Source organism: Carettochelys insculpta, chromosome 6 (genome assembly GCF_033958435.1).
Source record: "Carettochelys insculpta isolate YL-2023 chromosome 6, ASM3395843v1, whole genome shotgun sequence".
Classification (NCBI taxonomy): domain Eukaryota; kingdom Metazoa; phylum Chordata; order Testudines; family Carettochelyidae; genus Carettochelys; species Carettochelys insculpta.
In genome coordinates, this window is record NC_134142.1 from 47,967,605 (window position 1) to 48,039,236 (window position 71,632).

The 71,632-nt window shown below is 44.4% G+C and overlaps 2 protein-coding genes across 4 annotated transcripts; both read left to right on the top strand.

Annotated features, from left to right (window-relative positions):
• The first annotated feature begins 13,741 nt into the window (after positions 1-13,741).
• Positions 13,742-16,534, top strand: LOC142014652 (uncharacterized). The gene is made up of 2 exons (XM_074997550.1): positions 13,742-13,901; positions 14,573-16,534. The coding sequence occupies exons 1-2, from the start codon at positions 13,742-13,744 to the stop codon at positions 15,217-15,219; spliced, it is 807 nt and encodes a 268-aa protein (XP_074853651.1). The 3' UTR covers positions 15,220-16,534.
• A 164-nt stretch (positions 16,535-16,698) lies between these two features.
• Positions 16,699-59,373, top strand: LOC142014385 (prolyl hydroxylase EGLN3). Of its 3 annotated transcripts, XM_074996861.1 has the most exons (6): positions 16,707-17,328; positions 17,734-17,880; positions 47,760-47,879; positions 51,947-52,083; positions 52,680-52,753; positions 53,119-59,373. In XM_074996861.1, the coding sequence occupies exons 1-6, from the start codon at positions 16,972-16,974 to the stop codon at positions 53,154-53,156; spliced, it is 873 nt and encodes a 290-aa protein (XP_074852962.1). In that variant the 5' UTR covers positions 16,707-16,971; the 3' UTR covers positions 53,157-59,373. The 3 variants fall into 3 exon arrangements, with proteins under 3 accessions (XP_074852963.1, XP_074852962.1, XP_074852964.1); XM_074996862.1 differs by lacking the exon at positions 52,680-52,753 and having other exon boundaries at positions 16,699-17,328; XM_074996863.1 differs by lacking the exon at positions 17,734-17,880 and having other exon boundaries at positions 16,716-17,328.
• Positions 59,374-71,632: the final 12,259 nt, after the last annotated feature.

Sequence of the window (71,632 nt, forward strand, 5' to 3'; positions counted from 1 at the left end):
GTCAATGGCAGTTTTTTCATTTACTTCAGTGAAGCCAAAGTTTCACCTTGTGCATGGCTCAACACTAACGTAGTACACTGTGACAAGTATCTATGTTTCAATAATCACAACCTAATTTCTAATACTCCTTTTAAAAACATTGGAGAAGTGGCTTTGGTCTGAAACATTCTGGTTAAAGGGCAAATCTGTCCTTCCCCATGCAGATTACATCTTGAGTATATCCTGGTTTGAGGGGTTGATACACGTACAGAACTAGTCAGTAGAATGATGTAATCTAGTTCTTAGATTATGTCCTAATGCGACAGAGGTCTCTGTGATTTCTCACTTCCAAGCCGGAAGGAGTGGTCTGAGAATCCCTGTTATATAAATATGGAGTTATTTAATGAGTCAATTAACATCTATAAGAGTTGAGGGTGCTGAGGGCTCTTGTGCATGGAGTTATGGAATTTACCATGGTGTCGATCCCAGTCTGCAAAATACAATCCATCAGCAGGATACTTCAAGTAGCATAAGTTGTGTGTTTCACTGGGCTAGCCTCTGTTTAGACAAGGCCTTAGCTTTGTCAAAAATGTTTCTTGTCCTTTTGGTTGTGAAGTTAACCTTTCAGACGTAACCCAGTTCAAACCAAGGCTGTATTGATTTAATAGATTCCTAGAAATCTAGGACTGGAAAAGATCTTGGTAGGTCATCTAGTTCAGGCTCCTACACTGAGACAGGACCTAGTAGACCTGGATCTTCCAAACAGACAGGTGGGTATGTAATCTGTTCTTAAAAACCTTCAATATCCACAGCTTCCCTTGGAAGCCTATTCCAGTACTTAACTACACTTAGGGAGAGAAAGTTTTCCCTCATATCTGGCCTAAATTTCCTTTGCTACAGTTTAAGCCCATTACTCCTTTTCCCACCTTCATGGACATGGAAAACAATTGATACCATCCTCTTTCTAGCAGCTGCACACCTGAAGACTGTTATCAGGTCCACACTCAGTCTTCTTTTCTCAAGACTATATATGCCCAGTTTTTCCTCATTGGTCAGGTTTTCTAAACCTTTTATCAGTTTTGTTGAGCTCCTGTGGACTCTCTCCAATTTGTCCAGAAGTGAGCAAAGCACTCTAGCTGAGGATTACCAGTGCCAAGTAGATGTGAACAATTACCTCCCCTACTTTGCATTTCGCATTCCAGATAATACACGCTAGAATGATATTGGAATGATTTTGCAATTGTATCACACTGTTGGCTCTTATTCAGTTTGTGATCCTTTATTAGCTCTAGATCCTTTTCTACAGTGCTCTGACCTATTCCCCTCTTTATATTTATGAATTTGGTTTTTCTTTCCTAAGTGTAGTACTTTGCACTTCCCTTTATTGGATTCCATCTTCTTGATTTCAGACCATTTTCCTATCTGTCAAGGTCATTTTGAATTCTAATACTGTTCTTTAGAGTCCTTTGCAACCACTCCCAGTTTGGTATTTACAAATATTATAAGCTTACTCTCTATTCAATTATCCAAGTTATTAATGAAAATATTGAATAGCACCACACCCAAGACAGACCTCTATGTAGCCTCATAGTCTGACAGAAAACCATTGATATTTGATCTTTGAGTTTGTTTTTTTAATTGGTTGTTCTCCCATTTTATAGTCATTTAATCTACCCCACCTTTCAAATTTCCCTGACCTTATCAACACTAGGTGGTTCTGTAGCCATATTTCAGCACCAGTTTGGCTGCACTGTACTACCCATGTCTAAGCTCTAAGACTGACTTGATAAAAATGATTGTACACAAGCAGAATTAAATGATATGGTAGTGATATGCCTGTACAACTCTATGCTATAGCTTGCCTCAGGACAAAATAGTGAAACATCTGCACTACACTATGGTGTATGCTGTGACCCCACAGTAAAAATAACTGGGTGAACCCAAGTTAATACATATCTCATAGAGCTGGAAAGGGACCTCATGATGTTGCTGAGTCCAGTCCCCACAGCAGGGCATTTCACCATCCCTGACAGATTTCTTTTTTTAAATCTAGCCTGAGCCAGAACTTTGAAAGGGCCCCTCAAGGATTGAGCTCATAACCCTGTGCTAGTGAGGCTGATGCTCTAACCACTGAGCTACCTCTCCTGCTCCATGAGCTGTGCAGCAACCTGTTAAGCACCATGCAGGTGCTCAAGGAACCCAGCCCCAGTTACACCTTTATAGTATCAAAAGTTCTTACTGTCCTTGCACAGGTTCCACATCTTTCATTTCATGGCAGTTTCTGTTGTATAGTTATGTTTTGTCAGGCATTGAATGTACCTGAAGCTGTTGAATAATTCTGAATGGACTTTTTCCAGTAAATTTCTACTTACATTGTAAATTGGAAACCTGTTATAGAAGTCTAGATCTGTGGTGTCCACTACACTCCCCATGTGCCACAGGTGGCGAACAGGGCAGCAGGAAGTGGCAAATGCAGCTCAGAAGAGCTATACACGTGGGGCGCCCCTCTGGCCGCTCCACACACACATGGTGGGACAAGCATGGCATGGCTTCAGCCCCAGGCAGCTCACACTACAGTGGCTCCAGTCACGCTGTGGCTTCAGCCCGGGGTGGCTTCCATGGCTCTAAACGAGTAGTCTTGTGGTTGAGGGGGGGTTTGGCTCAGGGGGGTGCTTGACTGGGGGCGTGCCTGGCTCGTGGTGGGGGGTGGGGGCACAGTGGCGATCGTGTAAATTTGTCTTGGACATCACTGGTCTAGACAGTTGTTGTACAGTTATGATGCTAACAGGATGGCTGTGGAGCAATTACAAAATGGAAATGATGTGCTTATATATATTGTGCATCCTCTCGTAAGAGTTTTAACCAACCTCAACAGGAAGGCCAATACAAAAATATCACTTAGAAAAACAGTCTACTTAATGGTTCTAAAAATACATGCTTCCCTAAAAAGTGGATTAGAGAAATAGTAGCTAGAGTTTCAGTTCCCCATTGTTACCCACATAAAATTCTCTGTCAGTCCTGTACTATAGGGGCACATACCTTTACCCAGTTCCTAGGGCTCAAAGTTTAGCCCTGTTAATTTAAATACCCACCCATACCCAATTCCTAGGGCTCAGGGCGTGAGCTCCTGTGGGTTGGCAGGACCTTTAAAAAATGAAAGAGCCTTATGTAGGAAGAGCCTTACTCTCTATTAACATTTACTAATAAGCTGAATACGCAGACTTAGCGTACAGTACCATGCTCACCAATCCTGATCAAGGCAGGAGAACTTCCCTGTTGGGCAGGCAATGTCAATCTCAACTGGATTCTGGTTGCTGCACATCACAGTCATGCAGAGGAGTTTTGGCAGCTCTAATCTTAGTCTGTGTCCCAGAGTTGAGTTCTTCCAGGTCTTTCCTTCTTATGAGTACTCTTTCTGTGCTTCTTCCTGTCCTGCTGGTCTCCCTTTTGAACCCTAGTTTATAGAGTGAAACTTGAGTCCTGCTTTGCTAAACCTTAGCCAATTATTTTACTAAAATTTTACTAACCAATCCTACCAAAACAAAAAAGCAGTCAAGTAGCACTTTAAAGACTAACAAAATAATTTATTAGGTGAGCTTTCGTGGAACAGACCCACCTCTTCAGACTGCTACTTGACTGCTTTTTTGTTTTGATAGTATATAGACTAGCACGGCTCCCTCTCTGTTACAATCCTATCAAAGTGTAGCAGAATTATCTAATCAATCACACCCCACCACCTTAACCCATTTAGCAAAATTAATTACGCATCAGACAGAAACTATTAAAAACCAGATGGATCTCCTAGAAACAAACAATAGGAAAGTATGGATCATAATCATAGAATGAGTTTTTCACTGCCCCAACGATTGATAAGATGTTTCTTGCCAGACAAAATGCTATCAAACCAAGTTTTCTTTAACCACTTTGAGATCTGATTTTTTAATCTGGTGGTATTGGGTGCCATTAGGATGAGGTTTCCTTCATAACAGCGTGGTATTACACTAACTGAATGCAATTGAGATGGAATGTGAGTATGTGACTCCCTGCTTTTCAGCTAATGGCTGCTGCTCTGACAGTCTTGCTCTGGATGAAGGCCTTACGTTTTTGACTTTCCAACATGCCTACAGAAAAAAGCCTGTATCCTGACATGATCTTCTCAGCATCTTGTTGAGTTATTGCTAATTTTATTAAGATTGAACCCAGAATAGTGACATGACAACAAGGTTCTTTCTTTACAAGAGACTTTTATATTACAGCAAAGTTGAATAAAGACAACATCCATGTAAACAGTAATTTCTTTTCATTGTGATATTTTGCGTTCTCTTTGGTATTACTGATAATTATGTAAGACATTTGTTCTATGAGGCTTTTCTCCTTCAAAGCCTGTTTCATCCTGCCGCTAAGTCATAATCCAGTGCCTGCAACATGTAGATTCTGCTTCAAATTTCCCATGGCTTATGTTAACCACAATAAATAAATAATTTCAACACTTTCAAAAAAATAACTTCATAGTATCTTTTAAATCTTTTTTTTAAAAATTAAAATAAATTGAAAGCAACACTTCACTGTACATATGAACTGCATCTTGTGGAAGATTCTTTGAGGAGAGACCTTTTACTGGCTATAAACTGAGCAATGTGTTTGAAATGATAGATTTTAGTTACAAATAGTGTTTTTTGTTGGCCTATATGCTGCTGAAAGGGGACATCATTTGGGAAGAAAACAGTGTGGAAGCCCAGTGTCACAGCTGTCATAAAGCTGTTTCCATCCTGTTTAATCACTAGAATAAGAACACTTAAGAAGGTAATGTTTGCCTAGCATGAGTGCAAAGCTGTGTTAGAGTGACAGCTACTGAATTCATACAGGTCACTGTTAACTTATGATAATCATCTATTAATTCATAGATTTTTGTTGCTAATAAATTGCTGGATGGCATCCGAACAGCTCTTGAGAAAGGAAAAGATTAAAAGAAGAAAAAATTACCTATGAGAAGATTAAATTTATGAGCAATGGGGCTGCCACCTGCAGGATACTCAGAAGCGTCCAAGTGCCATGCTCTTAATTAAGTTTTTTTTATTTTCTAAAAGGCAATTTAGATTTTAAACCTAGCAAAGAGTTCTCACTACTGTATTGGTATTCAGAACTCTGAACTGAACAAAATGGCTGCAGCTAAATATTAAGGCTCGTGTGGTCATTCAGATACATAAAGGCTATGTCTACACAGCACTCCAGCCAGCGCCGCTGCCGGAAGAGCTATGCAAAATGAACTTCTTGGGATTGCAAATAACGTGCCATTTGCATACTCCCAAAGCTCATCAACATAGTCCTGCGAGAGTTTGGAATAAGGGACTGGCAACAAAGGGAGCTTTAGCCAGCAGAGGCACCCCTTTTGCCGGTGCTCAATTCTTGTGGGGCTATGGTAATGAGCTTCGGGAGTATGCAAATAGCACATCATTTGCAATTCCGAGAAGCTCATTTTGCATAGCTCCGCCAGCAGCAACACTGGGTGGAATGCCAGCCAAATTGTTCAATTTGTATAGCTTTGTATGTACATGTAGTTAAATTATAAGCAACTAAAAGTAAGACAATCTCATTGTGTGCACAATAAGAGCTACCATATTTTGCTTCCATTTGTGCTCAGAGAACTCCAATTAAGATGTACTACAGGTTCTACTTCCAAAAACTGTCTCTTTCTCCTCCAGCAACATCTGTTGTCTGGCAGGACCATGGGTGCTCCTGGATGAGAGCGACCAGAGGGGAAGTGCTGGCCGCCAACTGCAAGTAGGTGGGCAGCCCAGGGACAGAGCTCTTTGGCAGCCCACAGCAACAAGGGTTCAGTGTCCCCCAGGATGTCACAGTTGGAGGCCCTGGTGGCCAGAGGTGGAGCCCCATGGCAGCACCTGCCAGCCGGAGCCCTCTAGCAGCACCAGGGAACCCATGACTGGGGCTGGAGCCCCATGCATACAGTTGACCAGAGCCCAACTACAGTTCCATCTGGGGCTGGGGCTGAAGCTCCATGTGTGGGGCAGGCAGGAACCCTGCTGTAGTCCAAAGAGCTCTGGGACAGGGCTGGAGCACCACTCGCAGGGCTGGCTGGAATCTTGTTGCAGCCCTGCAGAGCCCGGGGCCAGGGCTAGAGCCCTACACAGCAGTGCGAGCACTGAGGCCAGAGCCCCACAGCAGGTGTGCAAGTAAGTGTGTGTAGGGGAAAGCTGAAGCAGGTGGTTGGGGCCATGGCAGGAAACCTCTTATTTGGGACTGGTCTGGTCCCAACCATGCCAAGGCAGAGAAGTGCAACCTGTAGTATAAAAGCAAAATTTGGTCTTTGATTTATCATCTCGATTTTCACATTTCAGACTGGAGCTGTTTTTTACACTGTAAAAGAGAATGCTGGGGAGCAGACTTTTTCATAACTGTGAACCTGAATTGCTTATGCAGCTGCACTGCTTAGATAGGGGAACTAATCAGTTGTGTTTGTTATGATAAAGGAAAGCAATTGTAGTACTGACATATACAACTAAGGCACCACAGTTATAAATATTCTAATAATTTTTTTTCAAAAACTATGGTTGTCTAATTTTTACAATGGCCAAAAAATAAACCCACAGCCTTAAAAAGAAAAAAAAAAAGAGTTGGCCTGTTCACCTTTGTGCATCATTATGATATACGTGTATAAAGAATTTTGGCCTGAAAGATGTGTGGTATTTTTGTTAATCACAATTTTTTCTGATTGCTTTTTCAGATTAGAAATTCAGATTTTGTCTATCCTGTGAGGGTTTGAGTAGGTCTTTACTACAGCAACAGAGCTATGAGACTTCAGCTGTGCCACTGCAGTGCTGTATTGTAGATGCTTTCTTCATCCATAGAAGGGGTTTTCTCATCAGCTGTAGTTAATCCAACACTCTGAGAAGCAGGACCTAAATCAAAGGAATTTTTTCACTGCTTTGAGCTATGTAGTGGGTTAAACTAATTTTAAATGGAGACCAGATGTGTGTCTACTTATAGCTAACACTTCTGCAGATCCTAACCAGCACACTTCCCAGTCTTTTGTTCCAGGTTCAAACCAATTGTCTGCTATACCTGTTGTCCCAAAGCTCAGCAAGCTATTAGAAATTAAAACTACAATTGCCTGTCTTCACTAGGTTTTTAACAAAGATTAATTAACATGGGTTTGTTTAATACTGGTTAAAATAGACCTTTTTTTCCTGGGGAAGACACAGCCAAGGGACTCAGCTGGGATAATTAGCAATCAATTAACTCTAGGCAAAAACAAACAAGCAAACAAAAAAACCAGCCAGAACTACCTTGTGCAGACAGGACCATGGTGACGTGAGAACTTATAAAATAATATGACATGAAGGAAGAGACTGAAAACTAATGCTATGTGTACACTGGTGCCTTGTATTCAAAACTGGACAGAGGTGTGATCCTTTAACACCCTAGCATTGGACTGTGAAAAAGTTACCGCCTAAGAATTCTTCTGTTGTCCCAGCTAATGCTTCTCAGGGAGCTGGCTTACCTATACAAGCCTGGTCTACACTAAGGATCAAAGTCGATCCCAGACACACAATTCTAGTCAAACCATTAGCGCAGTTAGACTCAACATAGCAGGATGGACTTTGTTCCCTGGTGTAGATCAGGGCTTTTCAGGCTTGCACTGATGTCTCTTACTCCATACGGCAGTATGGAGTACTAGAGTCGATAGCCGAGCCCAGAGAAATCGATTTTGCCATGTCTTCACTGATGCGGCAAAGTCGAACTCTGGCAGATCAATCTTGGCATGTCAAATCCGCATTAAATGTAGACATACCCAGAGATGGGAGAACCCCTCCTTTTGGTATTGAAAGTGTCTACACTGAATTGTGTAGGCCAGCGTTTCCCAACTTTATTTGGCCACAGAACCCTTTTATACTTGAAAAAATTTTGCAGAACCCCCCATTCCCAAACTCTACCCCCTTTGGCCCCCAAACCCATCCTCCATCTCCAGGATTTACCCACCTCAGCTGTCAGCCCCCAAATCCGCCCCGCTATCCTCCAGCTTTATACCCCCATCCCAGGCTTAATTTCTTTCAGTCTCAAACATGCCCCAGATCCCCAGGCTTAACTCCTCTCAGCCCCAAACCTGGCCCCCACACCCCCAGGATTAACCTGCCTCAGCTCCAAACGGGCCCCTGGGACTAACCCATCTGTGGCGCTGGCTGGGGATGTGCACCCAGTGGAAGGAAGGCTGGTGTGCAGGTGTTCCACTGGTGGGGGGTGAGCCGAGCCATGCCCACTGGAGGGGTGAGGCTGCTCAGGTAGTGGGGCGAATGAGGGGCTCTCTGTGGCTCCCTGCCCTGCCGCCGCTGAAATAATGGGACTGAATTCAGTTGGTTTAATGGCCAGCTCCCTCCTGCCTCTCTGCTGGCCATTAAACCGATTAAATTGAGTTCTACTGTTTCAGTGGTGGCAGGGCAGGGAGCCACAGAGTAGTCAGCTATTGTAATGGACTTTCTCACTAACCCTTATTTTCTCTTTGCAGAACCCCAGCATTCCACAGAAGACCATTTGGGAAACACTGGTGTAGACATATCCTAAAAATTAAATTTGTATGCTCTGAGTCTGTCAAGCAATTCTTCAGCAAAACTAGATAATAACAGAGTTAATATTTCTGACATGTCTAAGATTAAAATACAATTACAGTTTAAACCTCTCTCCTCCAGAACTCTTTGGGACCTCATCGGTGCCAAACAAGAGGATTTTCTGGACCACGTGAGATCAAAATTTTCTAGCACATTACCAACACTTCCACTGCTTACTGGGCTCTTGGAAGACATTTAGGGGTAAATTATTGCTAAATTACAGTACAGAACACCGAGAGCCAGGACAGGTGACTGTAAACAAACTGTGGGACCCTGGGAAACTTGCCCATACCTATGATAAGTAGTCATCCAGCTAATGAAAATCATGCCTGATTACAGATATTATTGGACAAGAGAGGTCCAGCTTGTTGGAATTTCAGCTGGAAAATCATATTTGGGAGTAAAATAGAATTTTGATTTTGGTAGACATCAGATCTCCAAGATTTCAAGTTAAAAGTTTATGTATTAAGAACATCACAGTTGAGGCTTGAATGATAAAATTACAGCTGTTAAGCTGCTTCCTTTGACCAGCTCCTGAAACTGGAAAAGTGTAAGTCACTTGTCTAACTTTAAAGGCTTTCTGTAAAGTGGGGGAAATTATTGGACTTATGCACGCTTTATTTTTCTTTTGCTTCTTTATGATTTGTATGTACATGTACATAAAGAAGGCCTAAAAGGTTCTCTTAAAATCTTCCTGATTATTTTATGTTTGTTTATTTTACATTTGAAATTCAGGTCTAATCTGTCTTGGAATGGTAGTGAGGACTGAAGAACTAATGAAGGAATCAGCATGGACATAATCAGGCTTGAGTACCAATGATACTTATGCAGAAGGACTTTGAAAGACTTGCCCCTCCATGACAGGGGGAAATTACTTTGTGATCTGGCTGGAGGCCTGAGTCATGAAGCATATCTGCACTGTGATTTTTGTGAGTGGTAGGACAGCTGTGTGTTGGAAGACCAGAAAGGCAGTGCTGAACTATGTGGAGCTAATCCTCAAAATTGCTAGGAGGAAGTGCCACACAGTGGTGAGTGGAGCACACTGTGACACATCTTTAGTATCGGAGGGGTAGCCGTGTTAGTCTGGATCTGTAACAGCAACAAAGGGTCCTATGGTACCTTATAGACTAACAGAAAAGTTTTGAGCATGAGCTTTCGTGAGCACAGACTCACTTCATCAGATGCTGGTCTTGGAAATCTGCAGGGCCAGGTATAAATAAGCCAGAGCAAGGGTGGTGATAACAAGGTTAGCTCAGTCAGCAAGGGTGAGGCTTACTACCAGCAGTTGATCTGGAGGTGTGAACACCAAGGGAGGGGAAGCTGCTGTTGTATTTAGCCAGCCATTCACAGTCTTTGTTTAAACCTGAGATGAGGGCATGGAATTTGCAGATGAATTGTAGCTCAGAAATTTATCTTTGAAGTCTGGTCCTGAAATTTCTTTGCCATAGGATAGCTACTTTTAAGTCTGCTACTGTGTGGCCTGGGAGATTGAAGTGCTCTCCTACGGGTTTTTGTATATTGCCATTTCTGATGTCTGATTTGTGTGAGTTTATTCTTTTACGTAGAGACAGTCCAGTTTGTCCGATGTACATAGCAGAGGGGCATTGCTGGCACATGATGGCATAAATTATATTGGTAGATGTGCAGCTGAATGAACCCACAATGGTGTGGCTGATCTGGTTAGGTTCTGTAATGGCGTTGCTGGTGTAGATATGTGGGCAGAGCTGGCAACGAGGTTTGTTGCATGGATGGGTCCCTGAGTTAGAGTGACTGTGGTGCGGTGTATAGTTGCTGGTTAGGATTTGCTTCAGGTTGGCGGGTTGTCTGTGGGCAAGGACTGGTCTGCCTCCCAAGGCCTGTTTATACCTGGCCCTGCAGATTTCCAAGACCAGCATCTGATGACGTGAGTCTGTGCTCACGAAAGCTCATGCTCAAAACTTTTCTGTTAGTCTATAAGGTGCCACAGGACCCTTCGTTGCTATGTCTTTAGTAGAGACTCCACTCCCTCACCCTATCGATAAAAATCACCGTTAGGTAAAATGTGGATTACCTGTTTGACTCTATAACTTTTCAAAGTTTGCTGATCCACAACTATGTGGGCCCCATGAGTGTCCATCAGAATAGAAAAGAAAGAGGGTAAGTGATGCTGCTGCTATATCTAAGTTAAAAGGCAAGCAAATATAACCATGAAGCTTTTAGGATTTCTTTATATCTCTCTAAAAAGGGGCACATATCCAATTTAAAAAATCCTCTGCACTCTGTGTTGAAGTGCAAACAAGATATAATATAATACCACTTCCATTATTCTCTGTTCCTACCCTGATAGCTGCATATAACCTAGCTACAGTTTCTGTTTCTTCATTGTGACTTATGCATCACAATGGCTTAATCTGTAGTTCAGAACAGAGCAGTGCTCTGTGCAGATCTGAATTTATATCACTGAGATTTAGTATTTATTTCTGGAAACACTAGAACACTATTTGGGAACAAAGGGTAAAGGAGGTGATGTCTAGTTAAAAAGAATCCCTTTTCTTCACACAATCAAAAGTGATTTATTGTACATTTCTGTTTATTGCTCTTCAAAAGTAAGTATTTGCACGGGGAAGCTTTTCTTTAAGTTGGCACTATAAGTCAAGAAAGATCAATTGAAACCAAGGAAATACATACATGGAATCTCTGTTTATCCACATTCCTAATGGACATTACAGGTTTAAAAATTACATTTGAACAACTAGATTTCTTTACATATTTTACTAATAACACCTTGTATTAAAATGTAAGAATTTTTAAAATGCACTTTGTTTTTCACTATACATACTACACATTTATTTGTTTGTCCTTCTTTCATCTTAGACAATAAAGATCAATTGTCTATTTCATTTTCACTGTCTTGTTCCTAATAGCTTTGACAGGTGATATCTAATGAGATAAACTGCAAAACTCCATGATACACAGTCAAACCATACAATATTTGCATTTCTCAGGTGTCTTTGCCGTCCTTGCATTCCATTCACTGATCTGTTTTCAGCATGACTGCTAACAATCCAAATATCTGAGAGGTTTTGAACTGTCAACAACATGCCACAAAAATCCATTCCTCTTCATGAGGTGTATAACAGGTGACATTCAGTGCTGGATATGCAGCAAGTTTAAGGTTCAATAGTTTACGGACTGTTGGAATATGGTTGCTTAATCCCATTAAAGAGCACGGAATCTTCCTTCTCTATGACCATGTTTTCATGAGAACCAGTGTTAAATTTTAGAAAATTTCCCACTGGTGCTGACATTGGTTTAGCTCCATTGCCATTAGCAGTATTAGGGGCTCTAGAGCAGATGGCCTGACAAATCCTTTAACACTGGCTTTGTCCAGAGTAGGATTTGGAAGGTGTTAACATGGGTTAACTAACTGCCTACTGTAGACACAGCAGAATTCCTTTAAAACTGTTTAACTGGTGGACTCACAGCCTATACTAGGCTATTAACATGAAAGCTAATGCTTTCCAAAATCGAGCTTGGACAAGGCCGCTGTTTCTCAATGAGATCCGAATTTAGCAGCTCAATTGCATAGTAACACAGTGATGGAAACCAATAAACTGCCTTTACAAGGCATCCTATTGTTGCTAGTATTTGATGAAGAGGTATTAACAATGGAGGGAAATTTTTAGAAACTTTCCCCTAGTGCAGTCAGGACTTTAAATTTTAGGTGGCTTTCTTTTTAGCACAATCAGATCAAGAGGTATCAAACCTTAAACTCACATTATAATGTATTAAAAAGTGCATGCTTTCTAAGCCAGTTGGACCCATGGGCAGTGCTCCCTGTAAGATGAGCACTCAGGCAGCCACCCAGAAGAGATTCAGGTGCTGCACAGGTGATTAACAGAGTACCCACAGCCACCTGCATGTATTTGTATAAGGTGGTACCCATCTGCACATGCAACAAAATTAATTACACACTTGGATAGAAAAAAAATTAGCAAGAACACTGCTCATGGGATTGAAATAGCTTGGCTCTATAGGAGGAGATGGAAAATAAGCTACCAAAATGTTTAAAATGCTCTTTTAAGACAGTATAACTACAAAATACGTGACATTTAAAAACTACTCAATGGTACGTATAATGTAGTATGAAGACATTGCTTGTACTAATGAGTTATGCAAGTCATCCCAAAACAAAAGCCATTAATACCATCCTATCAACACACACTTCATGTATTACAGATAAACTACGGAAAAGGTAAATGTAACCAAAAAGCTTATAATATCCCCAGGGCTTCCAACAGAGGATTAAATAGAATCTCTCAAGAATGAAGCATGTATGATAGAAAAGGGGTAGCTCATATAAGACAAGTTTTCTTTTTTAATACGTGGCATGTTATATATAAGAAACAAAATAATTATGAATAGGGCTTTTTGTTCATCCAAACGTTGAGATGACATTCATAAAACAAGCCATGCTTCACACATCTTTATTTTTTTCATATTTGTAACATGGTTCTGGGCTATACTGTGGGATTTTGCCATCCTAGGGGATTGTGTGAAGCAGCTCCAGAAGTTGTTTGGTTAAGTGAGATGCTTTAGGAAGCAAAATCTCTTTGGCTGCTCCCTAGTCTGCAAGGAAACAAACACATGCTGCATTTTTACTATGTTTGGAACCACTTGTTCCTCGATAAGGTGGGTTGGTGCCATGGTCCCAGCTTCCCTCCACTCTCCTTCAGAGCAATTTGCATCTGTTGGGGTGCTGAGCTTATTCCTCGCACAGAGCCTAAAACAGTAGGTGAAAATGTACATGTTCTTTGCAAACATGCTAGTATCAGGAGGCATTTGATCCTATAGCTTAGCTGTAACGGAAATGTGTTTGAAACCCAAGCTATGGTGTTTGGTGATGCAAATGCTACCTGTAAAATAAATAAGATAGAATACAGTGAGCTTTGGGGTCTAAAATTTTGCAGTGGAATTTTGCAGTGGAATGCAGGTGCACTTCTCTGTATAGCTGATAAAATTAGCCAGATCTAGTAGAATGCAGATGTTGAAGTCATACTTTTGTGGTACTACTGCATCATTTTTCACTGAGGTCCAGAATTTTTGGTGTACAGGAGCTGCTGCATTTCCCCCCCGCCACTGCATCTAGGTTACAAACTGGCATGGGCCAAGTTCCTTCAGTCCTGTTGGACCAGCCTGAATCAGATTTCTTTTCGGTGAAAGAGAAACCAATACTTTGTAGAATTCAGGGATTAGGAGGCAAAAATTACCATGCTCTGACTGGATCTAGATCTTCTGCACCTGTCATGTTCCAGCAGCAAGGCAAGATAATCCTGGTGGAGTCAGAGGCAGCTACAGTTATCTCTAGGCAATACAATTTGGGCAGTTGGTAGGAAACATTGGCAGGATCCTTCCAGAGCCAGATGTGGATTTTGCAGCAGTTCTGTGCCAGACTCTCTAAAGTTTTGGATGCAGGACAGACTGGACCTTTAAGGTGTTGAACTTTGGTGCTCTGTGGCCAGTTTTTGCCTGGGCTACAGTAAGCCCCTGTAAGTGGATCCAGGTTTGTGCAGCCCTCCTACTTAAGGTGCAATGAGCCCTGTGGCTTGTTCTCCCCCCGGCCTCCCAGGGCTTTAGATGGGTTGATTCAGGAGCATGCGGCCAAACATGAACCGCCCCGGCCCGTTCCCTTGGGACTCACGGGAGTTGTTCAGCAGGGAGGACACCTCGCAGGCAGGGGCTGCCGCTGCGTTCTGCACGTTCAGCCTTCGTGCGCCTCGCTGGAACTGGCAAGTTCCCAGCCACTGGCCCCCGGGGACTGAGGCGGCGGCACTACAGTACGGGGAGGCGGGAGGCGGATGAGCCTGCGCGCTCCCGCCGCTACGTGTGCACGCTCCCGCCCGGCGGCTTGTCCTCTGTAGCATCCTGTCGGGGGAGCATGGCACTTCCCATTCCCTCGCGCGGCTCCGGGGCAGGCGGCAGCATGTGAGCAGGGCACTGGGGGGAGGCGAGGGGGACCGCATCGCAAATGGCAACGAGCCGGGGAGCCGAGCAGCCCACAGGCAACGGCGCTTGTAAATCGGTAGCCAGCACGAAAACGACTTGGCTCATTGCAGATCAGCCCGAGAGTGCCCAGGGCAGGAGTGAGGCGCAGCAAGCCGAGGCGTCGAGGTGCACGGACGGAGGCACTTGCCCAGTGAAAGCAGGGGAGCCCAGTGCCAGCAGAGCGCGTCCTCTAAACCTGCCCCCCTATAAAAGAGCGCCTCCTAAGGAACACAGGAATGCCCAGAGATTAGTCCTCCAGTATCTGGTGCCTTGCATGAACTCGTACGGCTTGTGCATAGTAGACAATTTCCTGGGGCACAAAACTGGAGACAAAGTCTTGCAAGAAGTCCAGGCTCTGCACCTGAGCGATAAATTCCGGGATGGAGAGCTGGCCAGTCAGAAATCAGGCAGCACTCAGGCTATTCGCGGGGACAAGATAATGTGGGTGGAGGGCAGTGAACAAGGATGCGAAAATATAGGCTATCTGCTGTCCAGAATGGATAAACTCATCATGTACGCGGACGGGAAACTTGGGAATTACAAAATTAGAGGAAGACATAAGGTTAGTAACCGTAGTGGCAATGGCTTGTTTTGAGGTGCTAATTCTTCCCCTCTCCCCCACCCAGGGTTTTAGTCTGGGCTAAATGCACACAAACTACATGAATTTTTAGCAACTCCGAGGCACGCGGCGTGTTGTTAGTGGAGTTTGTTCAACGAGGTGATCATTGTTCCCCCTTCTAATCTAACCACTTTTCATTAGAATACATGTTGTAAACGAGTAGGGATTAAATACTTTCTTGGTAACATTTCGTGTCATCTTTGATAATTGGAGGGGGATATGAAAATCTTACTATCAAGTGATTACTATCAAGTGGTTACAGTAGTTTCTAAAAGTGAAAATTTAAGCTCAGTGTTTCACACTGAATTGATCACATGCAGTGTTACTTCTAGATACTGACGGAATCCTGTGCACTTCATGCCACACTACACAATCCATGAACACTTTTCAGTAATAATAGGGGAAAATATAATAGGTCTTATACAAACTCTTTCAAAAAAATTCCATCACTTTTTTTCTGTCCCCAAAACAGCACCAGGTTATTCTGATGTTGCAATTGACATTGCTAATATTTTAGGAGACCAGTTTAAATGATGGACAGTTACTTTGAAGCAAGGAGTGAATGGGTGTGTAGTTTACAAGTCGCATGGAACATAGAGGAGCGTTTATCGCAAGGAGGTACTTTTAAAAACTGACGAGGAAATTAAGGAGCCTGTCATCAAATGACTAAGACTTGGGGCAGATTTGTGTTTAAATAACCTTAAATCACCTACGGGTAGTTTGTGTGTAAACGTATGTGAGTTGAGGGGTCTTTTCTCCCCTCCCCCCCGACAAATTACTCTTCTCTTGGCCTGTGTTATTGAGCTGAGATAATTGCCAGGGCCAGTTCGATTAGCACTTAATCCTTAAGCACCGTTTGTTTACATTGCCTTGTAGTATGTGACTGTAGTAGCTGCGTACATGTTGAGGGAGAATTCCTCAATGGCGGAGGCCACGCCCCCGGAGCGGCGTGGGCGGGGCTTGCCAAACCACAAGGCACACCTCGTTTAGTCTCGTGGAAATCCCCCGCCTTCGGAGCCAACTGTGGCGCCGTGACAGGCTGAACTCAGGGGTAACTCGCTGGGGGCGGGCCGTTCTGAGGGAGGACACGCCCACTCGACCGCTGATTGGCTAGGTAACTCTCGCACCGGCTGGGAGTGGGGTAGGGGAGAATGTGTCCCGCCCTGGGATTGGGCTCCGCCTACGTGCGGGTCGCTGTTGAGTAAGAACACATTCTGCACGTAGCAGACGTATTAATCAGAAAGGGGCCATCTGCTGCCTTGGTAAATACATCGACAGGGGGTTGCACGTTGCAGGACTCAGCCGCTCCAAAAAAGGGGAGTGATTACAGCCGCCAAGGGGGAGTGCACACACTGTGGTCACATACAGCCAGATAAAAAAGAGCTTCGGCATCAGCAACCTCCTGGTTAAGCACTTATCTGTCGGTAAAGGTGCGGCTGGGGAGTGGGGGGGAGGGGGTCCGGGCTAGTAAATGCGCTTACCGTGCATTTAATTAGCGAGTCTAGTAACCCAAAGGCTGGGTGGAACTGGAAGCCTGCACCGAGGAGGGACATTGCAGCAGCTAAACTTTCCCACGCTGCTAGCCTTGTACTCCTTTGCTTCGTCAATTAAAAAAAGTACTCGCTGGTTGACTCAAGTTACTAGCGCGAACGCTCCTCTCCAGCTGGGTTCAGCACCGGTTGGTGGCACAGTTGACTTCACTCTGAAAAATCAGAAGACCCCACCAAGATGCCTCTGGGACCTATAATGAGATTAGACCTAGAGAAAATAGCTCTCGACTATATTGTGCCCTGCCTGCATGACATCGGCTTCTGCTACTTGGACCATTTCCTGGGCGAGGTGGTAGGGGACTGCGTGTTGGAGCGAGTGAAACAGATGCACTATAACGGGGAGCTGCAGGACGGTCAACTAGCTGGCCAGAGCAACGGCATTTCCAAAAGACATTTGAGAGGAGACCAGATAAAGTGGATTGGAGGCACCGAGGAAGGCTGCGAGGCCATCAACTTCCTCCTGTCCTTGATAGACAGGCTGGTGATGTGTTGTGGCAGTAGACTGGGCAAGTACTATGTCAAGGAAAGGTCCAAGGTAAGAGAACCGGAGGGGTCACGCTGCTGTTTGAATCTATACGCGCGGCCTTTGGGGTTGCTCCTACCTGTTCCTCGTGGGGGTTGTACGGTCTGTTTTTTCCCCCAAGTTCTCCTCTCCCCCCAATGAGACCTTGTACTTCCCAGTTCCCGAGCTGTGGCTCAGCCTGGTCCGGGAACCCCCCAGTAGTGAGCGTGCAGTAAAGTGCACAGACGGGCCACGAGGAGCGAGTTGATGCTGTGAGTTTGGTAATGCTGTAGATCACCTGGCATTGGCCTCAGTCAAGAGACGGGATCCCGGGCGAGACGGACCTTTGCTCTGACCCCGTTGTTATGTTCCTTGGCGCTCCGTGTGTGCGTTAGCTACCGGAGCTGAGTGTACTGTAAGTTGATGTTTATAAAACAGCTCCTGTCACGCCTGCTAAGGCTCCATCACGTGCACCAGGGACTTCATGCAGAAGGGGGACACAGCGAGAGTAGCGTTTTCAAGGTTACTTGTCAAGGGGAGATTCGAAGATGGACGTTAAACAAGAAACTTTGGGAAGTAGGCGAGGTAAATGGACTGTCTCGGCAAGTTACTCTCCTCCTCTTTTAGGGAGGCTGCTCGGTCGCTGTTGACTGCTGGGCAGGCCCCTGGCGGCTGGCTATGTCTAAGATGTGATAAATGCCATCCCTAATTTACGCATATGGGTACCAGTCGATGCCACAACTGAGTAAATAAGCACATTTACATAGCCATCATCAGTCTGATTTTCAAGTGAGGGGAGACCAGAGCCTGGGTCCCAGCCTGAGTGTTTCCTGCTATTTGAGCCGAAGGAGAAGCTTTGTTTGCTTACAAGCCTGTCCACCAGTGCTTTTCTGGCAGTGCTAAACATAGCTGGAAAAGACAGCAAAGTGCATGGACGGACTGGTCACAACAGAGTAGAATTCTCTCATATGGACTCTTTTTGTAACTGTCAGAGGACAGCAAGGGGATGATCTACCTTTACTTGTGTGCGGACTCTGTTCAGATATGTAATAGAGAGAAAGCCATGCTAGTCTATATACTATCAAAACAAAAAAGCAGTCCAGCAGCATTTTAAAGACTAACAAAATAATGTATTAGGTGATGAACTTTCGTGGGACAGACCCACTTCTTCAGATCATAGCCATACCAGAACAGACTCAATATTTAAGGCACAGAGAACCAAAAATAGTAATCAAGGTTGAGACTGATTTGTCAACCCTTGATTACTATTTTTGGTTCTCTGTGCCTTAAATATTGAGTCTGTTCTGGTATGGCTATGATCTGAAGAAGTGGGTCTGTCCCACGGAAGTTCATCACCTAATAAAGTATTTTGTTAGTCTTTAAGTGCTGCTGGACTGCTTTTTTGTTCTGTTCATATATATTTGTTTGGCTGGTTAATACCATCAGATGGATTAATTGTTTCACTTCAGCTAGTTTCAGTTCAGCAGTCACATATCAATTGTGGGGATATTGTGATTGATCAAACCATTAAGTATCACTATTACAGGGGTGAAGCAGAAGAAAGATCCAATGCTTTGGTGTTAAAAACATGGTGGAGTAGTTCTGTGAAAAGGAAGGCATAAACTGCCTATTCAAGTTCCAGTTCCCCATGGAATTTGAACAGCATACATGCGATGTAGCTCATTCAGACTGTGCTAATTTGGTTTCTCTTCACTGTCTATATCAAATTAATTTTGTCCCTTGTAGTATTAATTGTTGAAAAGTTCCTTGTCTATTATGCCTGAAAACTATCTAAGTTATATAACTTTTACTTGATTTATTTTTGTATTTCTTTTGGCATTTCTTTCCGTGGTAGGTATATTGGAGGACTGATGAAGCCGTAAGATTCCTAAAATATCAAAGAGCTGAAAGTTTAGGACAGGTAGATATTATTTCTGTTAGTGTTTCCTCCTAGGGATTGGGGAAAGGAGGTAGAGTGGGACGAGGAGGACAGTGAGGATGCTAAGGCACTCATGCCTACCAATGTGTGAGTATGATTAAAAATAAAAAATTCCAAGTAACTTCTCTCAGCATTATCTTTAAACTAGATTGAAAGGGAGTATGTGTGCATAGGCGTGCTAAGATTTCTTGGTAGGGAACAAGGTCGAAATAATTCATGCAGTGTGATGAGGGATAGGTTAGGTTTTTTTGAAAAATCTTGAAGTCTGCAACAAAAACATACATCATTTTTGCTCAGTTTTAGAGAACTGTCCCACCAAGTGGAAGAAGTTGGATTTAGAGTGGACTAGAGGCTGTAAACAATGAGGAGGCTCCAAATTAACTGAAGGGGCATGGGGGTAGGCAGAGGGAAAGAATCTGTGTGAGAGGACGGATGAGTGATGGATCTCAGTCTGTTACCGGCAGTTTAGGTATTCTCCCTGGCTATGTCTACACTGGTGAATGTTTTCGAAAAAGCAGGGGCTCTTTTGAAAAATCCAGTGGAGTGTCTACACATACACTGCATTCTTTTGATACTAAATTGGAAGAATGCAGCACTTTTTCCAGAAGCCCTTGTCCATTCCCAGATGAGGAAGAGTGCCTTTTTTGAAAGATTCTTTTGAAAAAAATGTATAGACACCCCAGGGGCTTCTTTTGAAAGAGCAGTCCTCCATGGCACCAGATTTTTCAGTATACGGTGTTTCCTGGCCTGTTATTTTGAAAGAGCGGCCGGGGTGTGGCTGCTTTCTATCGAAAGAGCAGATCGATTTTTCGATCCCCTTTTTTATGTGAAGTCACTATCTTTAGAAAGGTTATTTTCAGAAGAAATCCTCCCAGAGAACTTCTTTCGAAGGACCACTGTAGTGTAGACATCGCCCAAGTGGCCACTGCTTGCTTCTGTAATGCTGAAAGTGAGGCGCTGCATTCTTTGGTCCCTAACGGGAAGAAAGCGGGTTTTCTGTTGCAGCCCGAGACAAACATGAAGGGGAGTGACTTCCTTTTTATCCAGTTGTACACAGAGAGATCCACACTGGGTGTAATTTCTATGGTCAGGCCACATTCTTCTAGGACTCACTTGGGTAGTGGAACTTTTTAAAATACCAAAGCTGTGGTGTTCCCACAGCCCTCAATGTTTGTGAATCTTATTTGTTTATTACTACTTTATATAGATAAAGATTAATAGCTGGCTTTCATATTGTATCCTCCAGAGAACTCAACCCACTTTAGAAACAGATGCCAGAATATTTATATACATAGATCTCTTCAGCTGTGAACATTTTTTGGTGGAAGGTGGTAGACTTTAAATAGTGCATAGAAAAAATACACAGAAGTTTAGGACTGAAAGGGAAATATGTGGGTTCTGATTTAAAAATTCAGAGAGCATTTCAATAGGAAATCAACAAGAATATGCAAGCTAATTATCAAAAAGAAGTACCACACAATTTATGAGGATCGTAAATAGCCATTATTCTACACCTCCACTGAGATATGGTAGCTTCACCTCCTAGACAGTGCCCTCTAACATTTTATTTGGCTTTTGTCTCAGAAGGAAAGATTTTTTTCCCCACTTTTGAATCATCAGAATAACTTTTCACAGCTTCCTGCACTACATACCTGTTTCTTGGAAAAGTACCATCCAAGGTCAGTCCCATCTGGCTTATTTTGTGGTTATTTTGTAATTTGTCTTGTAATTATTTTAAATCTAGACATATTTTTACTATATGCTCTGTTGAGATTTTGATGCTCAAAAACCTTCAGCAGCCTAGGCTTGAGTTTTTTGTCAAGTTTCAGCATTTTTCAGTTTGACACATTATTATAATTTCTCTTTTAGGAAAACAGGCCTTTTGTGGAAGTGTGGGGTAGGTCATGGGATGGAGAGGGAATGAAAGGAGGGTCACAGAGGGGGTTTAACAACACAATAATTTATTTATTTTTGTTACCTAAATGTAAATCTATAACTTTTGATACTAGTATTCATTTCCACAACCAGAATATGTATCACAAGACCGAAAATTTAGCATTCTGCTCTTTAAACTTTACACTGGTAAAGTTATACCATACTCAATTAAACATGAACCTTAAGTACTGGAGGAAAGGAATTGCTTAGGCTATTAAGCCTATGTACACTTAAACTGCTGCAGCAGCACAGATACTATAGTGCTTCAATGCAGATTCTCCCATAAGCTTAAGTAAGCCATCTCCCCAAGGTGTGGTTGACCTAACATTGTCTACACCTGAGATTAGAATGGCCTAGCTACATCTCTTGGGGAGCAGATTTTTCACACCCTGAAGATGCTGCTGTGCTGATATAACATCCAGCACTGCAGGAATACCAGCTCTCTGGCTGAACTTAGCTATGTCAATGGAAGTCCTCTTGGTTTACAATTGGTTTACACAGTCACTGCAGCCTGTGACCACTCTAGAGGGTATAGATATTCTATGGTCTTTATACCATAGACACTTAAAATTTAGATCAATATAGTCGTGACACTTGGGTGTCGATGTGGCAATGTCAATGGAAGACACGGAAATGGAGTCCCTGCAGGAATGGAAAAAACCCTTTAATTGCTGTAGTCTGCCTCTGTGTTTTGGGTTTATGTCAGTACAGGCATGGTTGATTGCTCTACCTGGAACATAGTGGGATTGCTGATATGGCCTTAGTTTTAACAAATTATAGCTGAGACTCTGGAGCACAAGATTGCTGGGGGGATGAGGTGGTGGTACGCTGTCCTGCCATAGTTCAAGCCCTGGGGAAAGTTATCTTGTTATGCAGTACTGTGCAGGAATTGGAATGTTTGTACCATACAAAAAATTTCACTTCTGAGAAAAATTCAGAATTGGAGGTGGAAATTGGAGGCGCAAAACTTTCTGCAAGTCGGGCATATTCAGAAAATTCCATTTTGGACCAACCAAAATGTGTATTTTTGCAAATTTACTAGTCTAGACTTTCCAGGCTCCTGAGAAGTCAGGGAGCCGAAAAGCCCTGGGACCTGAAGCACCCTGCCAGGTGGGCTGCTGAGGAGCTAAGAGTTTTAGGAGCTGTGGAGCCCAGAAACACAATCATCCTGGCAACCAGCCAAGTGCTGGGGAACCTGGGAAAGCAGGTAGGCTGGCTAAGCTGTTCCCTCCCTGCTTTCCATCTAAAACTTTCATGGATTCAACACATTGCTCTGACATATCCCTGTTCCATCGTATTTGGCATTTTCCAAGACAGAGCTGTGCCCCTGGAAATTTTTCCAGCCGGCTGTATTGCTCCTCCCTGTGCTCTGTGTTCATTGGACAAATAGTTCTATCAGTCTTGCACATTTTACAGGCTCTAAATTCATTTATCCTAGGCCTGGCCTACATTTAAAAGTTAGGTTGACATAACTGTGTTGCTCAGAGGTGTGGAAAATTCCACATCCCTGACTGACATAGTTATAATGATGAACCTCCAGTACAGATGCGATTATGTTGATGGAAGAATGCTTTGGTCAGAATAGCTGCTGTAGTTCAGGGAGCTGTGTTCTCCTACATTGATGGGCGAAACCTCTTCCATGGGTGTAGACTGTATCTTTTTTTTATGGGGTTACACCAGCATGACATTGCTATGCCAGTGTAGTCTTCATAGTCCTGGACAGGTCACTTTGCATCTCCATTTCCTCATCTTTACAATGGGGATAGTGATATTTACCTTACTTTGTGAAGTGCACAGATCTGTGGATGAAAGATGTATTTGTCTAAGGAACAATTTAAAGCACTAGCTCTGTTTGGTGTATCCTTTCACAATGCGCAGGTGTCCTGTTTGAAGGTTTTTATGTACTCCTGAGTTCCATTCACCAGTGCTAGTTGTAGGGAGACGCATCCTGCAATTCCCTGTGCACAAAGGGTAGCTGTGGTCTTGGAGAGGGTGCGTCATCTGTTGGTGCACAGCATGTGGTGATTCCACCCTTATCCTCTGGTTTCACCAGAGAATGGCAGCTTTTAAAGTTCAGTTGAAGTCCCCTTAAGAGCGCCACCAACAATGGCTGTCTGAGGAAGGCACTGAATCGGACCTTCTCTTGGCTAATTTGGCCATTACCCGTCCTGTGTCAGTTTCTGGCACTCTGCCAGCAAGCTCCATTTACCCCAGCAGAGAGGTATTGTGGGTACCTTGCACCCATGCAGTTATGATGATGGAAGTTTTCATGTCCTTCTGGGACGAACTTCATCAGAGACTCTACTATTATGTAGCATGAGCATTGAAGGCTGTGACTGTCTCGGGAGACCTAAATTCACTGACAGGCAAGTGAGTTCCACTGATTATAAGAAATGCTGTAACCAATAATAATAACAAGAATTCAACTGTATTTAAGAAACCCAGTGACTGGTGGTATTATACAGAGAGCTCAGAACCCAGCCACTTCCAGAAAGGCCCAGGGATAAATCACAAAAACATATTTTGAAAACCCAGGCAATTGACTTAGGCGTCTTAATGGGAGCTGAGAGCTTTGGTCATATTCTTCATGAAGGGTGACAGTAACGGGAAGCAAGTAGCTGAGAGAGAGCGAGCATTATTAGCATTTTTGTCTGTGTGTCAGAATAGTCTCCTCTCACTCTGTCCAAACTTATCATCATCCAAGGGGGAATTCGAGGTAGTGACTAAAAAATCTTCAGTCAGTCCAGGTAGGCATCTTTGTCCACTTCGGAACCACGCTGTGTGAGCCCATGCTGCCTTTTGCCTTACAGAGGGAAAATAATTTATTTAATTTCCTAGATTGTGTGGTGTGTCCACAGACAACAGGTGCTGGATGCAAACCTGGGAGGATTGCTCCCAGAGGTCCCTGACTGGCAAAAGACTTGACAGTTTTAAAGTGGCTTCTGAAACATGGCCTCCAATGTAATGGTTTTTGCTGAGATGCCTGCTAAACTTCCTTCTTCCTCCTTTCTGTCTATCCCACAGTGCCAGCCAGGGATTTAAGGAATGCATGGAAATCCAGAAGCCTAGACTAAAGATATTTTGTCAATGTCTTGTAATTTTGAGGGAGAAAATACACTGTTTTGTCAGATTACATAAAAGTCCCCCTCCCTCCCCCCCGAAATTTTCTAGTTTAATATTAAAATGCAGAGTGAAATTCCTTCAGTTCAGCTTCTGGGCAAAACCCTAAGGGTAAGTATAACAGTAGGCTGATGATCAAGTTGCAGAGTAACACAGGATGTAGAAATATAATGATTTATTTTATGTTACAAAGGATTTTTATGATATTTGCAAAATAGCATGCCTTGCAATTAGCTCACAATGCAAAGCCAGATGAATACTGCTCTCCAGAAGAACTGTGCATAATTTCTCTTCCTTTTTTCTAATGAAATGCACGTGTTCTGCCATAATGGTCAGGTTCAAATCTGTTCTCCTGGATGAGTGCCAGAATGCCCAGTGTTCAACAGAGTCCAGAGACATTGGCACTGTAAATACAAAAGACATGTCGTTTTATGATACCAGATTGAGGAATTCAGTGTTGGCAGAGCTCCTAGAGCAGTTGCCTTGGATCACTGTCAGAACTGATGTTTAAATCTATGTTTGTCAAGCGAGATTAGCAAACCAGGTTAATTATGTACAGGAACGGGGATATTTTTCTTGACAATCAATCATTAAAACGATATAAACTTTGGTATGTTTACTCTTATTTTTGTTCTGACTCATTCTGGTCATTGACTTTTCATAAAACAAAATAAAACCTTCCCTTATTGAAATGAGAATGCAAACTATCTCAGATTCCTGCTTCACATGCCATTACTCTGATGTTGTAGAGAGATCTCCAAATCCTACATACAATTATGCATTTGCCAAACTTTGAATGCTCTTCAAATCTGCATTTAGGCATCTACATAGTGGATCTTGGTGTTTAAAAGCCCAAGACTGAAAAGTTGGTGCACACACCACCACTCTCTCTGCTTCTAAATGTACCTACAGCCTGTTCCCAAGTCCCTGAAGTCAGTGGAAAGATTTCTGTTGTCTTCAGGTGGCACTGGGTCAGGCTCTTGGTCAGCAGGACTGATATTGCTCATTCACTTTTTCCTGGGAAAAGGAAGTTTGTGGAACATGTCACCACACAATGACCTCTTCATGGTCTTGGCCAGACACAAGTGCATGTTTCACTGTCTTAGCACAGACAGGAAGATAGATGAAAAGCTAATCCATTCAGGGACAGGAAATATCGGTGAATATTCAAATACTGTGAAGGACAGAGTTGTCAGTCTGTCCTGAGGTGAGTGGGACTCAGTGGGACTGCACATGCATTGAAGTTTATAGGATTAGGGCCAGAGGAAGTACAATCTAAGGATTAGTTTATTTTATCCCATTGTCTGTGGCGTGGAATTCAATGGTTTTTGAAAAGCTGTATTATTACTTTTCATGGATGGCAGATGGTGAGACTTCTGAAATCTAGTCATAAGGCACTGGGCTACCTTCTGATTCCCTCCCCTGCCCCCCATGCCATATTTCAAACTGGTGTGAGTCACATCAGCATTATCCATCCTGTATACTGGTACAGTGGAGGACTGCACTGGTAATGCTAGATTGGGATGCAACCACACCAGGGCAGAAACCCCCACCATAAACAAGCCCTTAAGTATCCATGCGTGAAACTCCATCAAAGAGTTCCTTTTTGTGAATGTGGATATGGCCTGCTATTTGGCAGCATAGCTCCTGTGAACCAGAGCAGTAGAGCTGTGGGTCTGAACTTCTACAGAAGGGAAGGTACTCCTTCCAGTGGATTTGCAGGGTATGGTAGCATGTCCCATCCCTTCTGCATCCACAGATACGTCCTATGGTTTTCTGTAAATTTTGCAAAACTCGCCTTGTGGACTTTCCTGATTCTACCTCTGTGCATTTCTCCATGGAATGAGATAATTTCCCCTTAACTGTTAATATTTGTATGCAGTATTTTTTCAGTGTTTAATAATTAATCGCTCATATCAGCATTCAGCTGCAGTGAACTGAAAATGCATGGATGGTCATTATGAGAATTGGCCTGCTAAACCCAGGGTTGTGAGCTCAATCCCTGAGGAGGCCGTTTAGGGATTGGGGCAAATAGATGTCAGGGATGGTGCTTGGTCCTGCCAAGAGGGCAGGGGACTGGACTAGATGACCTCCAGAGGTCCCTTCCAATCCTAGGAGATGGGTATCTCCATTACTCTGGTTGATGTAGAAAAGCGCATGTACTGCAAAGTAAACCTGTTTGCTTGTGCAAGGAGGTCCTTGTGCCTAATTACATTAACAACTTACTTTGGTTTTTATTACTTTGTGGAATAAAGTCCTTTAGTAAATGTCACTTGTTCCCCCATCCACATTCCTTGTAACCTCCGTGCTTGGGCTGTTGCCCAGGAGAGATTCAGGTGCCACCCTGTTGCTTAGCAGAGTGCCCACAGCCATCCACAGTGGACAGCCTGTGTTTCTATTGGTGGTGCACATATGCACATGCATTTGTGCACACAACAAAATTTATTCCCCCCATAAATGGGGAAAAAATTGAGGGAACATTGCTCCCCATCCTGTTCCAAATTCACATACATGGAGGTTTCCTGGCTTATCCATGAATTTGTCACAACTGATCATAAGGATTATACATCAGCCACAAGTGGATAATGATGGGAATTTCATCCTAAATCGTGGGAGAGGTTGAGGCCCTGATCCTGGTTCTTCCTGGGTATACCCTTGTGCCTGTTCAGAGCTGCTGATGCTAAGAACATAAGAATGGCCATACTGGGTCAGACCAAAGGTCCATCCAGCCCAGCATCCCATCTGCCGACGGTGGCCAATGCCAGGTGCCCCAGAGAAGGAGAACAGAAGACAATGATCAAGTGATTTATCTCCTGCCATCCATCTCCTGTCCTTGTTCTGAAGGCTAGGGCACCATACTTTATCACTGGCTAATAGCCATTTATGGACCTAACCTGCAAAAATTTATCAAGCTCTTTTTTAAACCCTAATAGAGTCCTGGCCTTCATAGCCTCCTCGGGCAAGGAGTTCCACAGGTTGACTGTGCGCTGTGTGAAGAAAAATTTCCTTTTATTAGTTTTGAACCTACTACCCATCAATTTCATTTGGTGTCCCCTAGTTCTTGTATTATGGGAAAAGGTAAATAATTTTTCTATATTCACTTTCTCCACACCATTCATGATTTTATATACCTCTATCATATCGCCCCTCAATCGCCTCTTTTCCAAACTGAAAAGTCCCAGTCTCTCTAGCCTCTCCCCATATGGGACCCGTTCCAAGCCCCTAATCATCTTAGTCGCCCTTTTCTGAACCTTTTCTAATGCCAATATATCTTTTTTGAGGTGAGGAGACCACATCTGCACGCAGTACTCAAGATGTGGGTGTACCATAGTTTTATATAGGGGAAGTATGATATCTTTTGTCTTATTATCGATCCCTTTTTTAATAATTCCTAACATCCTATTTGCCTTACTAACTGCCGCTGCACACTGCGTGGATGTCTTCAGAGAACTATCCACTATAACTCCAAGATCCCTTTCCTGATCTGTCGTAGCTAAATTTGACCCCATCATGTAGTACCTGTAATTTGGGTTATTTTTTCCAACATGCATTACCTTACACTTACCCACATTAAATTTCATTTGCCATTTTGCTGCCCAATCACTCAGTTTGCTGAGATCTTTTTGTAGTTCTTCACAATCCCTTTTGCTTTTGACTGTCCTGAACAACTTGGTGTCATCTGCAAACTTTGCCACCTCACTGCTTACCTCATTTTCTAGATCATTGATGAACAAGTTGAACAGGATCGGTCCCAGGACTGACCCCTGGGGAACACCACTAGTTACCCTCCTCCATTGTGAAAATTTACCATTTATTCCCACCCTTTGTTTTCTGTCTTTTAACCAATTCCTGATCCATGAAAGGACCTTTCCTCCTACCCCATGACCACCTAATTTACATAAAAGCCTTTGGTGTGGGACCGTGTCAAAGGCTTTCTGGAAATCTAGGTATATTATGTCCACTGGGTGCCCCTTGTCCGCATGTTTATTAACCCCTTCAAAGAATTCTAATAGATTAGTTAGACACGACTTCCCTCTGCAGAAACCATGCTGACTTTTGCCCAACAATTCGTGCTCTTCTATGTGCCTTGCAATTTTACTCTTTACTAGTGTTTCTACTAATTTGCCTGGTACTGATGTTAAACTTATCGGTCTATAATTGCCAGGATCTCCTCTAGAGCCTTTTTTAAATATTGGTGTTATATTGGCCGTCTTCCAGTCATTTGGTACCAAAGTGGATTTAAAGGATAGGTTACAAACCACTGTTGTTAACTCCGCAATTTCACATTTGAGTTCTTTCAGAACCCTTGGGTGAATGCCGTCTGGTCCTGGAGACTTGTTACTATTCAGCTTATCAATTAATTCCAAAACCTCCTCTAATGTCACTTCAATCTGAGTGAGTTCCTCAGATTTGTCACCTAAAAAGGCTGGCTCAGATTTAGGAACCTCTGTAACATCCTCAGCCGTGAAGACTGAAGCAAAGAAATCATTTAATTGCTCCGCAATGGCACTGTCTTCCTTGATCGCTCCTTTTATATCTTTATCGTCCAAGGGCCCCACTGCTTTTTTAGCGGGCTTCCTGCTTCTAATGTATTTAAAAAACATTTTACTATCGTTTTTTGAATTTTTGGCTAGCTGTTCCTCAAAATCTTTTTTGGCTTTTCTTACTACATTATGACACTTAATTTGGGAGTGTTTATGTTCCTTTCTATTTTCCTCACTAGGATTTGACTTCCGCTTTTTCAAAGCTGCCCTTTTCTCTCTCTCTGCCTTTTTAACATGGCTGTTTAGCCATGGTGGTTCTTTGTTAGGTCTCTTACTGTATTTTTTTATTTGGGGTATACATTTAAGTTGGGCCTCTAGTATGGTGTCTTTAAACAGTTTCCATGCAGCTTCCAGGGATTTTAGTTTAATTACTCTACCTTTTAGTTTCTGTTTAACTAGCTTCCTCATTTTAGTGTAATTCCCCTTTTTGAAATTAAATGCCAGAGTGTTTGACCGCTGCGGTGTTCTTCCCAACACAGGAATATTAAAAGTTATTATATTGTGGTCACTATTTCCAAGCGGTCCAGTAACAGTTACCTCTTGGACCAGATCCTGTGTTCCAGTCAAGACTAGATCGAGCATCGACTCTCCCCTTGTGGGTTCCTGTACTAGCTGCTCCAAGAAGCAGTCATTTAAGGCATCAAGAAATTTAATCTCTGAATCCCGTCCTGAGGTGACATGCACCCAATCAATATGGGGATAATTGAAATCTCCTATTATTACTGCGTTTTTTATTTTGATAGCCTCTCTAATCTCCCTTATCATTTCAGCATCACTATCACTGTCCTGGTTAGGTGGTCGGTAATATATTCCTAATGCCATATTCATATTAGAGGAATGAATTGTTATCCATAATGATTCTATGGAACATTTTGATTCCTTTAGGATTTTTACTTCATTTGATTCTATATTATCCTTCACATATAGTACCACTCCGCCACCCGCACGACCTGTTCTGTCTTTCCGATATAATTTATATCCTGGTATGATAGTGTCCCACTGATTGTCCTCATTCCACCATGTTTCTGAGATGCCTTTTATGTCAACTTCCTCCTTTGATATGAGGTACTCCAGTTCACCCATCTTATTAGACAGACTCCTAGCATTAGTGTAAAAGCATGTTAAAAAACTACCACTATTTATATGTCCGCCTTTCACAGACGCGTTGGATTTTTTTATATGCGATTGTTTCACATCTGATCTTGCCCATATATTATTTCCCACGTTCCCTATCTGACTAACTTCTAGGGAATCCCTATCTATGGAGCCTCGTGTAAGAGAAGTCTCCGTCCGATCCAGGTGCTCCCCCGCACCAATCGGCTTTCCCCCACCTCTTAGTTTAAAAACTGCTCTGCGACCTTTTTAATGTTTAATGCCAGCAGTCTGGATCCACCTTGATTTAGGTGGAGCCCATCATTCCTGTATAGGCTCCCCCTATCCCAAAAGTGTCCCCAGTTCCTAATAAATCTAAACCCCTCTTCCCTACACCATCGTCTCATCCACGCATTGAGACTCTGAAGTTCTGCCTGTCTATCTGGCCCTGCGCGTGGAACTGGAAGCATTTCAGAGAATGCCACCAAAGATGTTCTGGATTTCAGTCTCTTTCCTAGTAACCTAAATTTGGCCTCCAGAACATCTCTTCTACCCTTCCCTATGTTATTGGTACCAACATGTACCACGACAACCGGCTCCTCCCCAGCACTGCCCATAAGTCTGTCTAGATGCCTCGAGAGATCCGCAACCTTCGCACCAGGCAGGCAAGTCACCATACGGTTCTCCCGGTCATCACAAACCCAACTATCTATATTTCTAATGATCGAATCCCCCACTACTAAAACCTGTTTCTTCCTAACAGCTGGCGGTCCCTCCCCCGGAGAAGTATCCTCGGCACGAGAGGATACAACATCACCCTCTGATGGGTCACTGATAAGGGTCACTGATGAATCCAGTTGCAGGTCTGAGCCCTTATATGCTATAAATAGACCTGATTACCAGTCTCTGGTCTGGTGTATGTTTAAGTTATGTTGGTATAGCTATGTCAGTCGGGAGTACTGAAAAAAACACACCGCAGAACCACTTAGCTGTGCTGTCAAAACCCCTGGGGTAGGTACAGCTATGCTTCTGTCAACATAGCTAATGTCATTCAGGGAGTTTGTCTGAACACAGATAGGAAAAACTCCTGTCAGGGTTGGCTGCATCTGTGTTGCATAGGGCTCTACTGGCATAGCTATGTGAACATGACTATGTGAGTTGAGTACAGTAAACCCTTAAAATCCAGTTGTGCATGTCGTGGGTTAATGCGACTACGACTCCTGACAGGAGCAGGAAACTGCTCCTGTCAGAGGCAGCAGCCTGACTCTTCCTGCTCCTGTCAGTGGCATCAACCACTCCTGTCAAGGGTGGCAGCCGTGAATCAGGCTGCCATCTGTGACAGACAGTTGCCTCCCAAAAACCGCACCACAAGAAGCTGTGTGCCTCCCCCCAGATGGGAGAAGCCGGGGGTGGCGTGGCTGACCCCCCCCCCCATTTTCTCCAGCTGCCTGCTCCCCAACCGTCCCCCAATGTATGCAAAATTTGATTTATGCAGAGGTTGCCCAGGGTGCAACCTCTGCATAAATTGAGGGATTTCTGTGTTGGCTTTGTAGTGCATACATACTCCAGCTCTAGGTGTTTAGCAGAGCGTATTACAGGTCAGGGCTCTAGCAGAACGATGAGGAAGTGCTGATGGGCAAAAAGGGTAACTTTTTTCCCCAATGTGTTAGCTTAGCTGAACTAGCTGACACAACTGAAAAGCTCTGTTGTGCTGCTCTTATAACAAAGAGGTTGCGCTGGCTGGCTGGGCTACAGCCTACATTCCCCCTTAAAACACAAGTTGGCTGCAAACAGGCTAGGCTGTATCATAGACTCCTAGAACACTAGAACTGGAAGGCTCCTCCAGAGGTCATCAAGTCCAGTTCCCTGTCCTCTTGGCAGGACCAAACACCATCTAGATCATTCCCCATAGGTGTGTGTCTAACCTGCTCTTAATTATCTTCAGCGATGGAGAGTCCACAATCTCCCTAGGTAATTTATTCAAGTGTTTAACCATCCTGACAGTTAGGAAGCTTTTCCTAATCTCTATTCTGAACCTTCTTTGCTGCAATTTAAGCCCATTGCTCCTTGTCCTATTGTTAAACTCACTTGCTTGAGTTAATACCATTGGAGAACAGTTTTTGCCCCTCAGGAGGACCTTTCTGAGAGTCTTCACACTGCCGGAGCACAGAGACAAATTCTAGCTGTTCCTTACTGTCATGAAATAAATTCCTATTCAAAATGGGGACAGGGTGAGGGAGAAGAGGAGGAACATCACCACACAATCCAAACAAGGACATGTGCGGTGGTTCTATCAATTCAGTGATTGCTAAGCAGATAGGAACCTACGTAGGCACAGTTTTTGTTGATCATTAAAGGTCTTATGTACAGTAGATGCATTTTTAAATATGTCCATGCTTTTGGCTTCAATTTTTTCCTTCCCCACACCACAATAGGCAGTGGCAGATTGCCAGTCTAATGCTGCCTGCTGTGCTGTGACACTCTGTTACAGTAGGCAGCCTGAGAGAATAAACAACTCAGTAAGGGAACTCTGCACTAACCGTTACCAGCTTTAGTTTCCTGGAAAAAATGGTGTGTGTGTGTATATACCAACAAAACTGAGAGTCACAGAAGTGGCTCATATTTAGCATGACCACAAGCCTTCCGTGATTAAGTGTGTGAAAAGGTTTTAAGGGATTAAAAGTGGAACCTGGTCTTTAGGAAAGCTTTGAAACTGCTTTCAGGACCTGTGCCCTCTAGGTGGTGGATGGCTCCCTTCCTTGCAAGGGAGTGATTTAGCAGATGTGAGGGTGAATAAGTGCTGTGCTACTACAGGGTATTTGTAGCGTGATACCTTGGAAATGGTTTTGGTTTACGTGTAACATTGCTTTGTAATACGATTTTAAACACACATGAGAGGCAGTTGGCCAGAAGTAGCTCATCCTTTCTATCAGGCAGAGAAACAATGAAGGAAGGGCAAAAATGAAGGCAGCTCATGCAAAGCAGACTTACATCGTTCTGTCTAAATGATTCACGACCAGGACATTCTGGTAGCAGTCTCTGACTGTGTTCCTTCAAGCAAAGCTCCATTTTTTCTCCTCCTTCCCTTCGTCCTCCCTTCTTTCTCTCCTTGCCTACAACTTCCCTTTCCCCCTTCTGTGTGTGAGGGAGGGGCTTTTCTTTTTAATGCTTTATCTTACTGTGTTCTGATAAAATTATTAAGCAGAGAAATTTAATGATGCCTGGCAAAGCTATTCCTTCGAAACTAGTTTGTCAATGCAAGCCAGTGCTTTTTTTGGGCCAGTACTTGCTGGTACTGAGTACTGGTGCTTTGGCAGCCCTAAGCATGGCATTGGCTGGAGGGTGGAAGGCAGGGAGCCAGCTGAGTACCTGCTCCTCTTTTTTACAAAAAAGGCACTGATGCAAGCAGTTTAGTTACTGTAATGATTCAAAATCTGAAACAGATTATACTGGACACCAGAATGTTTCCATAAAACAGGTAGAGGCTAGGTATTCTGAATAGAGATGTCACCAATGAGTACCTAGCTAGTCTGTCCTCCCTAACTTGTACTTGGCACACATTACAGAACTATTGGGGTAATTGCCTCAGTTTTGAGAATAAAGGTCTGCTCTTGTACAAAACTCCGCATGCTTGAATTGGGAGGTTGAATTAAATCTTAGACCAAACACAAGGAAATAGAGTATTGCAAAATGATTAATACTCAAAATTCCATTTAACTGGTATATTATATGCTGATTAGAGGGTCATGCACTGGCCCTTTTCTGTTATGTTTTGTTTTTTAAAAAATTATATGTTCATTCCTCTGGGCTGGAGTTGGTAATTGTTGTATCAATTTTAAATATTTTGCTTATGGCACTAGATTGGTTTTTGCTTGTTTGGATTTGTAAAAGGTTCAGCCCTAATTCAGTAAAACTCTTAAGCACATGCTCAAAGACTCCTTTTAAAATCAATGGGATTGAAGCATGTGCTTAAGTACCTCACTGAACAGGGATGGTTTGCTGAGTTGGGGGACTTAAATGAGTTATGAGGAAAATCTTGCACTGTTTCCCTTGTGCTCCCTACCAATCTGTTTGGCTATATCTAGCAATATGCACATTGTCTTCAAACAGTTTTTGAGATAATGGGCATGCTAGTCTGGCTTACCTGTAAACCTCAATGTATGAAGAGTACAAGGATGCCTTGGAATATGGCTTTATTTAGCCTCTTTAGACAGCACTGCATGCTGAAATAGCCTATTTTGTGCTTATGACGCCGTGTAGACATAGCTAGCCTGGTCTACACTAGGAATCCAAGTTGATCCCAGATAAGCAATTCTAGCCATGCCATTTGCGTAGCTGGAATCGATGTATCAAGATCGACTTTCTTCCCTGGTGTAGATCAGGGTTCTTTGGGCTTCTGCCGATGTCTCTTACTCTATGCATCAGCTTGGAGTACCAGGGTTGACGGCCGAGCCCAGAGAGAGTAATTTTCCTGTGTCTTCGCACATGTGGCAAAATGGATCCCCAGAAGATCGATCCCGACATGCTGACCCCCTCCCTCCCCCAAATACAGACATACTCTAAGGCCCTGATTATCCAATAAGCTCCATGTGAGTGGATTCTTGCACCCATGTTCGGATCCATTGACTTAATTTGACCTCCATGTGGGAGCAAGACTGCCCGGGCAGCAGGGCCCACAGCCACCTCGCCACAGGCCCTGTGGCAAGGTGTGTGTGTGGGGGGGTGGCTAGCTCTGCACCCCCAGAAGGGGTGGGGCTGAGGGCACCTCTATGCACATTGAGCCTCTGCCTGACCAAAGCACACTGCAGAACTGGAGCCAGAACAACAAGCAGAGGTGCGGGGCTGGCAGCCTGGGGAACTTCTACACACACACACACACATTTTGTTTTGATGTTGGTTTTATTAACGTCTATGGCTGTTCAGCCTGCCTGGCAGTGTCTAGTTGCTTTGTACTTCCTGGTAGAAGTGGGTTTTGCAAAGGGTTTTGAAGGAAGAGGAGAGGCAGTGGCTGCAGTTGTTGTGTAGGAGTATGTCCTAGCACAAAGGCGTGTAATTCACTTTCTGCTGGCTGGTGGATATAAATAGAACAGGCTCCCCTAGGCTATATTGACAAGTCTGTTTTTTCTAGTATTCACCAATATTTCCCTTTCCTTAATGGATTAACTTTTGATCTGCCTTCCTCTGTCTGTGCCATGGCTGTGAAGCATGTACACAACAGCTGAACTAGGCCAATGGGAAAGGGTCACTGGTGGTTAAATATTTCACAGGCTGTGCTTTCACAGGAAGAAAAGAATTAGCAATGCCAGTCCTGCTGGCCAGGTATAGGAACGTTAAATATTTGACCGTGATCAACATGAGACATTGTCAAGATCACATATTTAACATTCAATGCCTAAATTCATATTTAGGCTCCTAATTTAAACAGGCATTCAACTTAGGTTACACTTCTGATTATTTTTAAATGTAACGTAATAACTGAGATGACAATAGGTGGTTAGAGCAATAGTTTTCAAGCTTGTTGTATTGGTGATCCCTTTCACGTAACAAGCCACTGAGTGGAACTCCTCCCACCCCCAAGAAATTAAGAGGGGTGTGTGTGTGTAGTTTAATTTACTGGGGGCTCAGGGAAGTCAGCTCCATGGAGCTGGCAGCTCGCAACCCCCTTGTAACCATCTTGCAATCCCCTGAGGGGTCACAGCCAATGTTCCCCCTCTAATCTTTTTCCATCCATGTATGGAATAATTTTTATGCGCCCTGGGGCATATGCACATGTGTACCACCAATAGAAACAAAACCTACCTCTGCTAATCAGCTGGTTGGCATCTGAATCTCTCCTGAGCATTGGCACAAGCACACAGCTTACAGGGAACAAGCCCCAGTTTGAGAACACTTGAATTAGGAGAAACGCTTGCTCTTTCTCTGTTTACTTTGAGCATTTGATGGCCCTTGGTTATTTATCCGTTTCATCGCTTACTTTGTATAAATGTAATTATTACTATTCAGGTGACAGCACCACTGCCAGGATCTGAGTCTTGCTGTGCTAACCCTGTACAAAGTACCAGGCAGAGAACGTGCTTGCCCTGAAGTGCTTAGACTCTACGGGAATGTCGTCATAGAATTTTGGAGCCCAAGGGGGCAAGCCTGTCAGTCTTAGTTGACCAACTTGGGCTAGCAGGGCTCATACTAACCCTCTAAAAATAGCTGTGCAGCTTGTTTTGAAGTTGCATCTTGAGAGGGAGTTTGGGCCGTGAAGCCTAGGGAGGGTGATGGACTGTCTAATAGCTATACCTGTGTTCAGAATGCTAGCCTGAGCCTCATGAACTTGAGTCTCATGACCTGCACTGGGAGACTTGCTCCCACAGGCCCCAGAATGTTAGACAGATCGTTAGGCAGTGAACTTGCAGGTGTGGTTGTGGTGTTAATTTTCTGCACATGGGTAGTCACGTTGAAGCCCTGGTATTGTAAACTTACTCTGCTTAGTAGATTCCTGAACTTGGACAGAGCTCCACTGAAATTTGGTCTCTGGAAATCTCCCGCAAGCCATAAACAACCAGGAGTCTGGTGGCACCTAAAAGACTAACAAATTTATTAGGACATAAGCTTTCATGACACCCAACTCTACCTGAAGTGAAAAAAGGCAGGGGTATGGAGATGGGAGTGTAATATCAGTGCTAATTAAATCCAGGTGGATGTAGTTCCTGTCCAACAGTGATAGAAGGTGAGAGTACTTTACCATAGTTCCAGCGAGGTATATTTGGAGCCATCGTGTAAGTATCCAGAAGGGAGTGCAGTGGAGCAGAAAATTTAGTTAACATCAGTGTCCTGCAGCATCGGTACTTACGCTGCTGCTGTCCCACCTAGTAAATTACCAAAGCTTTGTTTTCTAGTGCATATGTGAAGCCAAAATTCATGGAATAGCTGTTCTTGCTGACATATGGGAATCGGGCAACCTGTGCTGTGGACTCTGAAACTGGCTTGCAGTATGAATTTGAGCAGCTGCTTAACATCTCTGGGCCCTGGTAAAATGAAGATGATAATGATTTAGCAGCCTTTGTGAGTCATATTGCTCTCCAGATAGAAAATGCAGAAGTACAAAGTATTATTAATATAGTGCTGCACACTGAGGGTTTATTTTACACTGGGTTTTTCATTGTGGGGTGGTGGCAGTTTGTTTTATGTTTTTTAACTAACCTAGTTTTACCAGTCTAACCCTAGACTGGGTGAAGTTATGACAGTACAGTAGAGTCTCAGCTTTACGAATTGATTGGTTAACCGCATCATATTTGGAACTGAAGTATTCAGTGAGGCAGCAGCAGACACCATCCTCGCAAAACAAAAGCAAATAAAAACTAAAGCAGCATTTTTCTTCATAGTAAGTTTCAAAGTTGTATTGCATCAGTATTTAGTTGTGAGAAAAACGATCTTGTTTTGTTCAGTTACGTGCATTTCAGAATTACGAACAACCTCCATTCCTGGAGTGTTTGTAACTAAGAGGTTCTACTGAGTAACAGCACCTTATACTGGAATAGCTTGTTTCCTGTGCCTTATGGAGACAAGCTGTACTGGTACAAGTAAATTTATACTGGTGTAACTATGTTTACATGAAGAGGGGTTGTACTGCTTTAACTCAAGTAGTATATCTACAGGGTCTTAAAGCCAACAGGCTACATTTTTTCCATGGGCGCACAATTTACATTATTTCTAAGAGGAATGGATCTCTGCTCGCTTTAATGGGTTTTGCCCATAAATATCAATTTACACACACAATAGTTCAGACATGAGTGTACTGTTAGTAGACTTAAATTTACAGCTGAGATAACTGGTCTCATCAGTTAGTTTAATTGAGTGGGGCTGGTGTGATAAACACTTGCATGCCATTCATCTCTGCGTTCATGCTGCTTGGTATTGCTTGCATAGCTTCAGAAGCCAAAGCCAAGTTAGCCTTGAGAATGTAGGGAGGAGTCACAGTGGAGTTCTGAGGTTTCCTCCTAATTTCTCTCTCTCTATAATTGTTTTTCCTCTTGGGTGACAAAATGACACCATCACCTTCCCTCCCCGCCATGGGCTGGTCACGTGGCTCTGTGAGCCCCCCCGCCCCCCGGGTCAGGCAGCAGGAAGTGGCTCCCCTTGTCAGTTGTGACAGCCGGACCTTGCCCCTGAGCGCCACTTTCCATCCTCAGGAGTGGAGGAGGAGGAGGGAGTCTTGCTCAGAGCTGAGCTCCAGCGGCTGCTGCTGACAACAGCCACATACCACTGTCCAGCCCAGGAAGTCAGTAGTGGCAGCCAGAGCTTAGCTCTAAGAGGCACCTTGCCATGGGCTGGCTCCCTGACCCTCCCCCCATGGAAGCCTTGAGGAGGGGAGGAGTTAGTAGCAGTAGCTGGTACACAACTCTGAGTGGCACCTTCCTTCCCTGCCTTGGCCTGGTGGTGTGCCTGTGCCTTCCCTCACCTGTTTCCAGCTCCACCCCATCTCTCTTACAGCCCCCTGAAGCCACCCACAGCAACCTCCCCCAAGCCTTCCTGGGCGTCAGATGGACGCATTTGTGTGATGATGTCATTCTGTGGCTTGGGAGGAAAAAGTGCAGGGACTGGCCATGCAGTCATGTCCTCCCTCCCCCCCCAGGCAGTCGGGAGGCTGGCCCTAGTAGTTGAATCATTTTAAAGTCCACCAAGTGCTTTGGCTCCTTTTCTAGAGGTTGTAATTGTGTGGCCAAAGAGAGGGGAAAATTCCTCAGGTGCAGAAGCAGCATAGGATCAGTGCAGGTAGCTCTATGCTGCTTTCCTTCAGAAGCCCTTTCTCAGGAGGCGTGCTGGGAGCAGAAAGGAGAGATGTCTGGGCAGAAAGGTCAGTAGCTCTAGGCTCAGCACTGTGAGGGATTGTGGTCCACAGTGCGATGCTGCGGCAGCTGCTGTAAATTGGCCTAGTCCCGTTTCCCCTCAGCAGCACAGGATCGAGGTAGTCCAAACGGGGCTATTGCATACAAGTATGCTACACTGAAAGTCCTGCAGGCAGTATTACCATCTCCCACAGCATCCGCAAGTTAAAAGGGATATGGAGCCTGATGTTGCAGCCCTAACACAAGCCAAGTCCCATTTAAGGGTTTTTTTTAATTCCCTCCCATTAAGTCTGGGATGAAGCCCTATATTAACATTCTTAGAGTTGAAAATACATGCAGTTACTTTAATTGTCTTTGGAGAAGGCACTACTTAGTATATCAAAGTCTCCATCCAGGCCCACTGACTGGGGGGTGATTGGGTGGAATTTCCTCAAGGCCCTGGATTTTGTGCACAGCTCTGAGGTCTGGCAGGAAGTGGAGGGGAGGGGAACCCTATAATCCAGGTGGCACTGAGTGGCTTCTGTCCCTTCTGCTTGAGGCCATACTGCTTGTGGAGTGCAGAGCCACTTCTCCCACCTTATCCTGGGGCCCACATAAGTAGTCTTATGCCCCCATCTCTGTCATTATTTCTGTGGGACATGGCTACCCTAGCTGCTGCCTTTCAGAAGGGGCATGGTAATGAGCCACTTCAGCAGATGCCAATGAGGCACCACCATGAATATGCAGCACCTAATTAGCATAAGGGCAGCCACGCACATTGCAAAAGTGCTGCTTTCAAAACACATGCTGCCCGTGTAGACAAGGGCCTTTCAAAAGGACCTGCCTGACTTGGAAAGCCCCCTTTTCCCATTTGGTTTTGGGAAGAAGGGCCTTTCAAAATCAGAGGATCCTTTCAAAAGGCCCCAGTCTACACAGGCAGCATGCATTATGAAAGCAGCACTTTTGAAATGTGTGTGGCTGCCATTATGATAATGAGGCATTGCATATTCATGGAAGCACCTCCTTAGCATCTGCCAAAGTGGCTCATTACCATGACCCTTCCGAAAGGCGGGGGCTAGTGTAGCCACAGCCTGGGTGATTAAAAACAGAATGGTAAAGGTCAAAGTGGTGACAAGGCATACAGGGATCAAATGATAAAGGAACTATGAAATTATCCCCCACACTGTATAAAATCCCTTGATTAAATCTTTAAAGAGATTTATTTTCTGGTCACCATGCCTTTATTCCCCACTGACAATTGAACTTAAAGGGAGTCTCTCTACAGATTTCCTTAATGAACTTCCATTTATTAACTTGTTTTTCTATGAGGCTGAGCCCTTGGTCACTGTCTCTCTTGTGGCTCATTAGAGTATACAGAGTACGCTATTGGATGTTTAATGCCTTCTTGTTAGAAAAGTTCATCTAAGCTTTATTTCTGGATCATAAAAATGAAATAGTATGCTTTTTGGATGATGGGTCTGGGTGAGGAGGATGGAGGTTTAAAGTGCAAGTAAAAATATTCTAAAATCTGTTTAGACTACGGTCTACTTTTTGGTCTTCAGCCTTAAAAGAATGTGTATAGGAAATGAAAGTGCAGAAAGGAAGGAGGGCTTCAGTAAGAATGAGAAATGAGAAGTACATTGATTGTATGTACTGTAAATGCGTGTTTCCTTTCTTCAGCAGTCTCTTTGTGAAGTGTACTCTAGAGTAAAGTTTGTGTTTGATTGCTGATACCCTCACGCTCTGCACGTAGCACTGTCATTAAGCCATCATCTAGCTGGCCAGGAGCCAGAACTCAGTAGTTAAGGAGTGGGTTTCTGAAACCGAAACAGCTTTTATTGCTACATTGATGCACCAAGCATGTTTACATCTGCTTATTGGAAACCAAATCTGAATATCCTGATGGAAAGTAATTAATTGGCTATAGCCTCATAAATTTCCACTTTTATGGTGATAGCATGGCTGCTCTCAACATGCAGTAAGTGAATCCATTCTCAAACTGAACTGCCTATGGGAACATAAGAGGAACAGCAGCTGAATAAAATTTCAGCATAAAGAGAAGCTTACATTGGAGTAATTTTAAAAATATTTTTTTCAGCATTATAGAACACAATCAGCAGTGAGGAAAAAAGAGAAATGTTAATCACAGCAAATGCAAACATATGTGTGTTAAAGAGCATGACAACACCCTTCCTGCATAAATGAAGATTAATTCTTTTGATAATTAGAAGAGACAAAGGTGTTCACTGCAAGTAGAATTATGATCCTATTGCCATATTTTTCCATACACCTTTGGTTGTAGTTCCATAGCTTTCAACATTTTCTTTTCTCCTGAAATGGTACCTTTCCGTTGCAGTTGGAGAGGGCCCCCAACAATATCAAGAGTCACCTCTTGGCCTGAGTTCCATGCCTCACTTTTTCACAAAACTGGCAGTTGTCATCCTGATCTCCAGCCCAAGCCTGAAAGGCATCCAGGTTGTTCTTGTCTCAGTTATATGACGAAGCTAGAAACTATTCTTCACACTATCTAGGTCCTGGGGAAGCATGAATTTTTGAACCATTATTAAGAGCTCTCCAAAACCCATCACAAACTCCTTCACCAAGGAGCTCATTTTTATTTAAAGGCAACATCAGTCGAAGATAGTTACCTGAAAAAAGATTCCACGTCACTTACAGGTTCATCAAGGACTTCTGGAGAAACCAGTCAGCACACCGCTCATTGCAATTACTCAGCAAGGTGGTAGCCTACAAGTGGATGTCATCGTTAGCCAAGTGCCCTGTGTCAAATTTCTTTACCCACCAGCAGATCTACTGGGAAGAGTTTTTGGATCATCAGCTGATCCTTCTTTGGAGACCTTCTCCTCTTCTAATCAAGGAAGGAGCTTAGTCTGGGGCAATCTGAATAATGATGGACTTTTGGGTTGGGGCATACAGATAGGATACCGCATAGTTCGGGGTAAATGGGATTTTCTAAGAATCCCAGCGCAGTATTGGTTCCTGGAACTGAGCACACTTAAAGGAAGAATATCTGCTTGCTCCTGACCATTTGTCATAAAGGCGTGCCTGTACATGTGGAAGTAACAACAAAGCAGATGCAAGCAAAGCAAGAAAATTTTCCTGTCCCTGGAACATCCCCATGTGTCCCAGTGTATCCAAGGGAAAAGCAACTACCAGGCCAATTGTCTAAGGCCATGTCTTGGGAACTGAGGAAAGGGAGCTCAATCAGTGGATTTTTGCATGTTAGTTGATATGTATTTCCTGCCTTATAGAAGAGCAGTAAAAAAGTTGCTCCTGACACTCGCAAGCCTAAGCTTCAAGAATAGATTCACAGTCATTCCTCTGAAGGGCCTCTAGCATATGCTTTTCTTCCTCAAATTACCAGGGTGTCTGAAAAATAAGACAGGACCAATTTTACTTGGTCACTGGAAATAAAACCCCAGGTTTGGAGAAGAGTTTGGGACTTGTAGCGATCACAAATAATCGGTACTTTTCATTTACATCTTATTCTAAAAGGTCACCTTTTATAGTGCCTACACTGGGGTGCTGCTTCAATGTTAGTGTAGAGGAAAAATGCCAGCTTCTGACCCACTGTGTCCCCAACAACATATTCTGACCTTGAAGAACTCTTCTGAAGCTAGTGACTCAGATTCTACTTAGCTTGTGAAATCTGACAATACCAACATGTATTGTGGGGTGGCTGCAGGCCAGCAGTAAGAAAAATTAATCAGGCTTTTTCCCTAGTGGGAAAGCATGGAGGACGGGGGAGGGGAAAATGAAGTGAGGGAGGCGGGGGGCCTTCTTTATACATCTCTAGCTTTTTGTATACTATGAGTCTTCATTTGTATTTTGTGGCAGTCATCCATGATTCACAGAATTCTTCTTCTGGTAAAGTCAAATTGAACAATCATTTCCTTTTTGTAAACCTTTTTGGTACAACATGTAATTCACTGACAGTCTCTGGCTCCATGGTATGGGTAATAATTTCTTCTCATTTAATGGTGGTTAGGTTTCCCAAGTGGGTATAAACGAACATCTCAGATAATGACAGTGCAGAAACACTAGGATTCTTGATTCCTTCGTGTTTTCCAAATTCCCTAGGTTTCCTAAATAGAAAAATTGAGACAGATGCCAAATCAATCAAACGTATCTCTCTCTATGATCTCATTGCAAATAGATCACAAATAACACTCCATGGTTTTAGGGCTTTAATTTGTGATTGTTTACTTTTAGCCAGCTAAATGTGTGTATACACTGATGTGAGGAATAATCTGCAGTATTAGACCATGGTATATTTTTGACACCAACAAATTGCAGCCTAATGAAAGCAGGTTCACCTGCTGGTTCACTCTTATTAAAAGGAGGACAGTAGCTGAGATTTAGCCTTGAGTATTTGCAGTGGAAAGTTAAGTGGTTGCAGCTGATTTCACTAATATAAAATAGCACAACAAGGCACATTCATCCTTCTACTGCCTGATTGATTTATTTATATTAGATCAGAATAGGCTATTGGGAATAGATGTGCCCCCAAAGAAAAGTATTCCCTTTGATACATCCATACAAATCCATACGCAGTAATTTTTATGTTGTACTAGACGCTCCCCTATCTAGGGGATAGTGAATTTGTTGATCTGGTCCAGTCTCCATTTCTTGCAGCATGCACAAGTGCTAAACTGGCAAATACCAGTGTTCGCCAATTACCTAAATTAGGTCTGGGTCACTCAGCTCATCTCCTGTTTCTTGTTTGCTTTTGAATGAAGCCAAAAGCAGTACTAACAGCTGGAAGCCCTGCTGAGGCCAGCTTGATTTACGCTGGAGCTACTCCAGCCAGTGCTCTGATAAAACTTGATATGATTTCAACAGGCTCTAGGAGGACCACAATGATTTCCCTTCATTGTTTAAGGCTTCGTTCAAATATTACCAGTGCCAGGAAAAAAGATATTTCACTTGTGCTCTTCTGCCCCCGAGTCTGCTGCTGCTGGAAAGATCCTATTTAACTGTTTATATAAACACATTCAGTACTTTTGGATTCTGTGGTAATTATTCTCTATATACATCCCCAGGGATGCTATAGGTTGCAGATCCAGCTGATACAAAATCGTAATAATAATTAATACCTTGAGGCTTCTGCTGAGTAAAATCACAAGTTTCTTATTAGACTGTAGTATTTGAGGAGACCTGGGAAGATTCTGGCCTCAGTGTTGAGGTATTAAATCCAAATCCTCAAAGATAATTAGGCACTCCTGACATTTTCAAAACAGCTGCTGCCTAACTAATAATCAAAGATTGATTAGGTCAAAGAGAGAGCGCACATCGTGAGAGTGATTCTGTAGCCTGGTGGTTCTAGCACCCACTGGGGACATGGGAGATGCTTCACCTAGCGCCCCCTGCTCCAATTATTACTAGCTACTCATTCTGGAACAGCTTCAACAGGGGAAAGCATCATGTTCAACAATCCCAGGAGAGATTCAAATGTTGCCCAGCTGATTAGCAGAGTGCCCACAGCCAGCAGTGTGTCTTTGTACTAGTGGTGCACCTCTGTGCATGCCTGGGTGCACATAACAAAATTTATTCTGATACGGATGGAAAAAAATAGAGGGAACACTGCTGAGAGGTAGTAGCTCCTTGTTCAAATGCTTTATTTCCTATCAGATGGTGGGAGGGGCTTCAGCAAGGGTCTCCCACATCCCGCCAGTGAGCAGTGAAGACCCCTAAGTAATAGCTCACCTGAGGAGCCCCACATGAAAAAGTGCCTCTCCCCTCCCAGCAAAAATCCTGCATCGCTTTGTGGCTTAGGCATATAGAGTGAGGCAGCAGAGCGCACATGGTGCAGAGGAAATAGGTGCTGGGGGAACTTTTTACTGTAGATATTCAAGTGCCAAGAGTGTTGAAGGGCCTGCAGTGTTCAGAGGCAGCTTGATGAGGCTTTTGTGAATCCCTCTGGGGCTCAGTTCTCGGAGCTCGTTGCCTAACATGGCAGTGAGGCACCTTTTTGTGACTGGCCCCAGGTGCTTTGTTTCTTGTAGGTTTACGCCCCAGCTCGCTGCCTCAACAAGCCCAGGGAGAGGATTTCTGGCTTCCAGGGTGGGGGCTATCTAAGCAGCTGACCTGGCTTAGGTGTATAACTTCAGGGGAAGGCCTGTGGGGCTGAGGATCCTGAATAAGGCACCTATCTCTAACCTGTCAGCCAGTTCAGGGCCTGATTTCCTCCCCACCTTTTTTTTTTTTTTTTTTTTTCCTTCCCCTGAGCCCCTCCTTGGCATTTTACTTGCTCAGCCTGCTGCCTTCTGAGGATCCCTGTTGTAGGCAGGCTCCAACTCTCCGGATGCATTGTGCAAGGGGTCTAGGTGGCTAGCTTTCGGCAGAAGATTCCACTAGTTGGCAGGAAACCTAAGGGTTTGGGCTTGAAGCACTGAACAGATCAACCCCTAAGTACCTCTAAGGCTCTGGGCCTCAGGCTGTGCTGACATAGCATCTGGGAGGTGTAGTTCAGTGTTTCTCAACCACGGGTGTGAGCACCCGTGGGGATACACCGAGGTCTTCCAGGGGATACATCAACTTATCTACTTATTTGCTCAGTTTTACAACAGGCTGCATAAAAAAACTAGTAAAGTCAGTATAGTTTAAAAGTTTATTCAGACAGTAACTTGTTTCTACTGCTTCATATGCCTTATGCTGAAATGGAAGTACAGTATTTTTATTCTGGTTCTTTTATCTGATAATAAGATGGTAGAAAGCCAGCAAGTTTTCAGCAGCAGTCTTCTGTGATGTTTTTGTAAGTAAGTCGTTTTTAAGTGAGGTGTAACTTGGTGGTATGCAAAACAAATCTGGCTCCTGAAAAGGGTGCAGCGATATGGAAAGGTTGAATAACACTTGTTTCGAGACCTGAGATTACCTTAGGACCATGTTTCTCAAGTGACGGTACGCATGCGCTTAGGGGTACACAAGAGATGTCCGGGGGTACTTACCTTTTTTTTTTTTTTTTTAAGGAAAGGAGTACTTTATAAAAAAAAAAAAAAAAAAAAAAAAAAAAGCGGGGGGGGGGGGGGGGGGGTTGAGAAACACTGGTGTAGGTCACAGCTCAGGAAGATGTACACACGTGCTTGGTCCGATTTGAGTCAGCACACTAACCATAGCAGTGTGACTGCGGCAGCACATGCAGCAGCTCTGGCTATCTGCTTGAATACAACCCTGTCTGAGATCCTAGTGTGTTCATGCCATGAACTGCTAGTCTGGGGACTAGTCTGAGCAGAGCTAGCATGTGTACATCTGCCAGTGCTAGCGACTGCAACTCTCCGCTGTGGTGTAGATGTACCCTTAGAGACAAACTCTGATAAAAGCTCACCTTTTTCCAGCAGCAATTACGCTGAATTTTTATTTGAACAAGTTGTTGCTATTCAAATAATGCCTGCTTTGAACATCCAGGCACATCCTAATGTTGTGCAAACACCCTGTTTTCCCAAGCCAGGGCATCTCAATCAGCCAAACTATATTGTTTCCATCGTACAAAGGATTAGTGTTGCTTTTCCTCTCTTGCCATATTTCACAGTCTTGGGCTCCGTTTACATTGCAAATACAACTGTCTGGGAAACCTGGTCTTTGAAGCACGTACACATTTAACATAAGTTCCTCTCAGGTTTGTCCTATAGCCTTGTTATAGAGATATATCCAGTGCTGCAGTGCAGAATGGACCTTAGTGGTGTTTCTTAGTTGGTAATGAAATATCATTGAGGTTCAGCTTACACTACAGGTTGGCACACAGTTTGTACCCAGGTTCCCAGAAATGACCATAGTGCAGACAAGTCTGTATCTTAGACCTATCCTGCAAGAAGACGACAAATCCTAGGAGTGCCTGTGGATTTTGCTGGGAATTAACAACTGCGTACACAGTCATTTGCACAATTGGCCCATCCTTGGGGGAGCAGACCAGCGTTAATTAACTGACATTCAGAGGGACCCATTGTGCTGGCTGTACTACCACAATTCTAGTCTTAAGGATAGAGGAAAAGTTTTTTGGGGAAAGACTCTTGTATGGCCTTACCTTACTACAGTTTAGTGCACTTAAGTCGCCTGCCGTCCCTCCCAGTTTAGACCAGATTCAGACCAATAATTTAGACATGTGAGGCATGGTAACCTATTGATAATCCCTTGAGCATCCAATCCCCTGTCTGATGATTATAAGTCTTCTGAGCTGAACTCATGTTAAATGTGTACGTGCTTCAAATACCATTTTTTAAAAGCGCCGAATGCATACTCCACCAGCTTTAGTTCTGTACTGTGGTTCAGAATGATTCATGTTTGGGTTTCTGTTGATTCCTGTCATCCTTAAATGGAAAATTAAACAAACCATGACTTGGCTGCATCATCAGGTTTGAGAAAGATCAAAGAAAGAATTGTGATTCTGAAAACTTTTGGCTACTTTTATGGCTCAGCCTGTGACAGCAAACACATATAGCCTGGTTCAAGCACAGCCCAAAAGATTAGCATATCTCAGCACACTCTACTCCTGGGGAACCTGAATTTGCAGCTGCATGTGATATTTTTGGACATGAGAATTGTGTGCTTGAAACTTGGAGTAGAGGATGTGTGCACATGACAAAACTTCAGCATGTTAAGATGGCTATCTGCTTTCACTATGACCAAGAATTCAGATGAACCAGTCTCATGAGGCCTTATAAACGCCTCTTGAATAACAGGCATCTGCTGAAAGTTATGTAGCTTTTCAATAATAGTAAGTTGGTCCCTTTTTGTTTTTGAATATCACTGAAAACAAAGCTTTTCCATTCCAATGTACTTGCTCTTATACACCAAATGCATTACAAGTATGGAATTGGCACGAGCAAGTGAGGAAAGGAACTTACATGACTGGTGCTGTCCCCTTCATAGCATCCACTGGGATCATTGGGTTGATATGCTGAATAATTTGGAATTTAGACTCAAATCACCTGTTTAGGAAGGTTTAAAAAAAACAAAGAGAGGGTCTTGGGGAATTTAGCTGATGAATATTTGTTTTTCATTTAGGCAATGGTGGCTTGCTACCCTGGGAACGGAACTGGCTATGTTCGTCACGTAGACAATCCAAATGGTGATGGGCGCTGTATCACCTGTATTTATTACCTGAATAAGAACTGGGACTCAAAGGTATGTGAGCCAAAGGTTCCAAAAGTAATCTCCCCTATTCCTAGGCCAGGGAAGGCTGGCCTAGAAACAATTTGTCTGTCTTGAACAGCTGGTTAAAGAGCCCTTTCAGTCATGTTTTGGCTTTTCTTGCTGCTTTTAGCAAGAAAGAAGATTGAAACTGAATTCTGTTTCCTTACTATTTTTTTTTCTCCTTCTCTCCCCTTTCCCACTCCTCTCCTTCCAATTTGTTGCTGTAGAACAGCTCATGTGCTGGGCTGCTGGCTTTTTAGCTTTGTTTAGAGCAGGGGTAAGCAAACTTTTTATGTTGGGGCCCCACTTACAATTAGCAGCCCACCCCCCCCAACCTCTCTAACGTAATCCAATTGATGGAAATTTTGGTTATGTTGATATGAAAAAAAACACCTCACTTTTCGGCATGTGTAAGAAAGTAAGAATGTAGAATGTAAAAACTTCATGAATGAGTATATAAATGCGGATGCACATACATTAAACGGGACCACATTTCAACATTTTTAATGAGGTGGATGAGCCTGAGACCCAGCAGCCAATCGTGCTGCGCCACCTTATGAAATTTCACACACCCCTCTCCTCTACAAGGGCTCTCCCCCACTTTGCGCACCCCTCGTTTAGAGCGCTGGCTCCCAAACTGCAGTCTGTGGACCACTAGTGGTCCACAGCCTCCTTGCAGATGGGCCACAAGGTTCTCACCCTGCCCCTCCACTACAACAGGGAGCCCACACTGGCACCGCGCCCCTCAGGAGGTTCTTGCCCAACACCAGCCTTCTGCTGTAGATCCAGCATGCAGGAGGGGAGAACGCGGCTCCATGTGTGGCCACTCCCACTTTCCCCAGTTGGGGGAATGCAGTGCCGGAAAGTGCTCATGGGATGGTTTCCCCACTGCTCCTATTGGCCAGCTTTCAGCTAATGGGAGCAGTGGAGGGAAGCACCTGGGAACACAGAGCCAGGCAGGCACCCTCCCTGCCCCTGCACTCACTGCCACCCCCCTTCTGCCAGCTCTTTGACTCATGGCCTGCTCCTGCCCCTCTCCTCGGATTCCCATCCCTGGCATTCTCCTGCACCCCGTGCTTGCTTGGACCTCCACCCTGCTCTGGTCCTGCACCCCTCCCTTCCTTGCTTTCTCACCCAAGTCTACTCCTGCACCCCGCCTCTTGCTCGGCTCTCTCACCACTGGCCTGCTCCTGCACCCCCGCTGTCTGACTCCTGGCCCCAGCCTGTTCCTACACCCCTTTCTGTCCAACTCTCCCACTCTCAATCTGCTCCTGTACCCGCTACTCACTTGGCTCTCCCACCTCCAGTCCACTCCTGCACTCTCCCTTGCTGCTGCACCACCCCACCTGGCCAGACACTCTACCCCCAGCCTGCTTCTGCACCCCCTCCATGCTCCCGCAGCCCCCCTTGGCCCCTCTCACAGCCAGAATCTGTACCCTCCCTTGCTCCTGCAACCTTCGCTCCCCGTGGCCACGTACCCCACCCCCCAGTCCACTGCTGCACCTTCCCTGCTTTCCAGGGATGCCACCCTCAGTCCTCTCCTGCACCCTCCCTCCATGCCAGACCTCCACTCCCAGCCTGCTTTATCACCCTACGTCCCACTCAAGCCCTCATCCCTATCCCATTCCCTGACAGGCCCTTCCCACACACTGAACCCCTTGTTTTGTTCTCACCCCAGAGACTGGGGAAGGGATCACAAAATCTACTAATCTCAGGACCCCAAAAAAGTTAATCTGGTCTGTGGGAAGCCTTGAATCTTGGTCCTCTCAAGCTCCTCCCCTCCCCCCCGGCAGTCCCCTGAGTCATGGGGTTGGAGCGCCAAGGGAGTGAGGTATCTCAGCTGGCGGCCATGTCAGTGAAGGTTTGCAGATCTCATCATCAGAAAGGCAGGGAACTTAGCTGTGTTTTGTGGCCCTGTCCCCTGCCTAGCCTCCTGGATATCTGAGCGTGGATTCCCTCTGCAGCCACTGTTAGGCCAATGGCAGCAGGGCTGGATGAGGACTAATGGGGCCACACTGAGGCAGTGGCTGTTTAGGCAGATTGTTTTCCTACAGATTTCCTAAATTCATGGGCATGGGAGGCATTGTCCCCATATACTCCCCAGGTCTTCAAATCCCTTCCATTCAAGGGATCCCAGCACACTTCTTAAGGGTAATGAGCGTCAGGTGCAGTTCCCTACCTCGCTGGCCACATCCTGTGAGTTGCTTTGCCGAATGGGGAGAGCTGGCTCTTTTTTATGGTTCCATACCTGTTGTAATATTGCATGGCAATTATTTCAGCCCCGAATAGGGGGATTTATCAGACCTTAAATAATAAACAAGATAAGGGCTTGTAAAATCAGTCTGTTTTTTCAGACTTACATTGTTAGAACACTTTCACATCTGTTCCTAGGTTATTTCCTGGTCAGATACAGCTTAGATCACCTTCCTAACAGGCATTGGTCATATAAAGTAGCCTACCTCTTTGTGCCAACGCACTTTCTTCACTAAGCTCCAAGACGAGATTTAATGTTTGAGAGATGCTGCCACTGAAACATCCTGTGTTATAGAAGACAATCCTTAACCTCCAATACATTATGAATAATACCCACACACATTACAGTGGAAAAAATATGACCATCTGCTTAATCTGTTGCACTTTGCTTAGTCCTCTAGGAGGATGTTGGAGGGTGTAGTAAGTACAGGCCCAGTATGAGGCCTTAGGCCTGAACTAAAGTAATGGTCAAGACTTTGCTAACAGAAAGCAAAGTTCAGCTGTGAGCTAAAGGAATGCATTGCTCACAGAAGTTGGCAAGAAGAGGGTTGATGCTGCATAAACATATCTACCTAGCATATTGAAGTATGAACATGGTACCAGAACACCCTACCCTGGAACATTCCACAGATAAGAAAGAACAGGCTGACCCATCCCAATGACAGGGGCAAAAGGGTAATATGATGTACGGGTGAGAGGCGGCACCTGACTATGTAGAAGGGTTGTACCTCAATACGTCAGGAGTGATGTGTAAATTGTTTGTACCTGTGTATAAGAATGTACTCCTGGGGTGTGGTCTGGGTCTGGCCGAGGGGGCAGTGGAAAGTCCTGCCGCTGACTGAGCCGAGTCCATTGATCGTGGGTGCGTATTTGTAGTATGCCCTGACTTAAACTAAGAAGGCTACAGGGAACTACTATTGTGTCCAATACGGCAATAAACCTGGCCGACATGCCTTCGCACCTTACTAGACTCTGTGGTCATTGGGGGTTCTCTTCGGGTCTGCTGTGTCGGCTATCTGCAGAGCTGGGGCAGTGCACAGAGGGAACACACGCACGCAGCCGAGTGATACATTGGAGAGAGCAGAGCACTACGCTGGTAGCATCTGACAACAGAGGGGAGGAGAGATGGCATGGCCCACCTACTGCAGACTTGTACCCTAGGCACTTGCACTGACGCAGGTCAGTTGGTACAAACTTTGTGCCGTGAGACCGCCCAAAACCGGAGTAAGAAAGGTGACAGAGGCCAGGCTACCAGGGCCAAAAGAAGTGAGAAGAGTAAATTATGTTTATGCAGTTTTATATTCAAAATGCAAACCTGCTTATTCATGTCCAGTGCAATGTTCCACTGTCGGACCCAAAAAAGAACTTGTGTGTGGCTGCAGTACAAGGGTTTTGAAAAGCCCCTTGATAGTCAGCATGTGGGCCATGCAGTGACGTCTGCACGAATGAACAAAGAGTCTTCTTGTGAGTCTTAAATACCTTTAGAAACGAGACCGTGAGCTCAAGTGGTTGCTATATGTTTGTAGCAGGGCCACAGTGATGGGGGAAGTCCTGTCTCAAAAAAGCCATTGCTGCTTCATCTTGGGAGACTTTCTTTAAACAGATATTTATATTCAATCAATCTGAACTGTTTGCTAAAATCAAAATGACTAACGTCATGCAACACACGTTTTCCAGCACTGCAATGTGCTGCTCTTGCACTATCCAAAACTTTTACTCCACATTTGTTGTGTGTTTAAAGAGGAAAACATCCAGTCATGTGTATGCATGTCTGAGGGAAAAATAATCCTTTCCTTTACTTTCAGCTGCATGGTGGAATTCTTCGAATATTCCCAGAAGGAAAGTCCTATGTAGCAGATGTTGAGCCCATTTTTGACAGGTTACTTTTTTTCTGGTCTGACCGACGGAACCCACACGAAGTACAACCTTCCTATGCAACCAGGTAAATAAGGTGTTGGGTACCGACCTGCAGCCAAGGAAAAAGGCTGACCTGCTGTAAGCAAACACATTTGTAGTATAGAAAAGAATTCCGCAGGTAGGCCCTGCATAAATCAGCCAGAATGAGTGGGAGCGTGGGACTCCTTTGGAATAGACCTATCATGTAGCATTACAGGGTTTGTGGCTGCTGCTGCCCCCAACCATAGGTGAACCAGGCCAGGCGAGGCTGTCATATGTCAGAGCAATCCTCCAAGTTAGCTAGGTCGCTCTGGACGTTGTTTTATCACCTGAAGCACCTAGAATGGAAAGATATTAAAGTGATTTCTGCCCTTCCTCTGCCAGATCTGTGCTATGCCTCCCAAGAGGTACAGCACTAATTCTCCCTTGGATTTTATATACACACCAGTTTGTATCTACAGAGGTTCACTTGTATGTTTATCTCCCACATGTCAAATTAGTTCCTTATTCATCTGCTTCCAGCTGTACAATAGACAAACTAGTGTTTTTTTAGCTCTCTGTATGAGAATAAAAACCTAGTGTTCTTAGGTGTTTTAGTATCCTCTTGGGAGTAAGGTATAAATCGTTGCCTTTTGTTCACAGATATGCCATGACTGTGTGGTATTTTGATGCTGAAGAAAGAGCAGAAGCCAAAAAAAAGTTTAAGAATTTAACTGGTATGATTTTTTTTCCATAAATCTTTACTGAAAAGAATTCAAAGCACTTCTGTTTCACCCAGCATGCACCATGCTGTGATGTCACAGTCACTACAGAATCACATGGGACCACACAGTTGGCCTAAATCTCTGCCAAAGGGTAGATTCTTCCAACTGTCCTGTTTGGTATACTCCCCTTGAACCTCTGACACTGGATACTGTAGGAGATGAGATACCAGGCTAGAGGGACTATTGGTCTGGCCCAGTATGGCGGTTCTTTCATAGATATTACTTTCCCTCTGCTGAGTCTTCTGATTACTGCTGTTGCATTAGATGTTCAAAATGCTTACTATAACTTAACTGCATTTCTCAATTGTTCGCTGTAGGTGCAGGGAAGAGAGAAGCAGCTCTGCATGAAGACTGAATGGTGATCTGCTGCCTTAGTGATTTTATAACAACTGTTCCTGAACTCTTTGCAAATGATGAGATCCAAAGATGACTTGTACTTTTCCAATGGACCACTGGACATTCTTCTTATCCACAGGAATGTACTGATTTGTCTAACACCTCCATATTACACTGATGGTACTCACAGTAGCCTCCCATCATGCCTGCATCTGGCAAAAGGAACCCTTGTGTTTATTTGCCTGTAACTGAAGAAAATAACCAGGGTTTTAGTAAAAGAAGAATATCACCAAGCCTAATCCAAGTGGCTACGCCAGCTGGCCTTTAGTGATAGCAGCAATAAAGATAACAAGTATTGGCACCAGTGGGGGGAAAAACCTGAGTCTTATTTGCACTTTATGTAAATGTCTTAGCTGAATAGGAAGGAGATTTACAAATTAAAATCTGTTGCAGATGCAGATGGGCAATGAAAGATATTGGAAATGTGAAATTAAATTAGGTATTTGTAGAGGGTCATCTTCTGTTATGCTTAATATGGGGCCATTGATGGGCAGCTAATCACTTTTCCTGCACAGAGCATTGGCTTAACTCTCCTGAATTTTTACTTTCTAAAAGGATAATCATCCATATTGCCATCAAACTGCTTGGATTTTGTTCACATTTCAACAGTCAAGCAGTAGCAATTCAGTTGCTTTGCCCTTTCACAGTCCCTGGACTGAGGGCAGGGAAGCATTTATGCATCTGTTCACAATTCTGTTTTGTTTTGTTTTTTTCTTTTTGATTTGGAGATGAATCAACGTTCACATCCCATTTTTAGTTTTGCTTCTTAAAGCAGCTGGTAAGCTGAGAAGGTTGATGGTACACAACATGCTTGAACCCTTAAAGCCAAGAATTTGTAATCAAGTCTCCATATACCAACCTGTGTACGATAAAAGTGTGAATGTAGAAGGCAAAGATGTGTTTGGCAGCCTGACAAATGTATGATGAATAACTGTCTCTGATTTAGACTTTCTCTCTCTCTCTCATGCCCACTGTGAGCTCAGACCTTTGGTTAATTTGTTGTATGTGCACTTTGAATGAAAACATGACACTGTCCCAGTTCCCAATTGTTTTCCGTCCTTCATTTGAGCTGCTAGGTATACAAAAAGAGGATTAGGCTCAGATAAACAGGAACACATTTTTTTCAGGGTTTTTTTAAATTATTAGTTAGAAAGCTAGATGAATAACTTCCAAAACCAGCACTTAGCTGCTCAGCATAGATCTCACTGAGGTTGTGGAAATTATCCTGGTCACATTTAGCACATGAATCATTCTTGTTTAACAACTGTAGCCATAGTGCATGAAGTTTCCCTTGTCATTAATATAGTTATACCAGGATTGTCAATGCACATCAGTACCTAATAATGTCTTCCAAGAGTAAGCTTTCCTCACTGGACCATAGTCTCCTGTGGCAGAAGATCACAATGGTTTTGAGGGAGCCCTGCCAGTTGTGAATTTTCTTTCCCAGCTTAACCCACCCACTTGATGCAGTGTGTCACATGCCAGGCTAGAAGGGGAGCAACTGTGGGCAAGCACATGGCTTCTGTGATACTGGGCCTGGAGAATGAGTGATCATGTGAGAGCTATGCTCTCTCAACTTCAGGGCCTTGACATTATTCAAGCCATCTAGCTCATGGCAAAAGTGCAACAGCAGCACAAGATATAATGGCAGCAGCTTTTCTGGCATGAGAAATGGCAATAGGAATTCCAGAACAGGCCTATCAACGCTTACTTTGAGCCGATTGTGTTCTTCAAGTAGGGTGACTATCCGTCCTGTTCAATGAGACAGTCCTATATTACAGCCCTCTTGCAGGTGTCCTGCTTTTTTAAAAAGAAAGGACAAAGTGACCCATGTTTTCTGCTTCTTCTCTAGTCAGTCAAGTCAGCACAGCCCCAGGCCTGTTTTGTTTGTGGCTAGTGACTGAGCTGAAGCAGGTGATGCCCAGTCAGTGAGAGCACATGGCAACCTTGGGTGGGGTGGAGAGGCAGGAGGAGGCAGGTAGGAGGAGAGGTGGGTAAGGGGGAGGAGTGTCACCCCTCCGTCTAAAGCAGGAGTTCTTCATGAGGGCTGGGGGACCATTGGCCTCTGATGTTGAAATACAGAACCTGAGCCCTGGCACACCTTACAGGGCTGATGCAAGAGCTATCTGTCTGTAATCTTGATCACCAGTGGTGTGCCATCACCCCCCACACGTTGGCTGAAGCCACAGTCCCTGGCATTCTCTCCCTTCCTTTCCCCCCTCCCCCATGCTGCAGGGCTGAATGCTCAAGCCCTGTCAACTCCACAGGGGCTGAAGGCAGGAGCCCCATGGCTGAGCCACATCCTTGGGGCACCTCCCCCTCTGCTACCTGCTGGAGCTGGGTGCAGTGGGGCAGAATCCCACCTCCCAGTGCTCCCTGTGTGGCAGAAGCTTACAGAGCTCATGGGCAGAGCTGGGTGGCACTGCCAGGGATGTTGCCTCCTGAAAGTGCAGTACAATTGCAGGCCAGCGCAGGGAACAACTCCCTACACCCCTCCTCTGCTTCCCCCTGCTCCCGTCCTTTTCGGAGGTAGGAAACCAGAGCCGGGCAATGGAGGGCAACTGCTCCAGTGACGTGGCGCAGGCTGCCTTGGTGTTCCCTCCTCTCCCCTTGCCGGTCAGTGGGTTGAGCTCAGCTCCTAGCCCCCTTTTCTCACACAGCCATAAGAGTTGCAGAGGTGGGGGCCTAACTCCATGGCTTCCAGAGCCCTCAGGGAAAAGGGACTGCAGAGGAGCCTCCAGGCACACAGCCCCTATTATCTCCTCCCTGCACTGAGCTACTATCCTGTCTACAGCCCTGAGCTATCCCCTGAATGCAGTCTGAGCTGCCTGCCTGCCCACACACAGCCCTTAGCTTTCTACACCATGTGCTACCTCCTCCCTGCATCCACAGCTGTTTTCAAACTTTTTGAGCTCACATCCCCCTGCCACCCCCACATAGCTTTTGAGTTATAATGTTTGGTTAACATCCCTCCACCCCCAACCCACACTGCAATCAAGAACAGCTGGATGATCAGCTGAAGTGAATCAAGCAGGAATGGCACCGCCTTCTCAGACCCACCATATGGTGCTGGTTTGAGCCCTGATGGCCCCTGCATCCAAATACAAGTCATACTACCTCTATGCCCAAGTTCTCCCACCCCACCTCCTGAGGTCCTCCTATGCCTGCTGGGCCCTGGATATTTTCTGGCATGTTGGAGGGTGGGGAGTGATTGGTTTCCATTGAACTTGCTGGAATTCCAGCAATTTTAGCAGGTGTCTTGTATTTAGCATAGGGAACTATGATCACCCTGTGTCTAAGACTAAAGAGGGCCATCCTTACTGGCATTTTTGAAGTCTGCATTCAAGTGACCCAGTATTGGCCAGACCGCCTTCCTCTCAGATTTCTTCTTGAGAGCCACATGTGATCCTGTGGTTTTTAACTCCACTTGTCCTGTCCTGTCTTGTGTGTGTCTTCAGGGCATACCTCCTGCTGAATGAGAAATCTCCATTTGAGATGGTGAGATGACAGTCATCCCTGATTCCTGTAAATCACAATAGGTTCCCTCAAATAAGGCATGTAATTTGATACGTTTCCTTTGTAAAGTAAAATTCTTTCACTGCAGATGTATCAGAAGAGCACAGAATGGGCCTGAAGGAAACCTAATCAGCTTGAAATTCTAATTCTAGAGGAATCAGAAGTCTTAACTGAAAGCAATAGGTGACCCCCTGGAAAGCTGAATTTCTGTAAATGGATAAATGCTGATCTCTCTGAAAGCCTGGCTGCAGGGGAATATGTTTTAATAGCTTGTGTCTCTATGCAAACGTGTTTTTTTCCCCTACATTCTTAAATATACTTTAAAGGTGTTTTTGAATTATTTGAGGGGACAAATGTACTGAAAACTCATTGTTTATGACAGAGTTCAGAAACCCTAAGCAATCAGTATATAAGTGGTCCGTGAATTAGTGATATTGGTGTGAATCACATCACCTGCAGAAAACAAACTAGTGTGTACATTTTTTAAAGGGTCTGGATATTAATGATACTTTAGTTGTTGTTGTTGCCGCCAGCACATGGCCCCAGCAGTGTGCTTGTGGTGTATGGAGAAATCTGTGCATTTATTGTAAAGAATATATACTTGCTGAATGTTTTCAGTTTCCACCTGTATTCTTTTGGTTTAGATAGAAGTGTTTGATATGATTTACCTGGAAGAAACAAACTTTTCATCTCTCAGTATGTACAATTTAAACATAAAGTGACTGACTATACATGATTATAAAATATTCTTCCTTATCCTCATCGCAGGTCAGAGCTCAGTGGAAGGGCTCTTCTTGGATATTTTTCATGTTAATTTTAACAAGCCATATAATGAAGCCTTATTTTTGAATTCTTGCTTACATTTCTTCCACTTTTTCTTGAGGGGGGGACTTGCAAACTGCTACACAAGAGCAAAGAGGTGGTTTTTGTTGGGGTTTTGTTTTTTTTAGCAAGTGTACTGATAATAAAAATGCATGAATTATTTCTCTAGATACAGACTTAAGGAGTTTCTTTCCGGCTTTCAGTTTCATGGCAAAGTGTTTAAAATATATACCACTAAGCAGCATGTGCCATCTGGCTGAGAAAACAGACTTTTTTTCTCCAGTGTATTTAATTTTCAGTCCTCCCAAAGGCACCAGCATCTCGTTTGTACACAAAGGTGAATGTGTGCCTTCATCACTCCCATCTGCAGAACTGCTCTACACCAAATAAAAGCAATGTGAAACTTTCATTGATTTCCCCCCGCCCCCGCCCTACCCTTTCCACACATTCCCTCACCCCCCAATATAGAATCCAAGACCAGAAGGGACCATTCTGATTATCTATCCCAAGGGGCTGCAACCTGCGGCTCCAGAGCCACATGCAGCTCTTTAAGGACATCTTTGTGGCTCCCAACACTGTAATTGCAAAGTTTAAAAAAACAAAATAAAAAAAACTCCTATTGTTTTCAATAAACTGTGAATGTCTAAAAGCCCCAAAATGAATGTCATATCTAAATAGCAAAGGATATGCATTCTCGAAATGTAGGATAACTCCCCCAGTGTTCTGCAGAGAGATAGAAGGTTTGGGAGTGAAAGTCAGGAAGACAGTGGTACAAACACACATGTAAAGTGTGAGGAAATAGAATATGTAAAAAGTTTCTGAACATCCTACAGTAAACCTGTATCGCATCACAAATCTTTGTGTGTGCACTGAGCTTAAAATAGGAGTTAACAAAAAGTATGGTTTGATGTTATTTATTAAGGACCCTCTCATATTTACATGCATTACAGCTCTTGAATTGGGGTTTGTTTTTATTTTTAACCGAATGGGGGCGGAGAGCAGGGAAGGCTCTTCCTGCTATTTTGGTTGCCGACCCCTGTGCTAGGCTGATCTCTTGTAGAACACCGACCATGGCACTTCCCCCAAATATTTTCCCCATATTTCTTTTTAGAAGAAAAAATCCAATCTGGATTTTTAAATGGCCAGTGTTGGAGAAGCTATGGCTTCTAAAGAAATAATCAGTTGTCTTTCTCACTGTGACTTCATTTCATGTAGATCCTGTTGGAAGAGATGCATACTCCAATAAACTATCATTCCCAACAGGGCTTGCTGCTTGTGTAAGACAGCTGAGAGAGGACAAATAAGTTTGAAACAAAACAGAAGACGGTGGTCCTATGGAGGGGCTATATTGTTTGTACTCTTAAGGCTGGACCTGACTTGTTAGGCTGTTAAGCAAAATGTCCTCTCATTAATCTTTTTTTCACCCGCCAGGATATCCTTGCTCCTGTGAGCAAATGACTTCTGCAGAAGTAGTGTAGGAAAAAAAATCATGATTTCATTTTTGTAACCTTTTGTTTCTTATAAGTGTTCCATTCTGCTTGAACTTAAATGATTTTTGCAAGTAGCTGGCTAAAACTCCACTTGCATCTAAAAGAAAAGGTATCTATTTGCAGGCAAATAATAATTTTTTATTTCACTGTGATGTACTACCAGCAAGGCTCTTTGAGGGGGTGTTATTGGTAAACTTTCTCTTGTCAGGTTGTATGCTGGTCAACAATGCTGGCACTTTGGAGTCAATAGATACTAATATATGCGGTGGTATTTTACAATCCAGCACATTTTGTGTTCATGTTGATTTAAAAAAAGTGAAATAAAGCAAATAAAATGTTGCAGGAGTCAATAAACACTGGGTCATGTTTAATTCTGTGCTGAGCAAGTCTCTTCAGTCTTGTTTCTTATTAAATAGGTTTGAGATTCTATATTGCTGAATCCCTAGAGTTAAGAAGTATCATGGCATTAAATACATAATCAATAATTGGCACATTTCCATAGATGGTTGCGGGGGTCCTTTGGGGGTACTGCACATTTCTGGAAAGCAATCAGTGAAGAAATCCATTTATTTTTCTAGCAGTTTGGCCTGTTTCCTTGGTCGCTTCCTGCTGTTTTTGAGGTTAGTCACCTAGCTAACTACACTTGAAGTGCGTATTTGTTTTCACCTTCCTCTTGGAGCACATAACATTCTCAACTGATATGTTTTTCTTTTTAACAAAGTTCACATCCTTTCTCTGCTTCTTTTTCCAGCCAAGTCCCAGTTTTCTCTTCAACAAGTTTGACAGACTTCTCTACACTTGCACTAACAGTTTGTAAATTGAATAACAAGCAGGGTATTTTCACTGTGCAGTGCTGTGAACTCCATTTATCTTGTTTTCCTTCTAGGATTCTTATTGTGGGAATTTTTTTCCCTAGCGTGGAAGGTTTGATGTCTTTTTTTTTTTTTTTAAAGGGAAACATTACAAAATTCCTCCACCTCCTACTTGAAACGCTCCATATAGTCCAGGTGAAAGATCATTCTGTGACGCTGAGGATTCCTTTCTGTCACATGGGAGAGGAGCGATTGAGGTCAGTGGGGCTATTCCTGTGAAGGCATGCTCTTTACTTGAGCAAGTGCCAGGGCTTCAGTGCCATTTCCATCGGAATGCCTAAAATTTAGTTGTTTGTAGTGTTGCAGCTCTGTTGGTCCCACCATGTTAGAGCGACAAGATAGGTGAGGTAATATCTTTTGGACCAATTTATGCTGGTGAAAGGGACAAGCTCTTCAGCTTTGCTCTCCTGCAGTTGTTTTTTCTCTGACCAAACTTTCCCAAACAAATAAATTCATAGTAACTATTAAATAGCTGCAAGATAAGTTCTTTTTCCCCCCTTCCTGCCCCAAAGGAATAGGGCTAAATATATTGCACTGGGAATTCCCATGACTCGTAAAACTACTGCTAGTATCAGAGGTTGAAGTCCAAATTAAAAAAGAGGAGTTCGTAAAAATGAGCCCCTTTTCCTACAGTTTCATTTGTGGGAGCATTCTCACTTCATGGTTAGAAACACACATTATTAGCTATCCACTGGAAAGGTGGACTGAGGTTTAACAAAACAAAACAAAACAAAACAAAACAAAAAGAACAACAACCCAGCATTAGAGGCTAAAACCAGTAGCTGAACTGAAGTTCTTGTTAGTAATTCTCACGGGGGAGTAATGCTAGTTAACACCAACATGTTATTTGGTTCTTTAAAGGGACAACTCACAGAGTTAAGTCTTCCTGAAGAAGAAAAGAGATTATAGACTTTTCTCCTTGAGCCTGTCTTAGGCATCTTTATACCCTGTAGTCTGAGTTCTCTAGAGGGGAGTCAGTATAAAGAATGACTTTGCTAATGTGAACAACAAGAAGTCGTGGCACCTTATGCTCCAAAATACCTGTTAGCCTATCAGCTTTCATGCGCAAAGACTCGCTTCATCAGATGCATGAGTGGGGCGGGCAGGTGGTTTCACAGGGGTATTTAAAGAATGGGGTCCCAGTAAAAGGGAGGGCCAGAGCTGACAAGGTCTATTCAGCAAGGTGGAAATGGCCCAGTATCAATAGCACTTATCAAAAGAGGAAAAAACAAGTCAGATCAGACAGGGGGATGTGAGCCTTTGTCAGAGTCTAATGGGGAGATATTAGCACCCAGAGCAGAGAAACTGCCTTTGTGAACTGCGAGCCACTCCCAGTCTCTGTTTAATCCTTGGTTAACGAAGTCAAATTTGCAGATAAATTGCAGCTCAGAGGTTTCTCTCTCCATTTGATTTTTGAATTTTTTTGTTTCAGAACTGTCACCCTTAAATCTGCTCCTGACTGTCCAGGGAGATTGAAGTGTTCACCCACAGGCTTCTGTACATTACTGTTCCTGATGTCTGATTTATGTCCATTTATTCTTTTATGGAGAGACTGTCCAGTTTGGCCAATGTAAATTGCAGTGGGGCATTGCTGGCACATGATGGCATATATTATATTAGTAGATGTGCAGGTAAAGCAGCCCCTGTTGGTATGGTTGATGTTAGGTCCTGTGATGATGTCACTGGTGTAGATATGTGAGCAGAGTTGGCAGCGAGGACTGTTACAGGGGCTGGTTCTAGGCCGAGAGTCACTGGCTTGTGATTTGTAGTGGCTGGTGAGGATTTGTTTAAGGTTGGCAGGCTGTCTGTAGGCGAGGACATTGGGTAGCAGGTGGAATAAACCTGGTTTGTGATCAAGGGGTGTGTCTGTGTAAATCTGTTCCTGTGTTTTTATAGGGACGGTCTTGAGCAGATGCTGTAGTTGATAATGTGTAGCATCAGAATGGATCTCAATATATAATATATGTGGCGAATATGATTAAGCATGGAGAGCATGAACTTGTGGAGTAGATTACTCCAGCCTCAAGAAGGAGTTGATGGGGGAAAAAGAGGGAACACTAGAGCTAGATATTATCTTTTCACTTCAAGGACTTAGTGTCCATTCCCTCTTTCCCTGCAAAGCTTAGTATTTTTCCCAAAAGGCTGGTTACTCTGGGATGGGGGAAGGTGCCAGGTCATTAACCATGCTAGCCCTTGCTCAACTAGGGCCAACGCTTATCTGCAGGCAGGATTCTTGAAATGATCTGGTGAGCAAGGGGAAGGAGGTGGGAAGAGAGGCACAAGGGAGGGCCTTTGGGGGAAAAGGTGGGACTGAGTGTTGGAGCTTCATGGGTCCAATTACCACATTTAAAAAGATGGCAAACCTATTCTAACAGAAGCAATGCTCTGAAAATATACTTGAGCAAAAACTCAGCTGCAGTTATTTTTACTGTGCATTAACTACCTAAACAATGACCTTGGGGTATTTTCCTAGACCCCACCTTCTACAACATTTCCCAGTTGTGGCATTATCACCTGTTTCACACTACCTGGATGCATCCCTGGACTGATCCACCCCCAGAGATCATAGTGTTGTTGACAATCCATCTGTCCCAGATGTGTCCCCCTAAAATAGGGACACTGAGGAAGGTGTAGCATGAAAGGCACATAGGTTCCCTCTCCCCTGGTCTTGTCTGTGGCAAGTTTTTATGGTGTGTTCCTTGAACATACCCTGCAGACTGCTAGCATGACCGTAGGACTGCAGGGTGTTGAATTTGGCACAGGAGCCTTTGAGGTTGCTTAGAGATGAATGTAGTATCTATGATATGGAAATACAATGAAATCACGGCTAACAAAGGAGGCTGGAGAACCCTAGTCTCTGTGCTAAGTTTGGCCGTTACATATCATGTAACCCTGACCAAATCACAACACCTTTCTATGTCTTATTTTACAACTGGGAAAATTAAGAGCAGCGGCATTTTATTTGTTTATTATTTCACCGTCTTCCTGAGTTCTGCAGCTGAAAATTGCAATGCAAGAGTTATGTATTCTCTTTTCACTTCAAGGCCTTGTTTCCACTGCTTAGTTCCCTACAATGCTATCTTTTGCAAGCCTCATGTGCCGTTATGGACTCCTTTGCCTTCCTGGGTATCTGAAGGGCTAGGTCCAGGGGTGAGTCAGAGCACTACAGAAAAGCTTACTTGTGAGGACAAATACTTGCTGGCTTGAGCCTGCCTTTCTAAGAACTGGAACAGTGGTCATAATATTGCATATATATACATATTTAAGTGCCACATTCAATGCCTAACTAAATCCAAAAATGAGACCCCTCACAATCTCTGTGCCTGTGCTACCTAAACCTAATAGGTTCCTAAATTCCCTATGTGCTTGACTTTGTGCTGGTAAAGTCCCCACCGCTGTCCTGACACCCATGAGCAGCTTAGTGCCTGTCTCATGCATTGATTGATTGGGCATTGCCACCCCACGATGTATGTGGGGCCTGAGCTGGTATCCATGCTCAGAGGGTGCCTTAGAGCAGGGCCACTAGATTGTGCCTAAGGCTATATCTACGCCAAGAGCTCACTTTGCATTTATTAAAATTGATTTTGTAACGCTGAGGTTTATAAATTTGAATTTGACTATCCTCACCTCCCCATAAGGTTGACTTATTGCGGCCACACTTAATTGTCAAACATCGACTGTTGCAGCAGTGCACTGTGGGAACTTGTCCCACAGTTCCGTCATCCCCGTAGCATTCTGGGTATCTTTGCTGGTGCAGCATGGGAAAAAGTGGTTGTGGGTATGTGATGTCATCATCTCACATTGCATTGCCCTCATTCCCGTCCTGTGAAAAGTAAACAGCCATTTTTCCAGAAGGAAAAATAGGGCATCACGATGTGTGTGCGCTCTGGGATCACCCAGATGTCTATGCCACGTCAGCTGCCACTTTTCACCCCTTGGCACCACGGTAGCATATGACTTGGCTTAAGGGAGCCATAAGCAGTTTGCCAAAAGAAACAAATAAAGTGTCAACAAAAATTGTCAAATTAACTGCAATCTGTTGCTTTTATAACTGCATTATCAATGATTTTACAAAAAGCAGCAAATTGCCATTTTTTTCAGCGTGAAATAAGTAAATGGAGGGAATGCCAGGCAAAGGAAAAAAACCGAATAGGCTGGCTTCAGAAGCTGCAGTGTGCCAGGAATTGTGTGTGTGGGGGTTGGGGGGCGGGGGGGCAGAGGTTATACTGTCCTGTGATCATGCAGAAGTCTGTGTCTGCTCAACTGGCCTGTCAGGCACTCTCCCTCCCCATCCCCTTGAATCCAGGAACATCAGCTCTGAAAATATTACAGGACCAATGCAAAGCTTGAAGAAACAGAAGGCTAGTTAAAATTACGAAAAAAAGACATTTTTTTGCTGCACGATTTTTGGCTTCCCACTACATTACACAAACATGTCCAACACAGGATAGAACTTGCCAAATTTCCACATGCATGGGTGGCTGTGTGGTGTGGGGTTGTTGGTTGAAGGCCAGCTGACATGGTCCCTGCAGTGTTGCAAGGGCCGGGAGGGGTGGGGGCAGCTCCCATTGACTGCACGGAGGCCAGTCCCCACATTCCTTTTGGGGGTGGGGGGCTGTCGTAGGAGTGCTAGTTGAAGAGGCAGTTGAAATGGCCCCTTCAGTGTTGCTCAGGCAGGTGGGCAAGCCCCGCCCCCCCAAAATCTTTGGTTGGCGGAGCCTTCCCCACCCCCCCACCCCCCAGCGGCAGCAAGCCCCCAAAAATCTTTCCCACCTTTGGAGCCTTCATCATGCATAAGCCAGGACATGGTTCTGCCTGGCAGCATGGTCCACTCTGAACAGTAGACACGTCCATATCATGTGGTTGGGTGCAGGAAAGACCCCACCCGCCCTGCCCTCACCTACACGGCACCTTTGGGGGAGGAGGGGCTGCCCCTGCATAAATGTAAATCACAAGAAAAGAAGACTCTCAGCTGCTCATACAAGCAGAATCCCCACAGCCTGGCTGCCACGTGGTGTGGTGGGGCTGGTGCTGGAAAAAAACCCCACAAAAACAAGTACTCAGCTGACAGTGGGCAAATTAGAACCATGAAGTCCATGTTGGCGCTATTTTTAATGGGCACATGCGCTCGTCCTGCTCATAGCATAGAAAGAAAGAAGTTTCTCAGCCTCCCTGACAAGCATGACCCCACAGCCTACCTGGCACGGGCTTCCTGATTCTGAATTTAATTTTGTGGATTTCCTGTTACCTAATTCCTGCACACTTGGAGATGGAAGCGGCCAGCGTGGACAACAGTGAGGAATTGTGGGATACGTACGGGACACCTCTGGAGGCTAATAAAGGCTATTAAAAGACATGGAGCTTCCACACTAGCCTTAATTCAAAATTTAAAATTTGCATGTGACACTGCATCATGTCACTTCTCACAGTGTTTAATAGTGACACTCATGCTCCCTAAAATCGACCTAATGGTATTTACAGTGGAGGCAGTGACATTGTGAAAAATTGAGCTAAGTGCCTTAAGTTTGACTTTATCATATAGTGTAGACACAACCTTACCCACAAAGCATCTGCGAGAGGAACACTGTCTCCACCTTCCCCTTTCCAGCAATTCACGCAGTCACCTGGGGTGAGGGAGAGTGGGGGGGTTCATCTCTTCTCATTGCCCGATGTTCTGGAGTGTGCGTAGGGTTGCTAGGCTTCTGGGGTTTGACTGGAATGCCTAGTCAAAGAGGGACCCTTGAGACTCTGGTCCGCAACACTGACTGGGTCATTAAAAGTGCAGCAGGATCCTGGGGTCAGTGGCTCTGACAGCTGCTGTAGCACCCAGGGGCAAGGTGGGAGGGAGGGGGCCCAATGCCCCCTCTCTGGAAGCGCCCAAGGGTGGAAGGGGCAGGGCTTAGGGTTGTCAGCTCTGTGGCCTCCGCTCTAGCTTAGAGCCACATACAGTGCAACCGCACACCACTTTGTGGCCTTTCAAAGGAGCCTGGTGCACCAGGCACCACCTCTGCTACCTCAGCAGGGGCAGCCAGAGCTCCAGGCCCCTTTGAAATGCTAGGTCTGGGGGCAAACATTCCCCCACTCCACTTCAACAGGCCTGCCTGGGGCTAAGGCTTCCTATTCCTTCCAGAAGCGACAGGCCCCCTACACACAGGGAGGCTCCATGTGCTGCTCCCTCCCCTAGTGCTGGCTCTGCAGTGCACATGAATCAGGAACTGTGACCAATGGGAGCCGCAAGGGCAGAACCAGCAGGAGGTTGGGCAGAGTACAAAGCGTCTCTGCACCTAGGTGCTCCAGGGACCTGGTGGCCACCTCCTGGGAGCTGGAGTAAATGCACAGCACCCTGTACCCGCCCAACCTCCTTCAGCATCCCAAACTTCTGCCGCAGCCCTTACCTCACTATACCCATACCCCTGCCCCAGCCAGGAGCATCCCCCCCCACAGCCCCCAAACCCATCACCCACACGCCCAGCCAGAGCTCTTACCACCTTCCTGCAGCTGAACCCACTACCCAGCCCAGTGAAAGTGAGTGAGGCAGCAGGAGGGCACCCAATGGAAGGAAGCAGTATTGAGCAAACCGGGGGTGGGGGTGGGGGGGCACTCAGAGAAGTTGGGGCTGGGTGGGGCAGGGTGCTAGTAGGGCCTTGGCACAGGAGTGTTTGGTTTTGTGTGCCAAGAAAGTGGGCAACTCTCAATAATTGCTATTGAAGCTGTGATAGTTTGTGTGAAAACATCACCAGGCTGACAAATTTAATGTGTACTCTGCTAGCCATTGGAAAAGTTAAAAAGTTGCACTTCTTGCTAATAGAACCCCCCCCCCCCGGCCATGCTCGCTTCTTTCGGGAATGATGAGTGTGTGGTGGTGGTGGTGGGGCACAATAAAAGTGTTTAAATAATGAATGGAACAGATAAAGAGGCCTCTGAGAACTTTAAATCTTGCTAGCGCGTAACAAGGGGACAGTCAATAAAATTACAATGTTATTATTAACTGTGGATCTCTGGCTGGGTGCCGCAAAGGTACAGATACACCGGGGGGTGGGAGGAGGGGAGGATTTTTTTTTCCAGGCACTATTGCTGTCCACAAACCACCGCTTATGGCTAGTAAAGCCTTGCATGATGCAGGGGTTGTGTTCCTGCAATCCCGATGTCACTCAAATTGTCATGCAAATCAGGGTGGGGAGACAGGAACAGGCTTGCAGGACCCGGGAAACCGAACAGCCCACCAGGAATGGTCAGTTCCTTGTCTACCTCCCAGCTGCGCAGCGCATGGCTGGGGGATGGCAGGGAGAAGGGGCTCTTAGCCTGCCAAGATGTCCACAGCTGCGAGAAGCTAGGCAGGCTGGCAGCCACAGTGCAGCTTTACGTTATGCTTAACTCACATTAAAGCAAGTTATGCGCAACTTAGAGCTGCGTATTTCAAGGGTTTACTGTATGTGCCTAAACTCAGGACCTAAGCTTTTCCTCTGAACATATGCCCTGCAGCTTCATTATAGGCTCCTGTGTCCTGCCTGTACGTGAACACTGCTGCCTCGCCACTTACAGTGTGCACCTAACTCCCTCCAAGTCATGAACCAAGAATGCTATGCATGTGGCTGCCTAAGCTGCATGTCGGAGGTCAAGCCAAGAGGTGGCCTCTGAGACCATTTACAGGATAAGACCCCTCTTTGTGACTTCACCTAAAAGAGCCAGGGGAGCAAGGCATGCCTCCTGGATCAGTGAAAGATGTGGAGGTCCACCCCTCTCTCAATTCAAGTCCCTCACACTCTGTGCTGAAGGGCTGGGGGGAGAGGGGCTTTGAACAGGGCTTTGTTGCTGCCCATGTGAGTGCAAGCACTTCCTAGATGCAACAGTTTGATTTCGAGTTTCCCTCAATCTTGACTCTTGAAGGCGTTCCACATTTTGTAAACACTGTGCTTTTTTTTTTTTTAAACAAAAGAAGGGGAGCTGGTACTCAGCCGACTCCCCGGTGTGAGACTTCTGGGGAACCACACCCTCCCCCGGCCAAGGGTCCCACAGCTGAGGCTGCCAGCTGGGCTCTACGCCCCAACTGGCTCTTAGCCATGGGGCTGGTGGAGTTCACCCACCATGCAGTTGGAGATCTGTGGCAGGGGCTGTTGAGTCCCGGCGAGCAGTGGCAGAAAAACGCACTGACTAAACAACTGTATCATTTATTCGTAATCATGTTCAAGATAGCATTAGAATGATTTTGTAGCTTAGCAGTTAGACCAGTTATCTGAGGGCGGCTACACAGCAGCCTTAATGCAAAATAAGCTATTCCAGAAGAGCTATTCCAACATAGTTTATTTTGAAATACTACATCTGCACATAAAAATGTATTTCAAAATAGCACTTAACATAGCTATTTCAAAATAGGAGCTACTACTTGAGGAATTAAGGTTAAAATTGCAAAATAGTCCAACTGCTATTTTGAAATTATTTCAAAATATTTGCAATGTGGAGATGCTCGGATAGTTAGTTGTAAATAACTTTGCTGTGTAGCCCTACCCTGAGACATGGTGTAATCGTGTCACCACTCTAGGAGGAAGTGGGCCTTGAACAGAGGCCGCGCATAATCTGAATAATTCAGTTAGGCTAAAGAGCAGCAAGGAAAACTCCCCTCCCAGCCTTAACTGTTGTCTTCCTGATCCTGCCCTGCCTGGATCTCGGTTCTCTAGAGGGGACAGACAGCTTGAAGTTAGAAGCCTATCAGTCACCCACAGAAGAATGGGGCTTAGTGAACACCCCTCTTGCCAGTGTTCCGTATTGGCTAGCTTAGGCGTCTAGTGTGCAGGCTTTGTAGTTTTAAGGCCACATCTCTCCTCTCAAATGGCTAACATGCCAAACTACAAGTCACCTCATCTACAAAAGGTCTTTGAAATGTATCAGTTAAAACTTTTTAAAGGCTAGAACTACACTAGAGCATAAAGTTGATTTTTTTTTAAGGGAGTTAGGTAGCTTGTATAATGTACCGATCTTCACTATAAATATCATTAGGGCGTTTTTTGTTTTTTTTTTTAAGGGGTCTGATGGTCACCTTTTCTACTCCAGCTTTTTCACAAGGAGCCATGCCAAATTCAAATGGGCAACTTAATGTAGTGTGGCCACAGCATTATTTAATTAGATATTTTTTTGGCCTTCAGACTTTTCCCCCAATGTGTCCGTTCTGACCATTGCATTCACCTCTGCTGCAATCCAGATGAACAGGAAGTAGGAAACAGGAAGCAGCCCCGGCTCCCTGGCTGCCCTCCATACCATGCAGCCGCTGAGCTCTCCAGCTGCCTCCCTCTACCAGGTGGCTGTTGCCTTACTTTGTGGCTGCCGGGTCAAAGTGAAATGAATCAAAACGAAGCATTTCAATAATACCAAAAACAACTTTTCAATAGCTCCAGATTGAAACTTTTCAGCTCTTTATTTCTGTGTTTTACATTTCTCAGGCCTGGCCTGCTGGCCTTGTAATGGCATGGACTGGGGCAGGCCGTGGAAAAATAGAGCGAAAGTGCATTTGGCAGTTTGTTTTCAACTGGAATGGGGCAATTAACTCTGGGATGATGACACCAGACACCCACAGCCACTTGTGGCATATGTTTTTCCCATAACACACTGGCACAGAAACCCAGAATGCAACGAGGGTGCAGGAACTGTGGGCTAGGTAACCACAATGTCCTGCTGACACAGTTGAACTTAACAAAGGTAATGGGGACACACTGTTGACTTTCTAAACATGTGGACACTCACCTTTGACTTTATAAAATCTAGTGCTATAAAGTTGACTTTAATAAATTTGACTTTATTTCCGTGTAGTCAGAGTCAGACACCTTTTATCCCAGTCTAGCCAATATTGGAAACCCTAAGTTAACCCCAAAAACCACCAATAAATCTGCTTGCTATAGCCAGTCATTCACACATCACAGAATTTAGTCCAAGGGAAAAAAATCCATGCAACTCAGAGTAAGTGCCTTTACCAAACAAGGACACTCTGCTAGCGACATATACAGCATGAGATGTGGCACCCAACTACCCCAAGAGAAGTTGCTTCAATAGGTAGAGGGTGTAGGTGATAAAGAAACAAAACAAAAAGCAATTAACCCCAAACCTCCTCTCCACAAACCCTTAGTTGTCACCTGCCCCACAGGTTCCAGTGGGGGATCGTTAGGCAATTATGACCCGTACTTAATGGAGACCACAGTCTGACAGAAATCTTTGTCAGACCCTGCCCCCCCGCCACCTCACCTGATCTTCAAGCAACTCACCAAACTCGTCATTAGAAGCTTGCTGTGACCCCCCAGTTGGGCTGTTTCTGTGACCCCAGTCCCAGCCCCATGGGTGCTGGCTTGATCCCCACCCACACAGGTGCTGCCAGTGCAGCCCCGGTCCAGCCATGAGGGCTGGCTGCTACCTGAGCCAGCCTGCCCGCATGGCCCCAACTTAGCAGGCACCAAGTTGGCCACAGTCCACTGCTGGCATGGCCTGAGCCTTGCTCCAGCTGGCTCTGGTGAGAGACACAAGCCCGGCTGGGCTCTGCCCTGTCCTGGTGGACTCCCCTGCTGGAGTATTGTGTCCAGTTCTGGGCACCGCGGTTCAAGAAAGATGTGGCAAAATTAGAGAGGGTCCAGAAAAGAGTGACAAGAATGATTAAAGGTCTAGAGAATGTGACCTATGAAGAAAGGCTGAAAGAACTGGGCTAGTTTAATTTGGAAAAGAGAAGATTGAGGGGCGACATGCTGGCGGTTTTCAGGTATCTAAAAGGGTGTCATGAGGAGGAGGGAGAAAACTTGTTCTTTTTGGCCTCTGAGGATAGAACAAGATGCAATGGACTTAAACTGCAGCAAGGGAGGTTTAGGTTGGACATTAGGAAAAAGTTCCTAACTGTCAGGGTGGTCAAACAAGGGAGGTTGTGGAATCTCCATCGCTGGAGATATTTAAGAACAGGTTAGATAGTTGTCTGTCAGGGATGGTTTAGACAGTACTTGGTCCTGCCATTGGGGCAGGGGGCTGGACTCGATGGCCTCGCAAGGTCTCTTCCAGTCCTAGTACTCTATCATCATCAGGCTCTGGCTGGCCCTCCATCTAATAGCCTCCCAAACCTGGCTCTGTGATCCAGTAACATTTGTGGTCATACCAGACCATGGATGTTGCTGGACCAGGGAATGCTGATATTGGGAACTTCAATGTGTATTTAATATCGGTGCCCCCTGTGTTGGAGCACAGGCAAACATTTTGGATGTGAGTACACTGCAGTAATTTTTAAAATTAAAGAGCTTAGAGCAGAGTTTCCCAAAGTGTAGTCCACAACCTAGTGCCGGTCTGTGTAAAAAAAATTACCGGTCCTTAGAAAATATACAAATTATCGCACATGGGCCTATCAATTTGGTATATTTTGTATTTTCCTGCATAATTAAGGTAATAACAATGTTAGGCACTTAAATATTTTCTATCAAGATTTATATTATTATTATATACTATTATTATTGTGAATAAATAATAAACAATGAACATTTATTTACTTTTCATTCATTTTTTTATATGTGTTTCTATATTTGGGTTGCAAAAAAATGGTACTGAAAAAAACCCAGGTTCCAGCTATATAAAGTTTGGGAAACTCTGACTTAGAGGAAATAATTTTTTGTATGTGTGGCATGAATAAATAAATACAGCTCCTAGCATGCAAGTTTAATCATCTTATATGACAGGGCTAAAGCATGCATGCAAATTGTGCACTAAAGTCATGAAATGGG

Bases quoted from the DNA above. Each gene is read 5' to 3' on its own strand.
- LOC142014652 (XM_074997550.1), top strand. From the start codon at position 13,742: ATGGGCCAAGTTCCTTCAGTCCTGTTGGACCAGCCTGAATCAGATTTC. The intron at 13,902-14,572 runs GCAAGATAATCC...GCATGTGAGCAG, and splicing joins TGTCATGTTCCAGCAGCAAG to GGCACTGGGGGGAGGCGAGG.
- LOC142014385 (XM_074996861.1), top strand. From the start codon at position 16,972: ATGCCTCTGGGACCTATAATGAGATTAGACCTAGAGAAAATAGCTCTC. The intron at 17,881-47,759 runs GTAAATGGACTG...TTTTTCATTTAG, and splicing joins AACTTTGGGAAGTAGGCGAG to GCAATGGTGGCTTGCTACCC. The intron at 47,880-51,946 runs GTATGTGAGCCA...CTTTACTTTCAG, and splicing joins ATAAGAACTGGGACTCAAAG to CTGCATGGTGGAATTCTTCG.